The sequence below is a fragment of the Helianthus annuus genome, chromosome 13 (assembly GCF_002127325.2).
Source record: "Helianthus annuus cultivar XRQ/B chromosome 13, HanXRQr2.0-SUNRISE, whole genome shotgun sequence".
Lineage (NCBI taxonomy): Eukaryota > Viridiplantae > Streptophyta > Magnoliopsida > Asterales > Asteraceae > Helianthus > Helianthus annuus.
Genome location: NC_035445.2, coordinates 152019865 through 152080812, shown reverse-complemented (window position 1 = coordinate 152080812; position 60948 = coordinate 152019865). Strand labels below are relative to the sequence as shown.

The 60948-nt window shown below is 35.0% G+C and overlaps 6 protein-coding genes and 2 long non-coding RNA genes across 18 annotated transcripts in view; 6 read left to right on the top strand and 2 right to left on the bottom strand.

The window, feature by feature from the left end:
• The first annotated feature begins 821 nt into the window (after positions 1–821).
• LOC110899857 (syntaxin-22) lies at positions 822–4611 on the top strand. The gene is made up of 7 exons (XM_022146755.2): positions 822–1189; positions 1828–1921; positions 2787–2926; positions 3031–3105; positions 3678–3835; positions 3924–4024; positions 4185–4611. Exons 1-7 carry the CDS (start codon positions 1002–1004, stop codon positions 4248–4250), a joined length of 822 nt encoding a protein of 273 aa, XP_022002447.1. The 5' UTR covers positions 822–1001; the 3' UTR covers positions 4251–4611.
• Positions 4612–6188: 1577 nt separating this feature from the next.
• LOC110899858 (pentatricopeptide repeat-containing protein At2g27800, mitochondrial) lies at positions 6189–13922 on the bottom strand. 3 transcript variants are annotated; one of them, XR_002570590.2, is made up of 3 exons: positions 12659–13921; positions 11524–11689; positions 6189–6439 (listed from the first exon to the last, which is right to left on the bottom strand). XR_002570590.2 is itself a non-coding variant. In XM_022146756.2 (2 exons), the coding sequence occupies exons 1-2, from the start codon at positions 13836–13838 to the stop codon at positions 6417–6419; spliced, it is 1203 nt and encodes a 400-aa protein (XP_022002448.1). In that variant the 5' UTR covers positions 13839–13922; the 3' UTR covers positions 6189–6416. The 3 variants fall into 3 exon arrangements, 1 of the variants encoding a protein (XP_022002448.1); XR_002570591.2 differs by having other exon boundaries at positions 6309–6439; positions 11556–11689; XM_022146756.2 differs by lacking the exon at positions 11524–11689 and having other exon boundaries at positions 12659–13922.
• Positions 13923–16487: 2565 nt separating this feature from the next.
• LOC110899860 (chaperone protein dnaJ 49) lies at positions 16488–19567 on the top strand. 2 transcript variants are annotated; one of them, XM_022146757.2, is made up of 3 exons: positions 16488–16659; positions 17153–18260; positions 19316–19567. In XM_022146757.2, the coding sequence occupies exon 2, from the start codon at positions 17197–17199 to the stop codon at positions 18256–18258; it is 1062 nt and encodes a 353-aa protein (XP_022002449.1). In that variant the 5' UTR covers positions 16488–16659; positions 17153–17196; the 3' UTR covers positions 18259–18260; positions 19316–19567. The 2 variants fall into 2 exon arrangements, with proteins under 2 accessions (XP_022002449.1, XP_022002450.1); XM_022146758.2 differs by having other exon boundaries at positions 16508–16648; positions 17152–18260.
• A 1613-nt stretch (positions 19568–21180) lies between these two features.
• On the top strand, positions 21181–23256 carry LOC110899861 (60S ribosomal protein L30). Its single transcript, XM_022146759.2, has 6 exons — positions 21181–21309; positions 22302–22330; positions 22428–22533; positions 22681–22782; positions 22877–22945; positions 23031–23256. Exons 2-6 carry the CDS (start codon positions 22310–22312, stop codon positions 23069–23071), a joined length of 339 nt encoding a protein of 112 aa, XP_022002451.1. The 5' UTR covers positions 21181–21309; positions 22302–22309; the 3' UTR covers positions 23072–23256.
• Positions 23257–25342: 2086 nt separating this feature from the next.
• LOC110899862 lies at positions 25343–29009 on the bottom strand. Of its 7 annotated transcripts, none has more exons than XR_004876363.1 (6): positions 28378–28997; positions 27358–27445; positions 27040–27153; positions 26048–26205; positions 25717–25807; positions 25343–25536 (listed from the first exon to the last, which is right to left on the bottom strand). It is a non-coding gene; the product is annotated as an uncharacterized LOC110899862 (long non-coding RNA). The 7 variants fall into 7 exon arrangements; XR_002570595.2 differs by having other exon boundaries at positions 26048–26176; positions 28378–28996; XR_004876361.1 differs by lacking the exon at positions 28378–28997 and adding an exon at positions 27567–27680.
• Positions 27482–28765, top strand: LOC110899863. The gene is made up of 2 exons (XR_002570596.2): positions 27482–27604; positions 27761–28765. It is a non-coding gene; the product is annotated as an uncharacterized LOC110899863 (long non-coding RNA).
• Positions 29010–36106: 7097 nt separating the features above from the next.
• On the top strand, positions 36107–39700 carry LOC110899864 (eukaryotic translation initiation factor 2 subunit alpha homolog). 2 transcript variants are annotated; one of them, XM_022146762.2, is made up of 8 exons: positions 36119–36636; positions 38022–38078; positions 38163–38249; positions 38342–38488; positions 38582–38686; positions 38811–38909; positions 39218–39404; positions 39476–39700. In XM_022146762.2, the coding sequence occupies exons 1-7, from the start codon at positions 36253–36255 to the stop codon at positions 39365–39367; spliced, it is 1029 nt and encodes a 342-aa protein (XP_022002454.1). In that variant the 5' UTR covers positions 36119–36252; the 3' UTR covers positions 39368–39404; positions 39476–39700. The 2 variants fall into 2 exon arrangements, with proteins under 2 accessions (XP_022002453.1, XP_022002454.1); XM_022146761.2 differs by having other exon boundaries at positions 36107–36636; positions 39218–39677.
• A 19888-nt stretch (positions 39701–59588) lies between these two features.
• Positions 59589–60948, top strand: part of LOC110899865 (putative E3 ubiquitin-protein ligase LIN-1) — a 12587-nt gene continuing 11227 nt past the window's right edge. The window contains exons 1-2 of the mRNA XM_022146763.2: positions 59589–60104; positions 60543–60843. Coding sequence (XP_022002455.1) covers positions 59702–60104; positions 60543–60843 — 704 coding nt within the window. The 5' untranslated portion in view covers positions 59589–59701. The remainder of the gene's footprint in view (positions 60105–60542; positions 60844–60948) is intronic.

Genomic DNA, 60948 nt, shown 5'->3' with positions numbered 1-60948 from the left:
AAGATCGACTTAGTTATTTTTTTCTATGGTTTTACACAAGCTCACGGTCATGTAAGAAACATTTTCCTTTCATCTAATATGATATATAACTAACGAATTCCTGTCGCATTGCGAGAGGTGCTAATTCTAGTTAGACTCTGTGTAGTCATTCAAATTGGGGCGTTTTTAAGCCCGACAACGCCCAAAACACGCCCGGAAATGGACCCCCGGGGCGTTTTTTTTTTTTTTTTGAAATTTTGCTGTTTGGCGTTGTAAAAACAACGCTCTTGCCCGGCGGTTTTTTCGAGATTTGACCGTTGTGCATGATCAGTCTGGCCTTTTTGCGTCGCCAGAATGCTCAGTTTTGTTGTTTCGCATTGCCGGAAAATTCGCTCGGAGATACGAAGAAGAAGATGAAGTGCTGAAATGTTTTTATAAATTTTGAGTTTTGACAACTTTGATCTCTGTGGTTTAGATATGGTTTTAAATGATTTTTAAATTTTCAAAAACTAACTTTTCAACTTTATAAACTTCCAACGATGACATTTTTATTTATCAACTTTTATATATTTTTTTATTAATTTCGTTTTTTAGAATGTAATGTTTTTTTATTAAATGAAATTTAATTAGTTTTAATTAAAAATTTTAATAATTGTGTAATGATTGACGGGGCATTATTAGACGTTATCACCACTATGCCCCTTTGAATAACGCTCATTTGATAACTAGGATTATACGTGACGCAAAACGCCCTAAGGTGAGGCATTATTCAGCCCGGATCTTCATATAACTGATTTTTCTTTCAAAGAATATAGTAATCATCACCACTCATATGTCCACGCATAATCACACCCTGTTTTTCTTTTTTTTTTTTTTTCTTTTCCCCCACACCCCCTCACCTGTGAAACAAACTCGCCCCGTCCCTTTCAATTCTGCCCTAATTCTCTCCATTTCTCCACTAATTCTCCAATCCTTCATTTATTCCACAATTCAAATCAATCGTTCAACCTAGGGTTTGTTTCATGAGTTTTCAAGACATCGAAGCGGGTCGCCCGCTCCATACCCGACGCGCGGGCAGTATGAAGCAGCAGGATCCGACCCAAGCAATTGCTTCTGGAATCTTCCAGATCGGTACTGCTGTTAACACGTTTCAGAGACTCGTCAATACGCTTGGTACTCCTAAAGATACCCCTGAGCTTCGTGAAAAGCTGTACGTATAATTGAATTTTTTAGTTTTTTTTTTGTTTATTTAATTAATTTGTTTTGTTTTGTTTAGTTTATGATTGTTTTTTAGAGTTTTGAAGTTAGTAGTTGTTATAAGGTTTTGGTATCAGTTTCGTTTGTTTTAGTTAGTTACATGTTTTGAATTATAAGTAGTCTTATTGAATATGAACATCAAAGTCTTGGATCATACCAGGGGATGTTAGTAATTAAGATTTTTTTGAGTTAAGTAAATTATGATTATTAGACTTGATGATGGGGATACATGGAGATTTTTGTGCGATAATGTCGTTAAAGCGCGATAAAAACACTGTTAAGGTGGATACATATTGATGGTTATGAGATTTTCGTTCTCATTTACATTTCTTTCTATGATTATTATACATAGTGAACACTGACAAAGATTAGTTTTTTACTATGTGCAATAATACAGTCAAATTTCAAATCTATTAAAACCTTGTTAAGGTGGAGACTAAAACTTTTTTTGCTTTTGGACCATAAGCAATAGATGCATATTTAATGCTATGATATTTTTGTTTTCAATTTACATTTGTTTCTATGATTATTATACCTGATGAACATTGACATACTGACAAAGATTATTAATTATTTTTTGGCTCAATGTAGACACAAAACAAGACTACATGTTGGACAATTGGTGAAGGATACATCCGATAAACTCAAGCAAGCTAGTGAAGCAGACCATCGTGCCGAAGTTAGTGTAAGTGACCTGCACCCCTTATCTTTAAGTTTAAGAAAAAAATGATTTTTTTATGCAGTTTAGTCAGTAAGTTGACATGATATCTAGATCTAGGCTTGCAAATGAACCGAACGAACACGAACATAGGCATGTTCGTGTTCGTTCATTTAACTTTAACCGAACACGAACACGAACATATAACCGAACACATTTTTTTGTTCGTGTTTGTTCATTAAGAAATCGGGCATGTTCATGTTCATTTATGTTCGTTCGTTTAAAGTCTAAACGAACAGTTCATGAACACAAACGAACATAAAAAAATTAACTGAACATATTTGAATAAAAATATATTAACATGATTGAAGAAACAAGTCTAATATATTACATTTCGTCCGAAAACACATCTAAATAAGGGTTCATAGATATACTAATTAGTTATATTTGTATAAGTAGTTAGAAAACCTAATATTTATATAAATATAACTATTTATGTATTTATTAAAATTTAAACAAACGTAAATAAACGAACGTTCACGAACATAAATGAAGGAACATAAAAGAATGTTCACGAACATAAATGAACGAACACAAGGTGTGTTCATGTTCGTTCATTTAATTAAACGAACAAATTTTTTTGTTCGTGTTCATTCGTTTATTAAATAAATGAACATAAACGAACTTCCCGCCGAACAAGTTCATGAACACTTCATGAACGTTCGGTTCGTTTACGAACAATTATATTTCTAGTAAGCGATAAAAGTAGTTGATTGCTTAGTTATGCATATGTTACATTATGCACATTAATATGTTTAACCATCTTCTTAAGTTATATGGTTAGATGCAAGCCGTAAAAGACCTCACTTTATCTTTTTTATTTTCCTTACAGGCCAGTAAAAAGATTACAGATGCTAAACTCGCGAAAGATTTTCAAGCAGTTTTAAAAGAATTCCAGAAAGCACAACGGCTTTCAGCCGAAAGAGAGACAGCTTACTCTCCTTCCGTTCCTCAACCTATCCATCCATCACGGTAAATAGTCATGAATTTAGTAATTACTGCCCGTAAAACTTTGTTTTAATCTGTATATGTGCCAAATTACCTTTTTTCTCCTCTTTAATATATATAATTTACAGTGATGACACCAACGAAATGGATTCCAACTCAGGCAGAGATCCAGAACAGCATGCTCTTCTTTACGAATCTAGAAGGCAAGTTTTGTGATATGCAGTTCTTAATATACAAGTGGCACTCTTGTAATTTTGTCAAAAAATCATTGCAACAGTATAAAGTTTTACAGGGTGTTAGGACATGTTCTTATTTTAAAAGCATGTGTTGTTTTGTAAAGATTAAAGTACACGGATGGTCCCTGTGGCTTACCAAAATTTTGGATTTGGTCCCTACCTTTCCAAAAGTACACGGATGGTCCCTGTGGTTTGCACTTTCTAACGGATTTAGTCCCCAACTTTTGCCAAAAGTACATGGATGGTCCCTGTGGTTTGCACTTTGTAACGCAATTAGCCCCTAACTTGGACATGTTAAAACCTTTAGATTTATTAGTTGGGGACTAAATACGTTACAAAATGCAAACCACAGGGGGACCATCCATGTACTTCTGAAAAGCTAGGGACTAAATCCAAAATTTTGATTAACCACAGGGACCATCCGTGTACTTTACTCAAAAAACTATAAAGGGTGTTTTGGTATGCTCTTGTATTAAAATGATATCGTGTGTACTTAGGATCATGTTTTGTTTTGTAAAAGCAATGTCTGATATCTGCAGACAAGAAGTGTTACTGTTGGACAACGAGATTGCATTTAACGAGGCTATTATTGAGGAAAGAGATCAGGGAATACAAGAAATTCAAAACCAGATCGGTGAGGTAAACGAAATATTCAAAGATCTTGCCGTTTTGGTTCATGAGCAAGGAACTATGATAGGTAAGTATATAATTTTTCACATTTTTGTTCCCAGTTTTATTTATCGTCTTTGTATGTTCGTGTCGTGAGTGTGATCGATTTGTTTCAGATGATATTGGCTCGAATATCGAGAATTCTCAGGCTGCAACTGCACAGGCTAAATCCCATCTCGTGAAAGCGTCAAAGTCTCAAAGATCAAACTCGTCCATGGTAACTTTTTTGAATAACTTTTTAAGTTGTGTAAATTACCATCTATCCGAATTATTGTTAATTTTTGAATAAGCAATCCTAATATACTTTAATTGCATTATGTATCTTCTGTTTTTTCTGCTTCTAAAATGTTAAATTCTTTAACATTTGGTTCATGCAGACTTGCTTACTCTTTGTAATCTTGGGGATTGTGCTTCTCATTGTGGTCATAGTTCTTACGGTTTGACCTATTATATTCATTCGTCGAGATCAAAGTGTCTACGGTTGGTTTGTTACGCGTATAGCTATACCAGAGCTTTTTTAGCCGACGGAAACCCCCAAATTATCCGCCAAGATTCTGGGTTTCTACAATTTACTTCATTTTATTACTTCATGTGATTTCATGCTTTGCAGGGGTTGTTTCTGATATTGGGGTTTTTGCTTTTGGCTGATATATGAATTCTTTTTGGTATATGTGAGAGATGAAGGATTGTTGCAAAACTGTGTTTCTGGAAATAATATTGTGTATTGAATGATTGAAGGATATAAATACAAAAATTGTTTTGTTTGATACATTTAATGTAAAAAAGTTTAATGGGTTTTTATTATTATTATCTTAATAAAATGTGATGAAAAAGGTGTGCATTTGTAAACTAGTGGTTCCAACATATCTGCCATCTACCATTACAACTGTTGTTACACATTTAATTAAAAGATTATAATACATTCAACATTTGACATACTCTGCATTCCCAATAAAACTGCATTAAAATTATAACACAATATTTAATTATTTGCGTATTTCAGGCATAAAGTTGAAGCAGCAATGATATAACATGATCAAATAGGCACACCAAATCTAAGAACTTGAAAAAAGAAAAGATTAATTCCGTATCTATCCTTACAAAAAAAAAAAAAAAACCTAATGAATGTTCTAACATGACCAAAAAAAAGAGAGTTGAATCATTGTTTTTCACATGTCAAAACAAGGGTATATTTGTCTTTCCAACATTTTGTAACACATTTGCATCATTAGGTTTGTTTTCTTACAGATTTGTTTGATATAAACAAAACCGGATACATGCTTTGATGTCCTATAAAGTAGTTTCAACATAAAGGTGGCCTTAAGGGAAGAAAATCAATCTTCTTAAAAGGAGAAAAATAAATAAATCTAGACCTCATATTTTTTTATCAATTGTTGTGAATTAAGATATCATTTTTGTCCACTTTTAATTAATGCTTTAATTAGTAAGGGTAGTATAGACAATTTGATGTGGAATATTAATAAATATTTTAAAAAGTTACTCAAGTCTCATTAATGTTACCATAATTTCCTACTTCACCACCATTAATGTGTTGGTCTTACACCAATTTTATTAGGAGTGACAAAATTATTTAAAGATGTGGTGTCCTACACATAGTTTACTATGAGTTGTAAAATTATTTAAAACTGTGGGAGTCCTATACATTCTATACCATACCCCAAAGCATTGTTTTAATGGGTGTAGAAAACGTTGAGTATGTAGGATCATGCGCAGCATTGTTTTATTGTGTAAGATGCATAACTATTTTATAAGATAGACTCATTAAACGATTAGAGTTCATTATTAATTTGAATAGCAAAAATAAATGATAAACTCATAAAATGATTTGTTCAAATTACCTTTATATCCTTTATTCTTAATTTGTAATTTCTTCTCATTTGAATTCTCCACCAAATAGATAATATACCAAAGTATAGTAATTTTTCAAAACTGTATAATTATTCAGTATAGATGGTATGGCTTAACTATATGACCAAAGAAAGAAACATGTAGCATAAAACTTACAATTGGAGATCATTGAGCTTTGAGAAGAGGAATTTTGTTGCAGCCTCACTTTCTTAAACAAATCTTGTTGATCTGCATTAGGGGTGTGAGTAGTTTAATGTACTTACTAGTTGATATAACAAACAAATTGCCTCTTATCCTTAGGTGGCTGCAACTGCAGGTTTTGGTAGATATAGAGCTATTAAAATCTACAAATGTCTCAAAATTTCCTAGCCCATCAAAACTAGTTATGCGGTTTTTGGTTTGCAGTCAGGAACCATGAATCAATATGGGTATGGGGTTTAATAACAGGGTGGAATGGGAATGGGAATGAAACCGATCTCTAAACCACCCGTGTGACCACTATCGATATGTGCTTAACTTCAAATATCTGGTGTTATTTTATAAATAATAAAAACATACATAACAATCTTTACATTACAGTTAATTAAACAGTAACACAAAAAAAATAACATTTGCATCAATACTACTTAGGAAAAAAACAATTTTAAGGCCCCAACCAGGCTTTGCCCCGAACCACAAATTACCGAGCTTTCCAACCGCAATTTGGGACCCATTGTGTATCTCATCGAGTCATCGAGGGTCTATGCTTCCATGTGAATCACAACTGCAGTTTCCAAAAGTTTTGATCAATAAAGCATACGAAACCAGCAAACCATCAAGAAGATAATATTAGCGGGAATATCTTTACATTAATTGTATTTGACTATAGAATTATTATTTCCATAAATTGTGCATAATTAGCTCCTGTAATCTCTCCTAGCATAGTTAGCTCCTGTAATCTCTCCTAGTATCTTGTATATATACTCGGTCATTCTCAATGAAATTCATTCAAGTTTTGACATTTCACATGGTATCAGAGCCGATACCTTGCTGCCTGCAGTCTCTTCTCGGATTTCGATCCATTTTTTTTTTCAGGGTTTCGACCCTCTGCACCTACTTCCAGCCAACCCCTTCATCCCTGTTCACCTTTCTTTTCGCCTCTGTCACCTCTGTTTTCAATGGGTGACAAAACTGACACCTCTTCCAACACCACCAAACCTTCGGTTCCCCTACACCCTGTCTACACAGTCACAGACATCACCAAAAAGGTTCGGATTCTTGATGGTGTCAAGGTCACGTACTCCGCGTGGGTGAAGCTTTTCAACCTTCACGCACGTGGGTACGAGGTCCTTGACCATATCACCAATGAACCGCCTGCTAAAGACGACCCTACCTATGCTCAGTGGATGAAGATCGACGCGGTTGTGCTCCAATGGATTTACAGTACTCTATCTGATGAGTATGTTCTTCGTGTTCTTGAAGAACCATCCACGGCTCTCCAAGCTTGGAACCGTGTGAAAGATTTGTTTCACAATAACAAAGGCCCTCGTTGTGCAGCCCTCCAATCCCGGTTTGTTAATCTTAAACTCAGTTCGATGTCCTCCCTGGAAGCCTACTGTCAGGCCCTTCGGGACCTGGCGGCTCAACTAGATGATGTTGGCAGCCCAGTCAACGAGCAAACCCTTGTTCTGCAACTTGTCAGGGGCTTGCCTCGTGAATACGACACCATTGGATCCATCATCAACCGCGAACTCCCTTCGTGGAATGAAGCCTGTGAAATGCTTCGAGGTGACCTAGAGAGACAGACTGCTCGTGATGGAAACACACCAACTTCAGAGGTTCATGCTGCTGTCCAACCTAATAACCCACCTGCTCGTAACACCCGTGACAACCCACCTGCTCGTAACACCTCTGGCCCCTCCCGATTTGGTCGGAACTATGGTCCCAATCGTCGTGGCGGACCACGTCATGATAACCCTACCCACAACCAATCAAATCCAAACCCTAACACGAACCAGCCCTATGGTAATACGGGTCAGACTCACTACCGATCTGGTGCTGGGTCCGGCTCCAATACCCGAGGCCAATCCAACCGCCACCCTGCTCACAACACCTGGAACCCTTCCTTTTACCCACCGATGCCACCACCCTACTGGCCAAACTCTTTCTGGACCACATCGCCACCTCCATGCCCCTACCCAACCCAACCAGGTTGGGTCTCACCATGGACAGCCCCACAGCAGCTGGCTTCCAACCTCTCTGACCAGTCTGCCCCTCAGGCTCACATAACTGATGTAAACCCACTTGAACCAACAGAGCTTGCTGAAGCTTTTAACACCATGGCATTGGAACCCGAAGCCCCCACTTGGTTCATGGATACTGGAGCATCAGACCATCTCACTCGGGACTCAGGTATGATTTCTCACTCGTGTGATTATTCTATTAAAAATGTGTTGGTTGGAAATGGCAATCGGTTACCAGTTATTGGATCGGGTCATACCAATTTACCCTCCACCTCTAAACCACTCCAACTTAAACACATACTACATACACCCAACATTATTAAGAACCTAATTTCTGTCAGAAAATTTACCCGTGACAATTGGGTGTCTGTCGATTTTGATCCTTTTGGTTTTTCTGTGAAGGATTATCCGAGTGGGACGATCCTGAGTCGCCACGACAGTACCAGTAATCTTTACCCGCTCACAGCTCTCAAACCACCTGATGCATCCGCTTTTGTCTCCACCAGCTCTCAAGGTTCCTGGCACAACCGCCTTGGACATCCTGGTTTACATGTCCTTGACCATTTAAATAAAAATCATTTCATTTCCTGTAATAAACAAAGTCGTTCGACTTTTTGTGACTCTTGCCAGATTGCTAAGCATAAACGTTTGCCTTTTAAGTTATCTAATTCTTGCACTGTTTGTCCATTTGATCTTGTCCATTGTGATTTGTGGACCTCACCAATCCTTAGCAAACAAGGTTACAAATATTATTTAGTTGTGATTGATGATTTTACCCACTTTACTTGGGTTTTTCCTTTAAAATTTAAATCGGAAACTTACACCAAATTTACCCAATTTCATAAATACATTTCCACTCAATTTCACCATAACATCAAAAGTTTTCAATGTGACATGGGCGGAGAATTTGATAATAACCAATTCAAACAATTTGCCTCCAACCATGGGTTACAATTCCGTTTCTCGTGCCCTCACACCTCCCAACAAAACGGAACAGCTGAACGCATGATTAGACGTCTTAACGAAATCATGATTTCACTTCTCACCCATGCCTCCTTACCACCTCACTATTGGGTGGAAGCCTTGCACACCTCTGTTTATCTTCACAACATCCTTCCGTGCAAACCCATTGGTTTTCGAACCCCAACTGCAGCCCTATACCTCAAAAACCCTGACTATGAACACCTCCGCGTATTTGGTTGTGCCTGTTACCCTAACCAGTCCGATATCCGTCCACATAAACTCGCTCCACGATCCGCACCATGTGTGTTTCTTGGATATCCTCCGGATCATCGTGGGTACCGGTGTCTTGATTTATCCACCGGCAAAGTGAGTATTTCCCGTCACGTAACCTTTAATGAACTCGACTTCCCACTTTCCAAATCATTTAAACCACAACCTTCCTCATACAGTTTCCTCGACTCGGAACCCTCCCCCATCATTTTCCAACACACTATGACCTCACCCACCCCCAACCCACCACCTTCCGCAAACACTCCTTCCCCAAATTCATTACAACCACCTTTACCCACCCAAACAGTCTCTCAATCCCAGCCTATCTCATACACCCTAAGGCCACAACCCACCCTCACATACTCTCGTAGACCACCACAATCCAGACCTCAACAAACTAACACCGCCACATCGGCCCAACCGGCCCAACAACAGCCACAACATAACACAGCCCCAACCACATCCTCAACCCAACCATCTTCCTTGGCCCAACCGAACAACCCAAACCCGATTCCTCCACAACCCAACCCATCACCGATTCCCACCTCCACTGGTCCGACCCACTCGACCCATCCCATGATCACTCGGTCTCGTGACGGGACAACCAAACCAAAGGCACCCTATAACCTCAATGTTGAGACAATCTCCCCACTACCCAAATCACACATTGATGCCCAATCCGATCCAAACTGGTCTGATGCTATGAAGACCGAATACACTGCTTTAATAGATAATAACACGTGGGATCTTGTGCCTCGGCCTCCCGACGCCCACATTATCCGGTGTATGTGGCTCTTTCGTCACAAGTTTCATGCTAATGGTACACTAGAAAGATATAAGGCCCGTCTTGTAGTAAATGGAAAATCTCAACAAGTTGGCATTGATTGTGATGAAACTTTCAGTCCAGTAGTTAAACCTACTACTATTCGCACAGTTCTTAGCATAGCTGTTTCACGATCATGGCCTATACATCAGCTAGATGTTAAGAACGCATTCCTACATGGGGACCTTAATGAAACAGTGTACATGTTTCAACCACCAGGGTTTGTTGACAAACGTAATCCTAAGTTTGTGTGCAGGTTAAATAAATCACTCTATGGGCTTAAACAAGCACCTCGAGCATGGTACCACCGGTTCGCCACTTACATCATTCGTTGTGGATTTAGGACATCCACATCTGACAGCTCTCTGTTCATTTACAAAAAGGGCAACGACATAGCATATCTACTTTTATACGTTGACGACATTGTTCTCACTGCATCTAATGATCGTCTATTACATCACTTTATTACAGCTATGTCTCGAGAATTTTCTATGACTGATCTTGGCAGGCTACATCACTTCTTGGGAATTGAAGTCACTCACAATTCTGGAGGTCTCTTTCTCTCACAGCGTGCATACATACAAGATATTCTGCGTAGGGCCAAAATGGACAATTGCAAGCCATGTCACACACCTGCTCATACTCATTCAAAGCTCAGCGCTGCCAATGGGGCACCACTATCTGATGGGACTTTGTATCGCAGCCTTGCAGGTGCTTTACAATACCTTACTTTCACTCGTCCAGACATCTCCTATGCTGTACAACAAGTATGTCTGTTCATGCACGCCCCAAGAGAGCCTCACTTTGTGTACCTCAAGCGTATTCTTCGCTATCTCAAAGGTACAGCTGACCATGGTCTTCACATATCCCCCTCCAAGACAACCAATCTCACCGCCTATTCCGACGCTGATTGGGGGGGTTGCCCGGACACTAGACGATCTACATCTGGTTACTGTGTCTTCCTCGGGGATAATCTAGTTTCATGGTCCTCCAAGCGCCAGCCCACCATCTCGCGCTCAAGTGCTGAAGCAGAATACAGAGGGGTTGCGAACACTACAGCTGAGTTATCTTGGATTCGCAACCTTCTACTCGAGCTTCATCTACCCGTCACACAGGCGTCAATAATTTACTGTGACAACATTTCAGCCATGTACTTATCTCAAAATCATGTCCAGCATCAACGCACCAAGCACGTTGAAATTGACATTCACTTCGTAAGAGAAAAAGTTCGCCTTGGTGCAGTTCGGGTCCTACACGTTCCCACAGAATACCAATACGCCGACATATTCACAAAAGGACTCCCACGCCTTCTATTTGAGCGCTTCAAGTCCAGTCTCTGCATTCGGCCGGCTACTGCTTCGACTGCGGGGGGCTATTAGCGGGAATATCTTTACATTAATTGTATTTGACTATAGAATTATTATTTCCATAAATTGTGCATAATTAGCTCCTGTAATCTCTCCTAGCATAGTTAGCTCCTGTAATCTCTCCTAGTATCTTGTATATATACTCGGTCATTCTCAATGAAATTCATTCAAGTTTTGACATTTCACAGATAAGACTACATACAATAGACGCCTTGAACTGGAAAGAATTCCAACCCCTTCTTTTAAACGGTATATTGATTCTTCTGTAGAAACACGCCATAACCAAACATAACCGCAGACTCGAGTCTCTTTGGCTCCACTCAGGTGTGCATGTCAACACTTTCTTTACTCAATCCGATTACGTGATCCTACAAAAAACAGAACACACCGCCTCTTTTATAATGATACTTAAACATAAATGACAAGAAGATAACTTTCTGCATGCTCTAAGCAGTTAATGTGGTAAAAAAATGAGTATCGGTCAAGGACCGATATCTGAGATATCGGTTATCGCGGTGGGATATCGGTAATTTTAATATCATGTAGAATTTATACATATAGCAATTTAACACTAACAATTCAGTATACTTTCCTACCATTAACAAATTAACCTTTTGCAACTTGAAAAACACAAACAATTGTATCAAGTAGATCTAATTAAGACTTAAAACACGAACAGTTAACACTAACAATTAAGACTGACTTAAAACACTAATAGCGGCAATAAGAAGAAAGACGAATGGTAGAACTAAGAAGAAAGGTACTAATATCGGGAAAATCGGTGATATATCGGATAAATATCGTCAGTATCACAGATAAAATCGGTACCAATATTCTGACCGATATATGACACCGATATTTTACATGGCATGGCCGGCCCTGAGGGTGGGCGGGGAGGACCACCGGTCAGCGCCCGATATTTTGAAGGGCACGTTATTTAAAAAAAAATCCGATATGTATATGTAAAAAAAATTTAATAGGGTATACCCATACAAACATCAACATAGGCCCACTTACAAAACTATTTTTATGGTTTAGATTGGTTATTAGCCCACTGGCATTCGGTTTAGACCTTTAGTGAGCCCAATGCCCAATTTCGTTAAGGCCTAAGGGCACGTTTTTTCGAGCTCGAACAGGGTACATGAATTCTCAGGGCCGGCCCTGTTACATGGTGACCGGTAACCGATATATCGGTGATATATCACCAATATTAACTACATAGTGCATGCTATAGTTGTTGGTTTCACATTATGAAATCAAGAAACAAGAAAAGTTGCCCTTTTAATCCCTGCATAATACAATTTCTAACAATCAAATCAAGGAAAACCGAAAGTTACCATTTTTCATCCCATTTCGGTCACACAACTCTCCATAGTTAACTTTAAGTTCATGTCGAAGCTTCTTATAACCACGTCTATCCACCACTCTTTTCTCTTGCAACTCCTCAATCAACCCCAACGCATCACCACACCTATCCCGTTTACAACACTCATCAACCACCGTCCAACACGTAATATCATCAACCAATCTCCCATTCTCCACCATCTCCCACAACCACCCCACCGCTCGATCAACCTCCCCCTCAAGCGCAAACGCACACACAACCGAATTATACGACTTCCCACTCGGAACAAACCCTTTCTCCTTCATCTCCCCACAAATCTTCATCGCGTTACACGTCCTCCCTTGCGCACACAACCCATGAATCAAATAATCAAACGTAAACGAATTCGGCCTACAATCATAAACAACACCCATCTGATGATACACCCTAAGCGCATCATTAACATGAAGCGACAACACGTACCCTTTAATCATACTATTCAACGCAAAAACATCCGGTTCAACCCCATCATCCACCATATTCTTAAACAACATTCTCATCGTACCCATATACACATGGTTTATATAACTATTACTCCTACGACTCAAAAACGCTGCGAAAAGCAAATTATACGTCCGAATCGACGGCCTACACTCCATCTGTTTCAAACTTCTCATATGTTTATAAACACTAACAGCCTTACTTAACATTCTACCTTCAGTATAAAAATATATAATCGAATTATACAACACCTCAGACCCGAAAGACTGATCCGATACCGATAACACTGATTCGACAATTCGGTCCATTTCGGGGTACATTTTCGCGGCGCCGAGCTTCTTGATTGTGATGTGGAATGTGGTTGTGTCATGGGTGAATCTGGGTTGGTTAGAGGCATAATTGAATAGGTGTAGACAGATTAATGGGTCTTGTTGTTGGGTGATTAGGTTGTAGAGGTCTTGTGGGGTGAATCTTGGAAGGAGATGTGAGATTGCTTTGTGGAATTGGGGTTCGTTTAGGGTTGGTTTTGAGGCTGCTAAATTTCTTCTGTTGAGTCTCTTTCTGTAGGATGTTGATGAAAAATTTGAGGGTAGAATGGATTTGATGTTGAAAGGGTGTTTAGGGTTTTGTGGGAATTTGGGGTTGAGATGGATTTGATTCAAATATCGTATGGATTTGGATGCAATGTTCATTGTAACGACTGATTAGTTGTTATGAAGAACAAGAACCCTAAACGGTAGTGACAGTTTGCCACTGGCTCTACTGATGCCAGGAGAGGCGTACAAAAATACCAACCGGGTTCTAACCCTAAACAGGGTCGGGTTGGTCAACGAAAAGTCATACCCGGGGGTGAGTTTAAAACGGTTCGGGCCAATAATCTCTAGATCAAGTGGTGAGAATGTGAGATACTTGTATTTCTTTTGGAAGATACAGGTTCAACTCTCACTTAGTGCAGAGTGAGGCATTGGGGGACAGTGATAGGAGACCAGGAAAACCTGGGTTCGATCCTTGAGCCAAACGGGTTTTACCTGTAATTTCATCGTCGTGCCTATGAGCGGGTGAGTAATTGGGTTTTCCCCGGAATTGGTGGTGGACTCGGGTTACTCTCGGAGTACTCCGTTTGGTCCAGTGGGTGCCCCGAGAGTGCTCGGGATTGATTATGTTAGCCGTTAAAAAAACGGTTCGGGTTTTATTGGTTTGTTGACCTGGTTTTGAGAAGTTTTGATCGGTTCAGCTTAGGTTTAATAGGTTTTAAGAAGAGGATTATAAACTGGTTAGAAACCTACAAGTTATACATACCTGCTCTTTTATTTAAGGGTTTCAAACCGTTTTTGATTCATATGAAAAATGGGTTATATTGACGAACTTGTTTTTTTTTGAAAGATGTGGATCGATTGGAAACCAACTACCGACTGCGCTTCAACCCTTTTTATTGAAAGCACAGTCACCCGGGTTCAAATGAGGGGGAGTGCAGGGAGTCACGCTAATACATGGAGTCACATAAACACTACATCAGCTTTTTCCCCATTTTCTATGGCATTTCCTTAAATTTCTCGGGATTGCAGGGAACTGTCCTAGGTTCCCCATAATTTCCCATATGTCTCCCCCCCCTCTCTCTCTCTCTCTATATATATATATATATATATATGTGTGTGTGTGTGTGTGTGTGTGTGTGTGTGTGTGTGTGTGTGTGTGTGTTGTGTTTCCCCCAGGATTCGGTAAATATTAACCGAATTTTGTTGAAGTTTTATCCCTAGAACTACCAGTGTCGCACCTTCCCCTGCTTTCTATGGGCTCGAACCCCCCCTAAAGATAGTGTATTGCCAACAAATAGTGTAAGTATAGTATAACATAGCTAGAGTTAACTCATACTAGGTAGATGATACTCTTATTTTGGGTCGCATCTAACCCAACTCAAGCCATTAAGGTTGACCCACCTTTATATAAATAAGAAAGTAACTCATTCATTCTAAATGTGTCCTACCGGCATCATCATGGAAGGGTTGTCGCAATCCGACCTCCTGTTAAGTATCAATGATGTACATTACTCAGCACTTAGCTTAAGGCAGTGAAAAAAGGACCCATCAAGTTAACCAATAATTCTTATTTAAATCTTAAGCACTCTCTCCATAACACCGTTACAAATATATAGTAAGTATCACGTGAGAAATAGTAGAAAGGCTATAAAAATAATTGTTGATAACAGAAGTTGTTTTGTATGATTACTAACGAATTAGTTAGGTTGTTATAGTTAATAGCAATTAAGATTAAGGGCATGTTTGGCTAAGCTTATTTAAGTTAAAATGACTTTTGGGAAAATGACTTATTGACTTATAACTTTTTGAAAATGAGTTTTTAAAAAAAAGTGTTTGGATTAGCTTATGGGGTGAGAAAAGCCAATAAGTGAATAAGTTGTTTTTTTAAAAAGTGTTTGGCTTAGCTTATTGATGTAAAATGATCAAAAGCTAATAGATCAATAAGTTAGTTCAAAAAGTCACAACATTCTAACTTTTCAAAAATGATTTTTTGATGACTTTTTCTCCTTCTTAAGAAGTCATTTTGAAAAGAACTTTTGCATTTACCAAACACTAAGGGCATGTTTGGCTAAGCTTTTCAAAATAACTCATTGGCTTATTGACTTATCAAAAAGCCAATAAGTTGTTTTTGTGTTTGGCTAAGCCAAAAGTTCTTTTAGAAATGACTTTTTGCAAAGAATAAAAAGGAGGTTTCAAGAAGTCACAATATTGTGACTTTTTTGCCAGCTTTTAACTTTTCAAACTACAAATTACCAATATACCCCTTCTTTACCCCCTTATATCTAAAAGAATGCCCATTTTAGTCATTTTACATCAATAAGCTAATCCAAACACTTTTTTTAAAAACTCCTTTTCAAAAAGTCCTTTTCCCAAAAGTCCTTTTCCAAAAGTCTTTTTTAACTATAATAAGCTTAGCCAAACATGCCCTAAAACTCCTTATTGGCTTTTTGATTAAGCCAATAAATCAATAAGTTGGTTGGAAAAACTTAGCCAAACATGCTCTAAAGAAGTACTTTGAGACGTTAAAATTATGATGAAGAATGTATTATTGAATCTGATACTTTTGAGTTTATTTATCCATGATAGTGATTAATTTATGAATATTTTTTTTCATAGAGCTTATAAACATTAGTTGTCTAAACACAATACTTAGAGGCTGTTTGTTTACCTCTTTATGAGGCTCTTAATGGTTCAAACATGGTTCAGCACTTAATGGTTAAGACTGTTTATAATCTGAATTGATGAGACATTTCCCTCTGAACGGTTAAACATTATACAGGCACCACACGGACAAACACTTGATACACACACTATCAATCCAATGAAAGAAGCCATTGTGTTGTGGTACACTACACCTCCATTGACTGACTGTAGATGACAAAAGTAAACCACAACCACTACTGCCATAATATTATTCTGGCAGCAGCGAGCGGAGATCTCAAATTCTCCGATTTCACCATCTCTCTTCGTATCTAAGGTTAGCCCAATCTCACCGTCAATCATATTATTATATACATACATATAGATTCAACTTCTATATCGATTGAATAAACTCATATATCATAAATTCTAGTTATTGTTTCTGTAATTATGTTTCAGTTGTACGAACCCTAGGTTACATCGCCTGATCCTTTAATATTATAGTAATAATTTAAACTATCAATTTGCTCTTCCATCATCTAATTCATATCATAAATTATAGTTATAATTTGTGTAATTCTGTTTCAGTTGTTATTCATCTGTTTCAGCTAATCAGACAGATGATGTATGAAACCCTTGGTTGCATGTTTTGTGTCGCCTGATCCATTAATGTTATACTCCAACTATATAGCTTAAGATATTAGAGATTTATAAATAATAACCTAATCATAATATCACTCTAGTTAGCTTGAATTTATGTAATTGCAGACAATACCTAAATTTTTTGATTTTTTTTTTCTAATTTGTAAAAGTTGGTTTGCTTTTGGTAGTCGGTGAATGTGACTGATTAATCTGTCAAGTTTGTTGAATCATCATGGACGGGAATAAAGACGAGGCAATAAAATGCGTTCGCATTGCGAAAGAGGCGATCGCATCCGGAAACAAGGAGCGTGCACTGAAGTTTATCGGCATTGCGCAACGGCTAAATCATAATTTACGTGTAGATGATCTTTTAGCAGCATGTAAAGACCTTGATTCCGCAAATCCCAGCCTGTTAAATGGTAAAAATCATGTTTCTAATAACCCTATGAACGGAAAAAAGGTTGAGGGTGTGACTGGAGAGCCAGGTTACACCGAAGAACATGTTCGGTTGGTGCGTGAAATCAAAAGAAACACAGATTATTACGAGATTTTGGGTGTCGGTAAAAGTTGTTCTGTTGAGGAGATTAAGAAAGCGTATCGGAAGTTATCGTTAAAGGTTCATCCCGACAAGAACAAAGCTCCGGGATCCGAGGAAGCGTTTAAGAAAGTTAGCAAGGCGTTTAAGTGTTTAAGCGATGAAGGGTCACGACAACATTACAATCAAACGGGTGTGTCTGAGGGGGACGAGTACACTCAGCAGTACAACGTTAGAAGACGAAGAAGGAGAACCGGACACAACATGTTCGAAGATGATTTCGACGCTGATGAGATCTTCAGGTCGTTTTTCAGTCAAAGTGATATGTTTCGTACAGCTCAAATGTACAGAACCAGAAGGGCGGCAGCTGGTGTTCAGACAAGGGAGGGTACAGGTGGTGGTGGTGGTGGGAGCGGGCCGAATTTGATACTGCTTCTTCAACTGTTACCGTTTTTGCTAATCATATTGCTTGCTAGTTTTCCGTTCTCGGCGCCGGAATATTCGTTACAAAGGAACTATACGTATCAGTTTTCTAAGATGACTGAAGAATATGGAGTGGAGTTTTATGTGAAATCGTCCGCTTTTGATCAGAAGTATCCTGTTGGGACGGCTGCTCGGGGTAATATTGAGAATAGTGTTGTTAAAGATTACAAAAATATGTTGTGGCGTTATTGCCATGTGGAAATGCAGAGACGTACGTGGAGTAGAAACTTGCCTACTCCTCATTGTGACAAGCTTGAAAGCTTAGGAATAGCTTAAAGGTTAGCTCTTAGTTCTTTTCATTATTAATTCTGATATTAAATATTTCCCATAGACCAGATTATATTAAACCGTATTTTTTCTTTCGGTATCTTTTTCCTCACTTCATGCACCTTCACTACGGTCGCAACCTAATGAAGGAGTACGCTTTCATGTTAATTTGGAGATAACATCTTAAGATATTTATATGGTATATCTAGCAGAGAACTTTTAACATTTTATTCATATATTACTATTACTATTTGCTGCCATCAACCCCTAACATTAATATCTTTTTCTTTTTTAGCTTATACTTTTGTAATTTGCATTTTTTTTCACATAGAATTTTCCTTTTTTATCCTATACTTTTGTAACTTACATTTTTGGCCTATACTTTGGTAATTTACGTTTCTTTGCATTTTTTACGTTTCGACGTAAATTTGGTATACGCTTTTGTGTTTTATTTTGTATGTTTCCTACATATGAATCGAGTCGCATATAATACGTTTTGACTTGGGTATAATTTGAGTTAGTTGGGTTTGCATATAATACGTTATGATTGTACGGTATAAACTCGATTTACTTTATGTTTTGATCCAATCGCAATGCAACTATATGTTACAGTGAGTTCAATCGAATACGTCGAAACAAGCGTTTTCATATGATTAACACATCACGTAACGTTTGGACTAATCATTTCTGCGTTTGCTATGTACCCGCGCCGCAACGCGCGCAGGTCACATTACTAGTTTTATTAAAATGTAAAAGTAGGTGTTGAAACTTTGTTTAACATGAAGGTTGAAATTTCAACCTGTACCGTCCCATGAAGGTTGAAATTTACCTCTTTTATAAACCTTTTGAGCGTGAATCATGTATTTAAGTAATTTTGACACTTCCCATGAACCATCTGTGATGTTAGAAGGGCCTTTCAAATGTTATATTTTTATGGTTAATCGGTAAGTGCTAGGGATTGTGGTGTTTTGAATATGCTGAATCATCACATAATAAAATACTTTAGTGACATACTGACATGTTTTCATCAAGTCTTGTAATTGAATTTGTTTTTGATTTGTGGCAGGACATATGTGGATTGGATTCGTTATTTGCTGGTCATGATCGCTGAAATTTTAAGTGGCAGGTGCACTTGTGGAAGCCGGGCTTGTTCATTTACTTTGTAGTAGTGTTGGCTCGGCTGTGCAAGGTTTGATGTAGCGCGGATGTAGTAGCATTTGTGTAAAGATACAGTTGTTGATGGGTTAGATTATGAAAACATATTACTGAGAAGATATAATTATACATTAGTGTTTTGAAAATAAGTGGCCTTCAATTATCAGCTGATAACAAAGAGGATTGCTTGTGTGATCTTGCAACCGAGTTCTTATTGTGTTTGAAAGCAGAAAGAGATGACCATGATTAAGGTTAGGCCTATCTGGAATGGAACTTTAACCACAAAGATACAAGGAGATAAAGAGATAAGCGAACTTGTTCTCGTGTCAATTTCAGTTCATTTGCCTAATAGTAAGTCTACATGGTTGTAAACATCTCAACTAGGCGCCGATTAATCCTCGATTAAGGGCTGAGTAATCGCTCTCCCTACCCCACCGGCCGATTAGCGACTCTACAACAAGCCTCTCCTTTTCTCTCTTCCACATGTGCAATACGCCAATACCTGGCTCCAAACACCACACTTGTAACACTTTACCTAATCATACTGATAGTTGTAGTTTAGATCAAAGATCATGCATATAAACCACTATACCAAAGCTCCAAACATATCGAACTATCAAATTCAAACCAATAAATATAATATCAGTATCGAATAAAGAGCTAATCATGAACTGACAAGTGCAAAAAACACTATTCACAAGCTTTGTTTTTTAATAGATAGGTTAATATAAAATAGTTTTTGTTACTAATGATTGTCGTCAATTTATTTAAGTTCATACTCGTGTAATTTTACCTAATCAACTCCTAATTTATGTGTTTTTATATCTAAGGGTGTAAGGGGTGCTCCTCTTGTGTGGGTGATAAATTGGTAACCTCTCTACCACAACCAACCACAACATACCATGTCAACTCTCCTCTCCACTCCTTATTTTACACTCAAACATAAGGGGTGCTAGTCACGAGTCACCTATGAGGGTCGGCGGCAGTGTGCCTGCACGACAAACCCGCTCACTAAACCCCCTCTCCAAGAACACCCCGGACACCCTAAGTTTGTATTAATATTTTGATTTACATATTTGTTATGCAAAAAGGGAAATCATACGACGGAAGGTTGACCTGTATACTATTAAAATCGTTTTACATGATATTTGTAGCAAGCGTAAATTTGTTAAAAAAATGTAAAATATTTATTTTTAAAATCAAATTTACATTTGTTAATTCATTTACACCAACACAACAAATATGCACATTAAAATATAAATATACTCCCTCATAATCAACTACTTTTTACTTTTCGGTCCCATAACTAGATGTGCATTTCAGGTTTTTTAATACCCGGTTTCAAGTATGGAACCAGATTCAGATATGGTTAATAAAGACAAAAACTTGGTATTATAAACTAGAAGTGCACATTTCCGCGGGTTGGGTGTGGAACTGGGCCCCATAAACTAGAAGTGCACATTTCAGGTTTTTTTAATATCCCGTTCCGAGTATGAAACCAGGTTCAAATATGGTCAACAAAGTCAAAAACCAGGTATTGTAATACCCGGATTGGGTGTGGAACTGAGTTCTGGAGATGAAGTGATCGGGTTTTTTCAGTTCTAGATTGTGTTTTTTGGGTTTTGATCTGGTAGGGTCGACCCGGTTTTACAGCATAGGGTATGTACCCGGTAAATACCCGGTGGGTAGGCTCGGGTACGAAACCAGGTTAAGAATACCCAGGTTTTCACCTATACCGTAAGGCCTAACCCACTACTGAAAGCCCGTCAGTTTCATCAAGCATAAGCCCAGCCCACTTTCGTCTACCCAATTATCAAGTATGTATATACCTAGCGAACAAGAATTAGGGTTTCAAATCCTCCGCCTCAACTGAATCGCGCCGGAGCAACTGTCGTCCATTTGCAGGTATGTTTCCTCTAGCGTTTATTATCGCCGGTAGCTAAACTCCTCATCTGTCTCCTAATAGCTTTATATTCGAACATATTATCATTAGATTTAGTTTGTTGAACAATAGACGGCAATCCTCTAGTGTAATTACTTCAAATCGTTGTATGCTTTAACATTTTATCATTAGATTTAGCTAGTTGAACAATCGGAGAGCATATTCTAGTAAAATATCCTCGTTTTTAGGTCTTTATGTTGCTTGTTGTGTGAAATGTTGCATCTATTCTTTTACTTGAACTAATTGGGGCTTAATAAGCTTTGAAACTTTGAATTTTGTTTGTTTCACTATTCGGATTTATCATGTTGATGCTCAACTGTACCTTTATTTATGGATTTTTATTGTGTTGTAATGTTTGTTGATTGTTTGTTAAGTTATTATTGAATTCTGTTGCATTCGTAAATTGACTTCCTGAATAAAGTTTGCATATAGAAGATTACAAGGTGACATTTGTTTTGAATGTAAGTTGAAAGTTGCAATGATCTGTTTGGATGAATTGTTTTGTTACTGTTGTGGTAATAGATATTGGCATTATTTTTTAAATTGATTTAGTTGAACAATCGATGAGCATTCCCTATTTAAATTAATTGTATTAAAGCCTCTGTGTTGCTTGTTGTGTGACTGTTGTATCTGTTCTCTTACGTGAACTAGTTAGGGCTTAAAAAGCTACGAAACATTGAATAATGTTGATTTTGTTCTTCGATTTTACCATTTTTATTATTAGCTGAGCTCTTTGTTTTTGGATTTTGTTCGTGATGTAATGTTTGTTGATTGCTGTCAAGTTAAATTTGAATGATTCATTAATGAAATGACATTTTGAATAAAAAACTCAAGTTTGCATATGCAAAATTACATTGTTTTGAATGTAATTACATTTTTACTCTTGTAGTAATAGACTTTGGCAGTTTTATTCTTTTGGTCTGACTTTTATGGTGAATTTGTACATTCTTATCAGGAGCTACCATGGTTTCCGGAAAGAAGACTGTAAGTGTGTTTTTTTGATCCAGTGCTGTATTGTATTTGTTAGACCTGTTTGTTATAAGTTTATTAATTGGATCATGTTATCTTTCTAAACTTGCAGAAGAAGACTCATGAGAGCATCAACAACAGATTAGCTCTTGTAATGAAGAGTGGAAAGTACACTCTTGGTTACAAGACAGTACTCGAGTCTCTCAGGAGCTCTAAAGGTGGATTTAAGTTTTACTTTATTATTATTTTTCATTTTTGTTATTGAAGTTGATGGATTTACGAACTCTTGTAGCAATGCGATTGTTGTGTATTGTTATAATGAATCTTTTAGGCGCTTATTTGTTGTATGATTGATGGTATTTCAGGTAAGTTGATCATCATATCCAACAACTGCCCGCCTTTAAGGAAATCCGAGATCGAGTATTACGCTATGCTTGCAAAGGTTGGCGTTCACCACTACAATGGAAGTAAGTTCTTCGTCATTATTATCATTAATATTATTTTGCTTATGTGTTTTTCTATCCTGGGCTAATTCTATTTTCATGAACTTATTATGTTCAGATAATGTTGATCTTGGAACCGCTTGTGGAAAGTATTTCCGCGTGTCATGCCTAAGTATCATTGATGCAGGTATTGTATCTTTTAGGTTATGTCAACATATACAGATTATAGTTTCATTAATTTTTAATTTGATTTGGGTTTTGAATTGCTTTAGGTGATTCTGATATCATCAAGAGTCTGCCAGGAGATCAGTGAAAGGCGGTTTTCTATTACTTTCATGTTATCTTTATTTTTCTGTTTCCAAGTTTTGGCTAAATATATTGTTAACTTTTGTGAGTTATCCATTATTATAGTGATCTTGTTGGTTTGTATTCAGTTGTATTGTATTGGCTTCTTTTGTGTTGGTTAGTTGGTTGAATGGTTATCTGATGACTTGGTTATTTGCATGTCTTGTTTGGCAGCCAAAGAAGTTGAGTTTCAAATAGGAACGGTGGCATAACCATATGCTTAAATAAAGAAGTTTTTTAAGCTTCAACTTTATGGGTTGGCTAGTTTATTATATACTTTCTATTAAATTAAACTAGTGGGATGTATCGTGCTTTGTGGCGGACTTTTGATCGATATTGGTTTGATGAGTTACAATACCGTTATGATACTCATATTGGGTATAACAATCGAAAGAGACATAAATGACCACAGCATCAGTACTGATATTGTTTAGACGCCATCAATTTGCTTCGCTTCAGCCTGATACTCGGCACATGCTTTATATCGATCGAAAACCTTAATTTACTTGGAAATAGCCATATTCTTGTATCGGTTCCGGTAATACCGATAACGGTTGTTCCGCCAAAATTGCTTCAATTCAGTTTGTCATGACTCCAAAAAAAATTACTCCTTTTTGAGTAGAACTCAATTTTTCATCAATTCTATTTACCTATTTAAAGAATATAAAAATAAAATAAAAAAACACTATATTCATATTAAAATAAGAAATAATAGTGTAGGAATACAAAAAATAATAATGTGTCCCTATTTTCTTTAATATGATAGGGATATTTGATAAATAAATGGATAAAATATGTGAAAGTCATCCAACATTTAATGTATTTTATACATATTATCTATACATCAAAAGCATCATATTTGAGTTACACATTTTATAAAAATGTTTCGTTGCCTGTCAAAAAAAGTTACACATGGCTTGATTTGATTGCCTTTATAAAAGTGTTTCATTGCCAGTCAAGTCAATTTTTCACTATAGCTAACAACTTGTCAAACTATATATATAATAATGTTTTTAAAAATATATTTATTTATTATTAGACTTCAAATTATTTATTGTGGTAACTCATTAGCCAAGTTGAGTTTAAGCTTTTTAATTAAAAGAGCTCCAGTTTACACTCTTGCTTGTGCTCCTGCTCTAGTTTAAGCTTTAGACAAGTTAATCTTAAGTGACGTCTTGACTTGTTTAAACTTGTATTATTAAACTAAATAGGCAAAGATAGTTTTGATGCTGTAATCTATTTTCATACATAGGTAACTTATAACATTGCACGCATTCTGGGTCAGGCGTGACGCCAACATGCCATGCCACTTCACTTTCGAATGAACATTGCCCCCTCTTTCGTAAAAGGCGTGTGAGAAGTGTTTCGGTGGCCTTGGTAATTGGTGTTGCGATCAAAGTTTATTCTCTTTAATTTTGTTCTCCCATAAGATAATGATAAGTATTCATTATACACATCTTACCTCTTACTAAACCACTATGCGTCTTTAGTAAGTGTGAGGGTGGAATCATTCATGCGCACGTAGTGCCTATGTATCTTCAGTTCTTAAATTCGCTAACCATTTAGGATGGCCTAAGGGCTTTGCGAGGTGTATGTATGGGGTTTGTGTGGCAGTAGGTGGGCATTTGCCAATCAAATTATAGTCTAGTGACATATTGCAGGTGATATAAGGTTTAGGGACTATTAGGTTCTGGGTTCGAGTCCTACAAGGGTGGGTTTTTCTCAGATTTGTTGGGTTTCCTCATAAACTGATGTATAGGCATTATTATATACTAGAGATGGATATGATTGGGTGGTTTCGCTGGTGGCACGATAATACTCCAGTGGTCTATCAGTAATCCAAATTTGTCGTTCAAACAAAAAAGTAGGTGAGCATTTATTTTAAGAGAATAGAAGATATATTAATCAAAATATAATCTATGGAAAAACCTTAATCAAGATTGTAAAGCAATCGAGTTGTTCAATATATAAAAAGAATCACAACTCAAGCTTAAAATTATTCTTGTAAAAAAAGGTACATAACTTCATATTGAAGGGTTCTTTTTTTTTTTTTTTTTTTTTGTGCGTTATGGTTATTTTCAAAATTATTAGTATTTATTTCATTAAATGGTATAGTTGTATGATTCTTTGCACTTTCGCCCCTCTCAGATGCATCCATGATAGTAGAAGTATGTAAAACTAGTTATATTTTTAATAATAACTAGGTTGATACCCACGCCCGCGTTGCGGCGCGCTAAACTGAATTGTTATCGGTTTGAACATTTCACTTATAGTAACGAAGTTGATACTAAAAGTTGTTGACGTGTCTCAATGTGACATATTAAGAGAATTATAGAAGTCCGAACATAGTCTTCTATTCATACATAGATCACAAAATTTTTTTTCTTCATGCATCCGGGTACCTGGTCTTCTTTGTGTCGCTAGTGCCTTCACCTGTATATTTTAGCAAACCGATTAACCTCAGAAACACTTAAATTCATTACACACGCTAGAGAGAGCTCAACTTTAATGAATGGATAACCAGAACTGCTTGCTAAAAAAGCTTATATAACATACAATCACATGTACAGGGGCAAAGTTGTAATTTACATTACATAAAGAAAAAAGACTTACCTGCAGTATCTTGTAGAATGAGAGCTTGAATTCAAGCCGTTTTGCATCATCAGATGGGATTCGACTCAAGGCACGCATATGTTGAAAAGAACTGCAACATTTTAGTGAGTGTCAATTTTAAATTTAGTGGCATGCTTTTGCAAAATGAAAAGAAAAGAGACCGGATGGAAAATTAATTTAAGATCATTCTTTTGCTATGCGATTGTGTCTAGTTATAACAATCTGTTCCAAACTTCTAAAACAAAGACAACAACTTGGTCTTCTCATTTGTAATCTTATATATTTTTTCCACAAAACATGGGATGATAACAACTAACAGCAAGCCACTCACCAAAATGTCCACGATCAGTAATCATACACCGTCCCCACTGTCGATCTTAAGAAGTTCGTCCCTGTAAAATTCACCAAGCCCTTCAACACGTAGAAATTCAGGTTTTCTGGATCCAAATCTTCTAGAATTCTGTAGAACACCAGTGAACCCCTAGACTACTATAAAGCACATATCTATAGATGTTATCCAAAATGCAAGAGACGACATTAAAGGAACACGGATGACAGGTCTAACCAAAGCCTTTGCAAGTTTCTTGTTAATAATACTATAGCCTATTGAGTAAAATGTTCTAAAATTGGTGTTTGTGGTTTTTTTTAATTTAGGTTGGAGGAAATGAAGCAGCAGTTATTTGATCTAAAATCTGTAAAACAATGTCTGGAATCTCACAACATTGATCCTTCAATGCATGTTCCCGACTTTAAAATAAAAAAATACAGAATCTCGAGAAAGTATTAAACGAAGAAAAACCCTGACCGGAACCCGAAAATTTTAGACGAACACAAACCCGACCTGAACTCGAAAATCGTTTCATACATATGAACCCGAACCTGACCCAAATATTCGCAGGCTGACCCGAACCCGACCCGACCCGTTCAACCCAAATTTTTTTTCAGCAAATTAATATATTAAAATTAACATCTACTAAAAAAACACAAATTAGATAATAAAATTACATTAGAATCGTAAAATCTTATGTCAATTTATATTTTTAAGTTATAAGTATAGCATAAAATACACACCAAATTTAATTTATAACATAAAACATATTGTAAAAAATATAATATTATAGAAATGGGTTAAACGGGTCAACCCGCCAACCCGACCGGGTTGACCCGAACCTGACCTGTTTAGCTAAACGAGTTGGCGGGTTCAACCTGAAACTGACCCGAACCCGTTTAGACTAAACCCAAACCCGCGAATTTCGTGTTAGGCTCATGTCGTGTTTTCAGGTCGCGTCAGAAATTCACACCCCTAATGTAAGGATTCATTACCTCTTGAGCAAGATCATATGCTAGCGCTCATTCACGTTTAAAGGCACCTCCTTGCCTTATTTGAATCTTGGCTTTAACATCTTGCTATGTTCCTCTATGATCACACCATCCTTGCTACAATTTAAAATCTCAAGCTTATAACACTTCATGACACGTTTCGACATCAAAACTTGACAAGGAAAAGTAGTATCATTTTCATATAATGATATATCAAGTATTAGAAAGCCAAATTGCAATTAGATAACATTCATAAAGATCTCAAGCCCTAGTTCAAAGATCGATCAAAACCAAAAGGTATTGCTTGTCATTCACCATTACCTTAACCAACACATGGCATAGCTTGGCTTTTAACAGAGTGTAGAAGTGCTTGCGTTGTGAAGACACCCATTGCTCCCCCAAAGAAGTGCTACATCAAAGATACATACATAATAGTTAATCGATCTTCAACAGAGTAATGGAGATGCTGGCATATAACACCACGTTACATAGTATCACATAGATTTTTCCTCCTAATTCAAATAGTATACCATTAAAGCTCTCCATGTCATGTACGACAGGTACAAAGGTATTAGTATAAAAGGAAACTATATTATTAGTATTGTGATTACCTAGTCATACTCCTGTCATCATTATTTATAATTGTAAATAGCTTAATGATGACAGGAGTATGACTAGGTAATCACAATACTAATAATATAGTTTCCTTTTATACTAATAAAAGGGCCAACACTGTCAGGAAATCCTTCCAGAACCATATAAGATCGTGTAAAAGACATCAATTCCTGCAATGCACATCTAAGTTATCCACAAAAATATCTATATTGTCCAGTATAAGGCACTAACATTCTCACATGTATAGACACATTTTCAGATTTTTTTAGTTATCAATATTTGTCACTGTGCTTCCCTTTTGTAACCAAAAGGACGGAAAACAACAAAACAGATCAATCACATTACTCGGCTGCGAAACCCTATTGATCTTTGGCAATCTCGCATTGTCAATATTTGAACGTTTTTTGACCCACTCTTCCCCACTTTATCTTAAACCAATCAAACAAACCCCAATTAGATCAATAACATTACCACAAAACGATTAGTTCATCAGCAAGCAAGCAACCACAAAACGATTAGCTCCCTGGAAACTCGTAAGTAAATAAGAGAATACAACGACTTGAACAATAATATAAGTAAAAAATTAATAGAATACAACCACTCTAATCTTACTCTATTTTTTTTTAACTTGACAAATCATAAACAACAAAAGATGGTTGCACTTCCCATCCCAGGCTCAGAGTTCTAAAGCCAAATAGAAGTCCATGGCTGCAAGTAAAAACATACCATCCATCATCCTGGTCACGCCAAGGCTACATGCTCATCAATTTTTAGTCAAATCCTTGAAGCCAAGACAAAAAACCTAACCAATGAAGGCATAGGAACCAACAGCAGACAAAAGACGATGCCAAAGCAAAACCCTAAGAAACCAATCGTCGTCTCAGTGGCATCGTTTCCAATGACCAAAGCAGGAAGACACAGGGGAGATGACTGCCTAAATAAGTCAATCGGAACAAACCACGAAGATAAACGCTGTTCATTTCCCGACAGTCGAGAGAGCCCAGGTTCGTATGGAGGTCACCCCCCACAAAACAGAGACACCAGATGGTAACCGTGGTGGTGGTGTAACAGTGGTGACCCTCCACCCTCCATCTTCTCCTTCCCTCTTTCCTTTCTCTATTTTCTGAGGAAAAAACCCCTAAAAAGAAATCGGAGATGGTGACCGTGGTGGTGGTGCGACGACAGTGGCCCTCCGGTCACCGCCCCTCTCTCTTCTCTCCCTTTTCTCTCTTCCGGTTCTCTCTCATCTGAAGTAAAACCGTTTAGAAGTAAGGTGTAAACATGAGGACACGTGTTTCAAGGGAAAATTGTAACAAACCACGTACACAAACACTGTTCATTCCACAGTCTTATTAATAGATATTAATATTAATATTAATATTAATATTAATATTAATATTAATATTAATAATATTAATATTAATATTAATTTATGTATCTTTATAGTTTATACCATCAATTATTCAAAACTTTATACACACCTTCATTTATATCCTAATCCCTAACTTTTTCAAGTATAACATAGCTCGGCGAAGGAGGGGTAAAACCGTAAAAGTGAAATATAATACATACTAAAAAATGCACCGACGTACGGCCGTTATTTCCCAAAAAAAGAAGAATTAATCATGGGAAAAAAATATGAAAACGACTTGAAACATGTCCGATAACAAACTAGACTCGTTGACTCTAAATGTACCCCTATTTACAATATATACATCCTCATAAGAGGAAGGTTATTTTTAATGTGTGAGAGGTACGTTTAGTAACACTCCTCCGTCACTACTCTGAGTCTCCATCACCGCCGAAGATGGAAAACTTACTATACAAAAGAAAGAGTACAAGGATGAGAACAAGCGCAACGCCGACTGGAGATCCGCTAGCACAGTGGATGGGGTTAGGTTCGCTAGAGGACAAGATGGTGGAGACGAATGATCCGGAATCAGAGGAGAGGTATTGGATGACCAATAAGAGAATAATGGGGAGGAGTAACAGACCAAACGGATTCAAAAGCTCGGTTATGAACTCCGTTAACGCTTCGCTGCCATCGCCAAGAAACATGGGGATTCCGATCAGTAGCACCACCACGACCGCGAGTAGGATCACGTAGGGTGGTCCTCTGCTTCTTTCATCTATCATTGTGGTTTGGTTTTGTTTTGTTTTGAGTTTAAGTTTAAGTTTCGTGAATGGGCAGTGTTTGTTTCTTTAACTCTTGAACGTGGGCTATATAAATTGTTTTGTTGGACAAAGGACGCGTTTTGTGAGAAAATTCTATGGAAATTTCTTCTGGTTACAAAAATATCTTATTACAAAAATAAAATAGTTTCATTTCTAACTTTGTATTCGGTTTAACTAACAAAAGTATATATTGTCGTGTGTAACAAAAAGAATTAAAGTTGTGAAACATGTGTTATACATCAATGAAAACTAAAAAAATAAATATCAGTACCGTTATCGATGTGTTCGACAACTCATGAATAGGCTCGTTAGTAAATAATCGCCCGTATACTAAACATATTTCATAAACCAATGACAGAAATAATAACCATCTTCTAATTTTAACTTGATGATTGTGCGTCAAGTAGGGCCTATTAGCATACGTTGTGAGGAGAGGAGCAAACGACCACTCATACAAAAAGGGTGCATGTGTCGCCACTCCCCTTACGGATGGTGTAACATGTGTCACGTCTTGAATAGATACTATAGTGTCTCTTCGGAAATGATACTTAGACATAATGGGCACTGTTCCTTAAATATCAGAGACGAGTTTAGACATATTGCTTGTGCGTGACAGAATATCTTCACAATCACTTAAAAGAAGTTAACTTTAAGATGGTCAACATTCTTTGAACTCGTATAAATTTATTTTTTAAGACATGGCCGTCTATTAGGGGTGCAGGAGGTGCCTGCGATCAGGGCCCAAATCAATATAAGGCCCGAAATTTTTTTAAAAAGTGTGTGTGTGTGTGTATATATATATAGAGTTAGGATCCTGTAAAAAAGGCCTAAAGTGTGAGAAAGGTAAGAAAGAATCTCAGTCATTAGATATTTTGATCTAATGGTTGAGATCAATAGGGACCAAATTGCAAAATATTTTTGTTAATTTGGACTGAATTGAAATATACAGGGGCAATTGTGTCTTTTTATCTTCATTTTGTAAATCAAATCCCTACAATTTCGTTCTCTCTCTCTCTCATACGCTCACAATTTCTCTCTCTCTCTTTCTCTCTCTCTTTCTTCTTCCATATTAAACAATTGAAGCAGTGAATTACACAGATCTTCAAAAACAATTTCTATGTTCTGAATTGAAATAATTTCTCCACGTTTGAATCTTCAAAAACAGTGAGAGATTCGGTTCGAAATTATCACAGATCTATGTTCCGATTGTTTGATTTGTGTTCGAATAGTGTAGAATCTGGAAATATGAAGCAGAAATCGATGTTTTGATCCGATTGATGAAGATCGCAAGGGTTTGACGGAACCCTAGAATGCAGAGAACAAGAACACCGGAACCTATGCAAGCGGAAGATGATGAATCGAGTGCCGAAGCTCTGATACAACAAAAACCGAAGAAATTAGCGAGCCCTAACTTTTCTGAATGGTGTTATTTTCTTTTCATTAATGGTGTTATTTTTCATTTTCTGAATGATGTTATTTTCTTTTCCGAATGGTGTTATTTTCTTTACTGAATGGTGTTATTTTCTTTGCTGAATGGTGTTATTTTCTTCTCTGAATGGTGTTATTTTTTTTCATTAATGATGTGCTGAATGGTGTTTTTTTTTCTTTTCTGAATGGTGTTATTTTCTTCTGTGAATGGTGTTATTTTTCTTTTCATTAATGATGTGTTGAATGGTGTTATTTTCTTTTCATTAATGATGCGCTGAATGGTGTTATTTTCTTCTCTGAATGGTGTTATTTTTTTGTTTACTGAATGGTGTTATTTTTTGTTTACTGAATGGTGTTATATTATTTATTGAATGGTGTTATTTTTTGTTTACTGAATGGTGTTATATCTTGTACTGAATGGTGTTTTTTGTGTACTGAATGGTGTTATATTTTGTTTACTGAATGGTGTTATATTTTTTTTTTGTAAAAACACCATGAATTGAACTATGAATTTATTTAAAACACCATGTCATGAACATGCTCTAATTATGGACGGTTATAAGTCCTTAAATCAAGGATTTTCTCTCTCCAAATCCTTAAATCAAGGATTACCATATTTGAATTTGTTAATGCATTTACAATTATACCCTTTTCAATTAATTTAGATCTAATGGCTGAGATTCTTTCTTACCTTTCTCACATTTTTGGTCTTTTTTACATTAACTCCACCCTATATATATATATAATTTCTAGATATTTGTATAAATAAGGCCTGCTAAAAGACACAAAATTTTTAAATAAGGGTTTCTTTAAAACTTTTAAAAAATGGCCCAATTAACAAGCCAAGTGACTAGTCTAAAAAAAATATGGGCTTGTATACGGAGTTGAAGTTGATTAACACATTTTTACCGAGACACATTGACAACCCTTTTGATGTTTTAGACTATATCTTCCAACGCAGTACTACTTATCCTAATGGTATAAATGCATATAAAGTGTTGTTGACAATTCCGGTAACCGTGACATCGGCAGAAAGAAGTTTATCAAAGTTGAAGTTGTTGAAGACCTATTTACGTTCTACAATGTCATAAAAAAGGCTAAACGGTTTGGCGACAATTTCTATTGAAAGTGAAATATTAGATACTATGGATTACAAGTAGTTGATCGAGAGCTTTGCTTCGAAAAACGCTAGAAGAATCACACTGTTCGCTTAGCAAGTAGGTTCAATAATTTGATCATTTTTGCTACACTATTTTTGTTAATTTGTTTTATCTATTTCATAACCATTATCGTAGTGTTATGGGTTTTTAGTATTTATATATTTGATTGAATGATTGATGAGTTAATATTATATGAAGATTTGCGAATAGGGCCTAAATTTTTTATCTCGAACAGGGCCAATTTTTTTTTTGTGATTTTCGGAGACGGCCCTGTTTTAAGATGTTAAACAGTTAAACACAAGCAGATCTATGAAGGGCTTAGTGATCGTCCGTGTCACCCCTCAACTTTGTCAGCGAAGTGCAAAATTAGCGCACAAATTTCTTATATGTATCCTTGAGCAAATATTAGGATAGCTAGGTCCAATTTTTTTTCTTTTTTTTAATACCCCTATTTTTTTTTTCTAAATCCTTCACTAAATGTTAAATAATTGCATAAACATTATAACATTTACGCTGTTATTTGTTTAGAGTTGGAGCCCTTCAAAAAAAAATTGTTTTAGTTGGTGGTGCAATATGAATTAAATAAAAAGTTGGAGGGTTGTAGTGAAAATAATGTATAAAAACCCTATATCAGTAATGAAAATAATAAGGCTCCTCAGATTAGATTAGTGGGGCCTCATAAATGGATGCTCAACAAATCAGGAGTGAAATGAGGAAATTTCATGAAAGTTTCAGGGTTTTGTATCTTTTGAGCTATTTTCATGAAACTTTAGTTGGATTTTTGGGATGAAAGACTAGACTATTGCAATGGGAGTGTGAGCATGAAAAGGGGTAGGCGCATGTAGGCACCACACTCTCGAACTATGCAACTTAAACACTCTCGAACTATGCAACTTAAACACTCTCGAACTATGCAACTTAAACTTGATGTGCATACTAAAAGTCAGTTATGTTAAATGGATTTAAAATATAGTATTTTTCATAAGCCATTTGACTCGAACAAAGCTAAGACACGACTTGACATAAAGCAGAACATCTTCAAATGGCTCAAACACTAATTATTATATTCATATATTTTTAAGGGATAAATTCAAATATCAAGCTAAAAGATTAGCAATTATTTTAATCAAAATAATCAACTAACTAAAATAGTAATGATACCTAATATTTATAATAAACATAACGAATAAACGAGGAAACTAAATATAGATAATAAAAAACGACGATAAGTAAAAATCTTCTAGCTCTCCATCTCTTGCTTCTTGACGGCAAACTTCAACCCGTACCTTTATCGGCCCATATTGTGCCATCAAGGGAATGCCCAAATCTAATGGCTCATTAAACACGATTTCCACTTAGTGGTTCGTGGATACTCCTAATTCATAAATGTAACCGATCCATTGATTACATGTTTTTCATTTTTGTAAGGCTATGCGGTATGGGCTCCGTCCCCATACCGTCGAGCTTCAGTGCTGGGTGGAACACCATGCCCCCCCCCCCCCCCACATCCCCGTCCTCACCGGCAAGATCACGACGTTGGCGACGATCCAATATGGTGGGCCCCCTTTTGTTTGTGTTTGTGTTTGATTTGTACATTAGGCATTACTACTTGTACATAGTGGATAGAGATGGACCATCCTCCCATACTCTCTACTTTTGTGGGATGGACCATCCTTAGGAGGACTATGACGTGGCGCCTACGTGGCGGATCATCCTCCCTTAAAGGACCATCACTATAGCCTCTAGCCTAAGTATTTCATTCAAGTTGTAACAGATGCATTTAAGTTGTAATAACTCACATGATACCTATAATTTAATGATAATTGATATAAACTAATTAAAAAAATAATAAGTGAGCCGAGCCCGAGTTGAGCTCGAGCTTTAAAAATTATCTACGAGTCGAGCTCGAGCTTTAGAAATGAAGCTCGAATTGGCCAAGCTTGAGCTTCATAAGTTGAACGAGCGTCTAGTCGAGCTCGACTCGACTCGTTTGCACCCATACTTAAAATACAACTCTTTGGAGTAAAAAATAACTTTACTGTGATTTTAAAACACTTAGGGGCTTTTTGACAACTTCTGAATGGTTAAGTACTGAACCAGTAAGAGGTCTGAACCATTAAGTGCTGAACCGGTAAGAGGTCTGAACCATTAAGAGACAGTATAATGCTTAACCATTCAGAGGCAAATATCTGACAAATTCAGATTAGAGGTCTTAACCATTCAGACTCAGTATAATACTTAACCATTCAGAGGCAAATGTCTGAATCATTCTGACATCTGCTTGCGAAACAAACAGTATGAACCATTAAGTGCTAAACCCATAAGAGGTCTGAACCATTAAGAGGCTCATTAAGAGCTAAACAAACAGCCCCTTAAGAGTGTTTCACATCTTAAAATGAGGGTGAAGTTACATTTTAAGTTATTTTACAAAAACTCCTAAAAATAAGAAGTGTACAAAGACGGACACAGGATAATACAATGTCGAGCAAAATATAACACAATCCCGAAAAATATAACACAATGTCGAGGAAAAAAGACACAATAACGCAAATATAGAAAAGGCACAATAATAAATAAAACACACAATAATAATAAACATAAATTCTAAAATCTACAACCTACAAATCTAAAAGTAAAAAACTTAAAATCTCACATCGTAGAGTTTGAGGAGACGATTCCAATGCCGCTTGAATGAGATCAATCAGAGTCCGATTAATATCATTTGTATGACTTTTTATTTTTAGGAGTCTTTATATTTGATCCTAAACCCCTACTTAGGTCTATATATTAGAGTTTATAAAGCTGAAATTCTCAAATACATTTTGTCTCACATCGTTATCCTAAAGAAACATAGACAAGAAAAACCATTATAAATAGAGAGGAGTAACACAACAAAGTTTCTTAGCGGTGTTTAGCTGCGCTGATGGGTCACTTGACCTGTTTAGTTTTTTTTTTCTTTTGGTTCATAGGTCGGGTTCACATACTGAACATAGTTGAAAACTTTGACTTCAATGATGGTTATTACTCAAAATTAAATCAAACTGCCATGTATACACCTTTGAAATCACCATTCTAAACGTGTGTTTCCTAACGCATCATACAGGCACCACTCTAGTAAAATAATATACATAAATAATTTTTCAAATTTGTATGGTATACATGAAATCAATCATTTACAAACGTTGTGTTCCCCGCTGTATGGTATACATGAAATCAATCATTTAAATTGCTGGCTCAATCTATTTGGACACCTAGGTGTCTATTTCCACACCCAACCTCCCATATACGACTTGTATACAGGGTATCGATTTAAGAAGTTTAGGCGTCCAAATAATATGAATGCTGTCAACGATCTTTAGATTAAGTGGTGGAAGACTTGCATTTCTCTTGAGAGACGCATGTTTAACTCCTACTTGTGTAGAGTGAGACATTGGTGGGTAATGCCGTAATGATAGGAGACCCATGAAAACCTGGGTTCGATCCTTGAGGCAAACGAGTTTTACCAGTAATTTTACCGTCGTGTCTACGGGCATATGGGTTATCGAGTTCTCCCAGAATTGGTGGTAGACTCGAGTTATTCTCGAAATGCTCTGTTTGGTTCGTTCAGTGGATGACTCAAAAGTGATCGGGATTGATTTTGTTGGGCATATGCGTATTGCGTTGTTTACGAGTAGCCACGTAAATAAATCAACATCAAGCAAAGCAAGCAAGCACACACGGCCCAAACAAACCCTTAACAAAACCCTAATCGCTTCAACACCTTTTACACTCACCGATTCTTCCCCAATTCACCAAATTCCGATCAAAATCCTAACCCTAGCCAATCTCCACCACAGCAATGGCTTCCAGCACCCCAAATCTCGAGTGCCGCATGTACGAATCCCGATTCCCCGACGTCGATATGGCCGTAATGATTCAGGTCAAAAGCATCGGCGAGATGTGCGCCTACGTTTCGCTACTGGAGTACAACAACATCGAAGGTATGATTCTGTTGTCTGAGCTCTCACGACGTCGTATTAGGAGTATCAATAGCTTGATTAAGGTAGGGCGTACGGAGCCTGTTATGGTTCTTCATGTTGATGAAGAGAAAGGTTATGTTAATTTGAGTAAGCGGAGGGTATCTGAAGAGGATATTCAGATTTGTGAAGATAGGTATAACAAGAGTAAGCTTGTGCACTCGATTATGCGACATGTGGCCGAAACTATGCAGATTGATCTTGAGGTAATCATGAATTTCTTCATATTAAAATGTGTATTAATTAAACTGCATTTTATGAGACTGAATGTTTTAATGTGCAATGAAATGTTACTTTGATTAACACATTTAAGGCAATTATAATTGTTTTGATGTTGATTGTTATTTCTAGAGGCTAAATATGTCTATTGAGTTCTTGAATTTGTATTAAAATTTTAATTAGGGCAATTAGAATCATTCTGATGTTGATTGTTATTTTTAGAGAGACCAGATGTGTGTAATGAGTTTATTGATTTTGTTTCTAAAACTTGATTTAGGGCAATTAGAGTAAGTTTAAGAAAACTTATGAGGATAAGAAGCAACACAGACACAGTCAACATTATGGAGTTGGAATATTTAGATAACCCCCTTGGTGAAGAAATTAATAATGGAAACATTCTTTTTTTTGTTGTCAGTATAATTTTGCTATTATTATGTTTTACTTGCACCGTTTGGTTATCAATAAGGTATTATGTAGAGCCACTGTGCCATCTCTTTTATTATTTTGAAAACATGTAGTTATGTAGAAGCAGTGTTCCTTAGCTATTGTGGCTTCGACACTTTAGTTATACAAGCGCACACATAAATTAAGTCTAGGATTTTTCCTTAAGAGTGTACTAATAAGATGGTCTCCTGACTAGCAATTAGATTATCAAAGTAATAACTTTCATTGATCTTTAATGAATGTCAGTTCTAACCAATTGAATAATGGATTTTGCTTTGAAGCGGGTGTTGGACTAATCTTGATATTCACGGATGCAAGGAGTATGAATCGCTTATGAGTTCTTGAATCGATTTAGAATTTAAACTGTTTGTTAAATGTTAATTGTTGGTTCGAATTTATAAGGTTTATCTGGTTGGTTTATTTATTTAGTTTATTTTATGGGTTTGAGTTCTTATAGGTTTAGGAACGAGTCTTTATAAATAGGGTTATGTAATTCATATATTTGTGTGATTTTTGATTATTGGTCTAATGTCTATTATAATAAAAGTGCCGAACGAGTTCGTTCAATTGTGCTTTTGTGTCTTCGATCAAGGGCTAGATTCTCCAACAAACAGGGTGCTCCGTTATTTCACTTAGTAGGCGTTTTTAATTCTTTGTTCACGTTGGATAACAAATTTAGGGTGCCTTACACACTGATAAATTCACAAATCGTATTACAGGTACTTCATAGCCTTTCGTTACGTATTTAGTGTTTGAAAGCGTTATCTGCAAAAAAAAAAGTGTCATGTGCATTTATGTATTTTTCATGAACTGTTTCAGTGTTTTGATATATGAGAGATACAGGCATACAGCTATACAACTATACTCGAATTTGGTATACGTGTTAACTCTTGTAATTTGATTTGTTTTGTAATCTCTACACTGACAGGATCTATACATTCATGTCGGTTGGCCTTTGTACCGGAAATATGGTCATGCATTTGAGGTGCGTTAAAACAACACTGCTGAATGATTTTTTATTGTACTTTCTAACAATTGTTATACGTCTCATACGTTGAATTGGTTTCAGGCTTTTAAGCTAGTTGTGAACGATCCGGATTCCATTCTTAACTCACTCACTCGTGAAGTCAAAGAAATCGGTCCCGATGGAGTGGAGGTAGCTTTGCAGGCTTTTTGGATCTAGCGTTTTTTATCATTTACACAGGTCAATAATCAGTTAATCACCACATGTAATCTTGTCGTGATTAGGTTACGAAAGTGGTTCCTGCTTTGACCGAAGAAGTCAAAGATTCATTAGTTAAGAACATTAGAAGAAGGATGACTCCACAGCCTTTAAAGATCCGTGCAGATATTGAGATGAAATGCTTTCAGTTTGATGGAGTTCTTCACATTAAGGTGTTTTATCAAGGCGTTTTATCTCTCAACAAGTTATTCTTGTATAATATACACACAGTTGGCAAGTGATATTATATATTGTTATTATTATAGGAGGCAATGCGTAAGGCGGAAGCTGCTGGGAATCAGGATTGTCCTGTTAAAATTAAGTTGGTTGCTCCTCCATCTTATGTTCTTATCACTCAAACTCTCGATAAGGTAATTAAGATGTTCAGTTTGACTTGTTAACTAATGTAATTGTTAAGAAGTAGTTGTGAAATCGATATTGTTACTTTGTTTTATTCTTTATGTTCCTAATTTATGACATTATATGGTTTATTAGGAGCAAGGGATTTCCGTTCTTACAAAAGCAATTGCTGCTTGTACAGAAGAAATAGAGCTCCACAAGGGTAAACTCACCGTAAAGGAGCCACCCAGAGCGGTCAGTTTCGATTTCAACTTTTCATTGCAAACATTGCGTTTTTATCAGATGATTGCACTTCTTCCTTTCACACTTTCACCGACAATAGCAACCTATACTTTATTCTCACAACGTATGTTTAACAGAAGGGCAGTTATGTCATTTATCTAAAAAACAAAAACAATAAAGGTTTAAAGCTCTGTACCTCATGAAACCTGATCTAACTACAGGAATGATTTATATAATTTGCTTTAAGACGGGTTTATACAAGAAGTGATGTTTTTAAGAAAAAAAAAAAGAATTATCATCGACATGATTGGTTGGTTCAGGTGAGTGAGCGTGAGGATATATTGCTTGCTGAACGGATGGCGAAGTTAAGTCAAGCGAACGAAGAAGTTGAAGGAGACGAGGACAGTGAAGAGGAAGAAGATACAGGAATGGGAGACATTGATTTGGACAAACAGCCCCATGAAGTCTAAACAACAAAAGAGAAACGATAACTTTTTTTTGAGACAGGTTTGTTTTTCTTATATAATTTGTTTACTAACTAGCAGTAATTGATTGTAATTTTGTTTCTTGTCAAGTAGTTGAATAGAAACCTGTGATGACATGCCATGCCATGTCATATTACAAATGATAACTACTTTGCTATGTGATCAACTATTGTTTCCGGACCTCCTTCGTTATTTCCTTTATTTGAATGCAACTGCTGATGTGGCGACGGTTTTTGGAAAGATTATTACGCATCATGTTGTAACTTTCTAATAACAAATTCACTCATTTCCTATACAACTTTCTTGTCTTCTTGATTCCTTGAAGATTTTGGCAGTATAATCGTTTGATATAATATTTTTGTATAAACATTTGGAAAGTAGCCTTCTTTTTAACATATATTGCTTGTCATTTAACTTCAGTAATCATGCATATTGTCCTTTTCGTATGATTGTCGCAGATTATGAATCTTTGATAGACAAAGTTAAAATGAAATGTTAAATGCAGTCAAGTGCAAGACAAATGAGAACATTTCGGCTTTTTATCCTTTTTATCAAAAGTACAATAACCCGAATTAATCCCCTTCATCATTCCTCCTTGTTCACGATGAAGAGTTGACCAATGCCTAATACCAGCCGAACAGTCCAAATCACTTGTCTGCAAAGCAAGTGGAGTGGTCCGAGTGGTGTTAGATCCCATAGTTATGTGTAGCATATGGGAATAAAGCTTGATATGTTAAAAGACCACTAGTGGATCCGTCTTGATGATTCTCCGGATGAGCCATACCGCTTGATCCCATGGTTAGTGCAGGTGTTGGGTTACCACTTCTGGAAGAAATAAATTTAAACCAAAAGACTCAATTTTTTCTATCATTATCATTGGTTGAAGAAGACGAATTTTCGACAACAAACGAAAAGTCCAATAGAAACCATGAGTTGTGAAGTCATGACGCTGTAACCTCACACCATATAGTTGTTTATAGTGTTTGGATCAATTAAGTCGTATAAATCAACAAAATGCTAGTGATTAACCATTTATGGTGTGAAGAACAATAGTGTTTTAATGTTTCTATAGTAAAAAGACGATAATGTCTCGTGTTTTTTTCACATGACTGCATTTAACGTTTTATTTTGATAATCGTCTATCAAAAGAACATAACAAACAATAAGCGAAATGACGAGTAATTGTCTAAAAGTTTGTCATGCGAAAATACATAACCTCACATGTACTGAAGGTATATTAATTGGAGTTTTGTATCATGTCATAAGCTATATAAAATGATAATTTATTAAAAAGTTCATTATTGTAAATGTTAGAAGTTCTTTACATCTAACTTGGTGAATTTATTTTTCATGTATTTCTTTAAATATATCAATTGTCTTAGTCTCCCTAATATAATTACAAAATAGTGTTCTATATCTATAATTTACTCATCAATTAAATTAAATTTTAAAAAACAAAATACATGACATTTAGAAAGCTAATATTCCTTTTTAACGGCAAATATTACGCCTACCCTAATTTACACCAAATTTTTAAGCTACTCGCCTTTTCATCAGTTTGAACAATGTCCTCCCTTCTAAGAATTTAGAAAGGCAGTGTTCTAACGATACCACGAGTGACAAAATGTTATGCGCGGACCAGGAGTTTACCATAATGGACCTTTGGGCGTTGGGTTTCCTCTGGAATTGGTGGCAGGCCGCAGGGCCGTTCCAATGTTTTTGGAGGCCCTAAGCGAACTACAAAGTCGGAGACCTATTGAATTGGTATAAAGAAAATCACCAATTCAGATTGAGATTTGAGACACTGAATAACCATAGCGATGATTTTTCCTAATTTCTGTCTAATTTCTCCCAATCCGCAATCAGTTTCACATTGGTTATTTAAAAGACGTCGCAAGTAACGAGGTTTGGTGTGTTGAAGCGTGTTAAGACAGTGTGGATAGATTAAAATATATGTAAATAAAATAAATTGGTGTGTTGAAGCGTGTGAAGAAAGTGTGGATAAATAAAAATACATGTAAATAAAATAAAATTTGGAGGCCCTTGTTTTAGGTGTCCCTAGGCCTTAGCCTAGGTTGATAAACCTAACGGGCCGGCCTTGCAGGCCGGGTTATCAATGCTATCTGCGATCGCAGAAGTAACTCGTGAGTGACCTTTCGCCAATATGTATACCCTGACAAGGGACAACTAGGCTTTGTTAGATATTCAAAAGAAAAGTTAATAACACAACAAAACTAAAACCTTAAAAATAAAATAACAAGCTACAACTGTACTAAACGAAGTAATAATTCATATAGGTAGAGGCATTAGGAGTTGGCGGAATTGTTTTTGTTTCTTTTGATGCAAAATTATTGAGCAAGCACACACACAGAGCACATAGCACATGGCCCGCTATATATGGATGCCTGTTTGCTTTCTGTACCATTTTTCAGCCCGTGAAGGAATACGACTTCTCAGAGGCTCCACCTTTCTTATTTCCCTCATGTTGATTCATTTTTTAAATTTTAAGCGCCTGCTTATAATAATATATTATAAACAAATCTTTACGTTGTTATATTATTTTCATATATACACAAATACTTACCAAATGCGTTGTAGCTTAGTGGTATCGAATCGTTGAAAATGTGTCACACTTCAATGAGGTTGAGAATTTTAATCATATAGTGGACAGTGGTGTAGATTATTATTATTATTTTGTTTGAACAAAGATTTCTATATATTCTAGGATAAATACATTACAACCTGCAATATGCAATATTTGAACTCCCAAGATGTCCCATTTGAGATAGGACTAGGATTAGTGGACGTGTAAGTTAGCTGATCTAAAAATATATAAATATACAAATACTTTTACATATACTTATTTATATATTTTCCCTAATCCAAGCCTCTCCATCTCCATCTCAATTGATTCTTCACTAAGTTTCTGTTTCAACCGAAGCCTCTCCACTTATAACTCGTGAAATTAGTTGAACTTACTCATTAAGTTATCAATTTTGGAGTCTTCGGGATATACAGATTTTGATGACAATGCCTTCTTCGCTTTGTCCCTCCCGATGGAGCGTTGAAGTTCTTGAATTTCTCCATCATCCTCGAAGTCGACTTCATCATTAATTTTAATGTTGCAACGCGCATCCGAACCATTGACACCAAATTCATTTGACTCAGACGTTTTAGGCCTTTTTGTCTATGCAATCTCGTTCGGGCACGAGCACCCACTTCGCACGCTTACTCAAATTATTTCAAGCCCTAGTGTGGGAAAACGTATCGTTATGTTTTGTCGTGTAGATTGTATAAACCGTCTTGTAAACTTCGTTATCACTTATCCCACTAGGCCGTTTGTCGTAGGCATTGTTATAATAACCGACAAACCATGATACCTTTTTTATGTCCCTAAACTTCGAACTAACTTAAGTGTTATTTGTTGATGTTGTTGTTGTTGTTGTGTTATTATTTTGGATTCTATAACTTTTTTGGGTGCAACATAAAACAAAGATTCATTATTATTACAAACGGATGCTTATCAGATGCTCTCCACAAAACTTGGCTTTCAGGGCTCCAAGATGGATCCATCATTGTTCACTTACAAACAGAGCAAAACAATTCTCTATATTCTGGTCTATGTTGATGATATCAACTTTACTTGCAACAACACTACCACAATACCAGTGTCAATCATATCATACAACTGCTTGGTTAAGCCTTTGCTGTCAAGGACCTTGGCACTCTTGACTATTTTCTCGGACTTGAACTGGTTCCTCAAGGCAAGAATATTCTTTCATCGGAAAAGAAATACATACCGGACATTCTACAACGTAATGCATTCACTGACTGCAAACTGGTACCATCTTCAATGAGCTGGTCACAACAATTATCTTTTGATGACAGTGCGATGCTATTAGGGGTGTTCAAGATCGGATTATCCGGTTTTCGGATATCGTAAAATTTCTTATAAGTTAATATTAATATCCGAAATTTCGGACACAGATTCAGATATTCAAACGAATATCCACTTAAAAAATAAAAAATCCGTTTCGTGCATAGTTTAAAACTCAACATGTGTTCGATTATCCAAATTTTCAACATTAATAACAAAAAAAATCCATAAATCCTTATTCTAATCTAGTTATTTACTATTTTTTACTATAGAGTTAATTACACAGATGGACCCTATGGTTTATATGTAGTTTCACCTTTAGGTACTAACTTTTTTTAACAGGTTTAGGTTTTATGGTTTCAATTTTGTAACAAATTTGGGTACTAACACCAAAATTAGTTAATTTTATCAATATAATGACTAAAATACCCTTCCATTTTTTAATTTTATCAATGTAACACCTTTGGGTACTAACACCTAATTTTATTTAAGTTTAAATCAATTTTACAAAATCTATTTTTTTTTTATTTTCATCTTTTTATTATATCTCTTAATTAACTAAAATCTATTTATTTTTTTATTTTCATATTTTTAATCAATTTCTTATTTAACACAAAATCTATTTTTTTTATTTTCATCTTTTTTATTAAATTTCTTATTTAACATAAAATCTACTAGATACACCGGTATTTTTTTAAATAGATTTTTAAATAAAATCTACTAGCTATATAGTTTTATGTAAATTAAATATCTTACTCGTTTTAAATAATGTAAACCTTACTCGTTTTCAATTTTGGATAGATATGATAGATAATAATAAATATCTTCCATGTAAATTAAAAAATAGACATGTATAAAGCTGTTAGTTTTAAATAATGTAAACCTTACTCGTTTTCAATTTTGGATTCAACTAACATGTATCGAGTAAACTTTTTAACTGTGTATTTAATTTTTTAGAACGAAATTGTGCATATAATTAGTTTTATATTAATATGTATTTTATATCTCAGTGATCAATATATTTTGGACACCAAGGGAACAAAAATATGATTTTTGCAATTACTACAAAATTATATCATATTTTTGACAAGCGTTAAATATATTATTTTTGGGAGAAAATATATATTTTCTTGAATAAACTTGGAATATATTATCTTTGGGTGAAAAATGGATTTATATATATATATATTTTCTAAGTTAGATTTGAAAATATATTATTTTTGAAGTTTAAATGAAAATACAATTATTTTCGCCAAGGGAAAAATTATAATAATTTTTCTATGTAAGATTTCTTAAAATATTTATTTTGAGAATATATATTGACAAATTTTTATTAGAAATATTATTCCGGAAAAGTTAATACAAAATTAAGTATATGGATACTTAATAAACACAATAAGAATACGTATTCTCGTACGTATAAATATACACCGGAATACACCACCGATACTTGGCAAAATATATATGTTTAAAATATGAGTATGCATACACCCATCCTTGGGAAGTTATACCGATACAAATACATAAATGTGACAAGTTGAAATATATTGTTCTAACTAATATTCCAAAATTTAATAAATATAATTTAAGTTAAAATATTTATTATTTTAACAAATAATTATATAACTTGGAATAATGTTGATGGCACGAAGAAACGTAACTCAAAGACACTAATTAATACTAAGACAAGGCACGGCCCGCCCGTCTAATAAACCGTAGTACGTATGTAGGTAGTCGTGCGATCTAGAGGATGCTTTGAGTTACATTGGATACGAAGAACGCAAGACTATGAGTTCATGTCCCCCTTTTCTTTTAACTGTTTTTGTTTTATAACTTTGGGGGTGAAGTACATGTTACAAATTGTTTACAAACGTTTACATACGGTATGGTTAGCTAAGGAATGTACTGTTAGATCATGTGAATGGGTAGGCGAGTAACCTAAGACCATTAATCCTTGTTTAAGGACCGAGGGACATGAGTGATAGATCTATTGGGTGTTGCGAGCCCCGTCCATGAGCCCGCGGGTTGGACCATGAGGTGACTATGTCTTCCAGCCGGAGGCTGGTAGGAAATACGCATAAAGGATTGAGCCATTCCTACACCATTGCACATATATTAATGTATTAGCTACACATTAATTGATCTGTTTTCCTTGTTGCTTTCATACCAGTTTACAGAAACATACATACATACATAAGTTTTACAAGGTTATTCGTGCACACATACAAAACTCACGAACTCGCTCAACTTTTGTTGATGTTTTCAAACTACATGTATTTCAGGAAACTGAATATGGATCTGGCGGGCTATCAAGGGTTTTCAAGATGTGTCTTCAATAAATGATGTCATCCAGCGTTGAGGGGTTTGGATTATGTATTATATCTTTGATAGGATACATGGTTCAAAGCCTCGTTTTGTTAAGTATCTTTTGTGAAGTCCAGTAGGGAACTTAAAACAATGGGTTGTTATGTAAACTGGAAGTCTTAGTTGGTGTCAAACAATGACGATTGTAATGTTTTGAACTTAATTTATGGATGACATCATGGTTTTATTATAGAGATGTTTGTTATGGTTGAATGCAATGATATTAAGCAAGTCACACCTAAACACGCTTCTGTAAAAGTCAGGGTGTGACACTGATGACACTGATATAACATCATGTCACTTTGTTCTTGATGGATATATTGATGGCATGAAGGGATTAATACATTAGAGCAAGCGTTGGTCTTCAACATGTCATCAAACAAGTATATATCAACCCACAATAAAGGATGCCACAAAAAATAAGCATCTTCTAAAGACGGACGTTATGTAGGAAAATAAGGATCTACATAAGGTATTCAAAAACAGGTTCAAAACGCCAAAAAGGTTAAAGTAGAAGAGGCTGATGACAGTGAAGATTTGGATGAGAAATTAGATTATAATTTTTAATTTTTTTTTCATTTTCTATTGTTTGTTATCTAATTCTCTGTTGTTTATTATCTAATTCTCTACTAATTTAAAAAAATTGAGTATAAAACACCAAAAACTACAAACACCAAAACACCTGATAGTGTGAAAAACTGTTAGAACGGATGCTAGCAAAGCACGATGTTGCTATATAAAACACGAAAAAACGCCAAACAAAGTATTACTGGAAAAATCAACACTAATTGACAGATGAAAATTGAACGAAACAGTAATTGCTAAACAGTAAAATGAAGAGATGGTATCATTTTTGCAAAACATTTATTATATTAAAAGCCACTACATGGAAAATTGAATTTATTTATCTTTTCAAAACGCCATAATTGCCTGTCACATTATAGGTCCGTATCCTACATGGCACAACACTTGATATAATAAAATCAAGAAAATTACTAATGTTTTTTACATTATAGGCCTGCATCTTGATCTAAAAAACAATAAAAACGCCAAAACAATACTTAAAACGCCAAAATATTTACTATGACCCTGATCTAAAAACAATAAAAACGCCACGTATTTATTAAACGCCAAAAAATGGAAAGATGAAGTGACACGCGTTTAAAAAAAGAAATATGAAAGGACAAAAAAGCCCCTCCGCCCTTCTCTATGTCGCGTGACACGTGTTGGGCCAGGAAGCATTCTCACCGTTCTCACACTTTTTAGCGTTTTCTCCTGATCTCGTTTCTATATATATATATATATTTACTATTTCTTTTTAGTTTTCGAATATCAGATAATCCGATTATCCAAAATTTTTAGAAATTCGTATCCGAATCCAAATCCAAAAATTCGGATTATCTAGTTTTCGGATAACCAAAATTTCGGATACGGATTTTCGGATATTTTGGTTTCGGATTTTTTTTTGAAAATCATTAATTGCTATCTAATCCATTCAAATACCATCAGGTAATTGGAGCAGTTCAATATGTTACTTTATCTCGTCTTGACATCACATTTGCGGTTAACGAAGTTTGCCAGTAGATACATGCTCCTACCGAGAACCATTGGTCGGTTGCCAAACACATTCTTCGATATCTCAAAGGCATACCTCATCATGGCCTGCTCTTTCGCCATGGCTCTAGTTATCATCTGCAAGGCTTTATTGATGCTCACTGGCAGGGCTCCCCACTACTAGCCTTCTCGAATGCTGACTTGGCTGGTTGTCCAGATGATCGTCGATGCATGGGGGAATTCACCATATACATGGGCTCTAATCTCATCTACTGGATCGCATGAAAACTAGAAAACAGTTTCTCGATCATCTACAAAGTCTAAATCCAAAGCTTTAGCTGACGCTGTAGCTGAACTACTTAGCTAGAAGCCCGACTAAAAGAACTTGGAACACACACAACTTCTACTCTAACCATCTGGTGTGATAATCTTGGTGCTACACACACACACACACACACACACACACACACATATATATATATATATATATATATATATATATATATATATATCCAAGAATCATGTATTCCATGCTAGAACAAAGCATGTTGAAATTAACTTTCATTTTGTTTGGGAAAAGATTGCACAAGGAAAATTGAAGGTACATTTCATATCTACAGAAGATCAGACTGCAGACATCTTTACAAAGTCTCTACCTACTCATAGATTCACATTTTTACGATCTAAGCTATAAGTTGTTCACGACCTTAGCTTGCGGGGGAATACTAGACAAAAAAGTAACTATGGATGATTAGAGGTTCATTATATATATATATTAGAGGTAATATTTAGTAAATATGAGTTCCCTTGTAACCTCATTCCACACAACATCTTAATACAACTCACAATTAATTATACAAATTTAGACCATCTTTAATGGTTAATGCTCCATAAGAGGCATTTTTCGCCACATCAGTATTATAACATACTTTTAAAAAATGTGTTATGGTTAACGCCCTTTTAATCATTATTTTCCAATTTTTCTCTCCTCATTTGGCGCTATACTAGAAACGCTCATCCCTCTTCATTACTCTATAACACATTGAGGGCAGTTTTGAGGGCGTTATTAAACTCCTTCATACCCATATGATGCCTATTTTTGAATGATATTAACGGAAATTTACTATGATTATGATGCCTATTTATGAATGATCTTAAGGGAAAGTTACTATGATTATTAGAAAGATGTTTAGTGATTAAATTTTCTTATTTTGTTTTGGTCAAAGAACGTGATTTTAAAAGAAATAGAAAAATATAAACATATTACTCCGTACTATCTAATTAAGATCTATCTAGTGATAAGTTTTATTTTCAAATTCTCATTTTATATTGCAAAATCAATTAATAAATGTAAAAATAAGACTCAATATTTAATATATATAATATGACCAAAAAGTTTGAATTCATTTAAATCTTTATAGCACACATGACATATCAGACAAATCTGTCTAATTATTAGTTGGTAATTTAAATTACATTAATGATAAACAAAAGAAATATGATGGACTAAAATTTGGATGTTTTAGTAGTTAGATGAACAATAAAGAAAGTGTCTGATTTCATTTCCAAATTCCAAGAAATTTAACGTGATACATGGTATATGTAGTTATCTGATGTTCACGTATCATATTTTAAATAAATATTTGGAATTTGGGATTCCCAAACTAAAAGGAACATATTCTTTTTCCTTAAATAGCTTCCGTTTTCATACTTGTACATGTTTTTTTAACGTTAAATCTGGATCATTATATAGACCAGTGGAGTATCATTGTATCACCAGTAGAATCGCCCGATTATATCGATCTCCATTAGACTATAATGCTAATACAATCAATTCAGAAGGAAATCGAATAAAAATAGGAAAGAAACCCCCTTTGTGAGAATCGAACCCATAAACGCAACGCGTTGCAAGAGAGAGAAATCATCAGCCTATGGAAATCCTCACGGGTGTTGTCTTGTCGATATTCTAAGGTCCTAAAATCAAACCAGCCAAAATTTATCGCCAGTTTGTATCCAACCTATATATAATCATGGGGTCCAATAACTAAAAAATAAAAATGATTTTTTTTTTATAACATGGGGCCCAATAATAATAAAAATGACTTTTTTTTTTCTCCTATATGATAATAGTCTGACAAGTCAACATTCTTGAGGACTGAGGGAGCATATTTTTCCGTAAGTTTTACCTTGGGAGAATCAAACAAAATATTCATTGTGTCTTGCTCTTTGTCTTCGTAAAGGCTTCTTTACCTTTTTACATAGATATAGATACATGTGTTCAATATATATGATGGAGACGAAATTGACGTGATAAATTGGTTACATAACCGTTATCACTTTTAAAACATTAAGTACAAAAATTGGTTATGCAATATGTACCATCTTATATATGAGTCGAGTTATTATACATTGGAAGGGTAGTATGGTACAAAGACATATGTCGAGCAAAATAAAACACAAATACATAATGCCGAGGAAAAAACACCATAAATCGCAAAAAAGACACAATGCCAAATATAAAGACACAATGATCTGATTTTTTTACAATCTACTAGCTAAAAATCCAAAAGGAAAAACCTAAAATCCAAGATCGTAGAGTTCGATGAGGTGTTGGATAGTGAAAAGTCATGGTGGTAAAACAAGGTCTCAAAGACAGAGTATTCCCGAGTACTCGCTAGTCGCTACAAGGTAGGCTGCCAATGCCCGACTACTCTTCATATAGGCCACATACTCTCCGCTTAAGCTGGGTACTTCCCGAGTACTCTCAAATCCGACTAAGAAGCGTCTAGCGACTTTTGCAACAATGGACCTAAAATTAAGAAAAATGGAAACCATTACACAGTCTAGTTAAAACAAGTGAGCGAGAGACTCATGTTGATGTGATAATTACTATATGATATGGCGGTGAAAACTTATGAAACAGTAACACATAACCTAAACTGGTAAGGCACTGGTAATGTGAATTATGAAATGTGACGGAGTAAAATAAAACATAAAATAAAAAATTAAATGCAAGTTATCTTAATCCGATTGATCAATATTTACTGTCCAACGTGGCTGGTTTTAGTACTGTTGATTATATCATAAGATCATGGGTAAAACATAAACCCTAATGATGTAAATTCAATCATAAACAATAAAATAAGAGGTGTGTACCTGATTAGCAGTCACCACACCAGAGAGGGAAGTAGACGTCATGTTCGTCAGATTGGTCTGGTTCCCCTTTAGGATGTACCTTCTTGATGGTAGTACCGAGTTCTTTAGGGTTGAAGAACTCGTAGTAATGGAGAGAGAGAGGGGGCGATATTGTGTATGATGTTATGAGAGTCTAACCCTAATCCCTCTCTAGTAATCTCCTTATATACACCCAAGGGGAAACCCAATTAGTTAATTAGGGTAATCTGGCCCATCAACAATTACCAACTAATTTATTATAGGTTTTAATATATTTTGATCCATATTATATAAATGATAATGATGGCTACTAGATTAAATATATAAATAAAATATTTAATCTTACATTCTCCCACTTAGCCGAATAATCATTTATCATGAGTATTAGATTAGTCTGATCAGAAGTTAATACTCATTTTAGCCTTAAACAAGTACTATAGCAGAGAAATACAGCCGTTGAATCATTATGCGACTCAGGACCCCCATTAGTCATACTATAGCCTTAATTTAAAACCTAATAGTTATGATCAAAATACAAACAAGCCCTTTAGCGTTTGATTTGTATTTATAGTTGTCTATATGTCATTACACCGGCAGAACATATGTAAGAGACATACAAAATCAAACTGATGAGGAATATTAAAAGTTAATCATTCATAGTACGATATGCAGTTGTACATAGTCATCAATAAACCCGTGATTATTATAAGCGCTTACATAATAGTTATGGGTGATAGACTTTTAGTTATAGGATCCTTAAGCATATCATGAATGCATTCGATACAAAGATTTAGTTTCCTCAATTCGTTCATAAACGAATAATTAATTGTGTATCGAAATTTAATGCAGCACCTCTCGAACTGTTACTGTTCAAGGAGACATGGTAGCTGACTTTATCACAATAAGTCTTCAATATATTAATTATATGGAGTTAATAAACTTATGAGTCCACTGATAAATTTCCAACAACATTTAGTGACTATTGCTTTGTGATCAACAATATATTATATCGTCATATCTTAGGTTGTTATTATCAGTTTATTATGACTCCTCCATAAGATAGGTTTTGTCTGCTGACATAAAGATATACCCGAAATTACATTTTGTCATCTTTGAATATTACAAAGTTAGAGTAATAAACCGGTTTTAATTCTCACTTCTTCTTTAAATTATAGTCTCTCGTTTCTTTTAAAGATATTGTAATACTCAATTAAATGCTTCACATTAATCTAGACATATCTAGTGTGTTGCAATATGAGTAATATCTAAACGAGTATAGACTTAAACTTACGTAAGGCTTCTAATTAGTGAAGCGTAAGAAATAATCTCATTTATCCTATTATCCTCTAAAGGAGAGCAGTATTGTTTGTTACATATGTAAGGACCAATTTAATGTTAAACTTATGGAACGGAAGTAATGTCCCATTTGGTCTATCTCAACATGTTATGATATCTATTATGTAAGAGATATCTCTGAGATCTATTATATCAAAGTTTGTGTTAACAATGCTTTGACTTATGTAACATATACCTGTCAAAAGAATATCATCTATATAGACAAGTTTAATTTAGTTGCTCCCACTCATTTTGAGGTAGGTTCATTAATCCACTTGATTCTTGATGAAAATAATTACGTTAAGATCACATTATGATGTTTGCATTAACCCATACATGGATATTATTGGCTTACAATGAAGCGTTCTTTAACCTTCAGTTTGAAACTTTAGGTTGTTATCTAATGAACATGTAAATGTGTCAGCCATTGTTAGGGAAATCTTTGATAATTTATCTCTTCCTAAGTATAACCTTTGACAATCAATCATGCTTCTTTGTGTCTTAACGTTTATATAAGGATTTGGTTTAGTTATGAACACTCTAAGGTAATTCAATCAAATCCCAAACGTTATGCGAACACATAAAATCAGTTTTACTAGAAAACTGTTTTATTCTATTCAGAAGATTGATTGACACTAATGGCTTAATTAGAAGAGATAAGATCAGTAAACTTTTCCAAAATCCATTTCAACTCCAAATTAGGGAGGTTATGTAATCATCAAAGTTAGTAGGTTTTTTTTTTTTTTTTTAAACCTAGATGACCTCCTGAGTTGATTGTTGGGTTTGTTAGAAGTTTCAGTTTTATGGATTAGCTCTTGGTTAGGTTGCTATCATTTTCAGGATTCTAAGTTTGTAAGAGTTGGTGCAGTATGGTGTACAAGAGGTGTAATCGGAGTTAAATTCAGAGTAAAATTTAATGACACTCTTCCCCCCACCTCTTGTATTCCTTGCAAGTCATGATAAGGAATTTGACTACTCCCACTGACCTTAGAAATCTTTAGGAACTCAGCATGCTTAGGGTCAATATTTAACGACCAAACAAATTCTAATAGAGAAAACATATTAATGAACATATTAATGACGTTAGTCATTGTAGTTTCTCTTGTTGAGGATTATGTTAGTTTAGGTAAGAAATCTAAGTGTGCCCACAATGAAACTTTTGTAAGAGTAGTATTAGATTTTAAGGAGACAAGTTATGATAGAACAGTGTCAAGATGGAGCAGTGTCTTGTACAAGAGGTGTAAATTTATGTAATGTAAAATTTTCACTCCCTCACCTCTTGTAACTATTGCTAGTTATTATTAAGGCACTTAATGCTCCCACTGATCTTTAATATCTCTATAATGCTACAAGAGAAGTTTCAATGAGCTACGCAACGTGGGAACCTATCACATATACGTTAGACTTTATTTGATTCCTTTAATGTCCAGATATCATGAGAAACTTTAGGGACATATTTAATAGAAATCTTATTAAGTACATATATGAATAGATTTCTTTTAAAAACTGTGGGCCATATACGACAAATTTAGATACAAGTAGATAGTCTTTAAATGATAAATGAATTATGTCTGAATGTTCCATTTGGAATAAGTTCCACGAATGTCAATGAATAACTTATGATGGACCCATACTTATTCCTTGAGCCAAGTGATATTTAGGGCTATAACGTCATGATTTAAAAACACTTAAAATGAGATTAGATGGAAAAATCATCCTCATTAACCATGTTATGATTTCTCATGAATTTTGGTTCTAATGGATGAAATTTATAAGTCTCATTTTCCTTTTGTCAAATTCTCATTTGCATGATGACAAAAGTTGTGAAAGTGTAAGGTATCATCTAGTTTTATCTTAATAATGTTTCAATCCAGATATTTAGAACAAATAAGATGAGAGTTTAAGATAAGTGTGACTTTATGTTGACTATGCAAACCTCACAACCTTCATAACATTGCTTAATTATGATACTATATTCTGATTAATACTCAGAATATATGTACGGTATCGAAAAACGTTGTTAGAAGACTGCTTATTATTGTTTTTATAGCCTTAACATTTAATCATGTCACTAACTCTCATGTTAGTTATTTGTTAACTTCTGGTAAGGAAACGTTTAAAACTAGAGTGAAGTAATCATGTGTTAATAGGAATATTATAATTAGTAGACTTAAATATCTTTAATAAGTGACTATCTAATTAATTCATCCAACTGTTCTTTAGAATAATGGATAGTCTCGTTGCTTATGTTTAGTCTAATGACATAATTATGCAGTGAGATTTTCCTTTGAAGAAACTTAGAGTTGGGATTTTGTACTTGTATTTTGTCAATGGACCTTAATACAATCCTCTTTTAAAGTTTTAGTGGTTGTAAGGTGAATAACATCTTATTTTCCAGTTTCAAACATTTATTTCTTTGTACATATGTTGCTTATCAACACACTCATTATACTTTGGTACTTTTGAGTGTTATAGTTGATTTATAAGGCATCAAATTGTACAAGTGAAAATCTTAGTATGTAATGTACTGGAAAAATGTACTTATTTTCATGCGTAAGCCCTTAACTATATGGGTCATGATATTGTACATTATAATGTATTCACATATACCACTTAACTTTATAATTTAGAATTTTAAAAAAGAAGGCATGCATCTTAGGAGTTCTAGTGATTATTCCATATATAAGAGATTAGCCTTAGGAAAATCTTAATCTGAAATAACTTTAGTGATAGCATTATGTTAGAGAGTTCTTGATTATCATAAGAGACATCATGTTCGATTTGTCCTGATCATCATGCTCTAATTTTCTTCTTTATAATCTTTATCAGAAGAGAGCAATAGGATTATCGTGTCTTAAGAAATAATCAAGGATTTAATTTAAGAGCTAATTCCAATAGAAATTTTAAATAAAGCAAACATTTTGGGTTTAGGAATTAGAGTGGATGAGATATAGGTAGAAGTAAATTATAGTGAGTAAAATTATGGGTACTTAAAATAAGGCAGACGAAATGATCATAAAATTAAGTAAGGATCATTAATATAAGGATCATTATGTGAAGAGATTGTGATATGTCTATTACTAACATCAAAATAATAGACTTAGTAAAATCCTACTTAAACAAAGACAAATCAGCTTTGGCCAGAAGTGTAATCATTTAAGTATGTGTGCAAAGTAATCGTGACAAATCAGCTTTGGCCAGAAATGAGACAATCACTTTAGTTATGCACTTGTCAAGCATGCTAAACATAAATGAATTAAATCAGCTTTGGCCAGAATTAAGACATTTCACGTTTGTAATGCATACTTAACATAGCTTTTATAAGACTTGAACAATAAATAGATGTAGTAAATCAGCTTTGGCCAGAATTAATACATCAAAAGCTCATTCAAGTTAAGCTATTTTGGTTTTGTAAAACATTATTTGATCCTTATTAATTAACTAAGTATTTACAAAACCAATTATTAATTAGCTAAGTCTTAGTTCACATTAAACAGCCTAAGTTTTGAGATTTTGAGTCATGGTCTCGAGTCGTGCTGTTATGGTTTCGAGTCGCAACCTTAGTCTCGAGTTATGCTGTTATGGTTTCGAGTCGCAACCTTAGTCTCGAGTTATGCTGTTATGGTTTCGAGTCGCAACCTTAGTCTCGAGTTATGCTGTTATGGTTTCGAGTCGCAACCTTAGTCTCGACTAATCACGTTATGGTTGCGAGTCGCAACCTCATGGTTTCGATCAATCACGTTATGGTTGCGAGTCGCAACCTCATGGTTTCGAGTAGCAACCTCATGGTTGCGAGTAGCAACCTCATGGTTGCGAGTAGCAACCTCGTTAACAGCTGTTTTGTGATAAGGTTGAATCAACTAATTTTAATGGATTTGATTATAATTTCAAAATATCTTATGTGTATCTATCCAAGTTAATTATTCGATTATAATTAAAATTATATTTTATTCGAAACTTGGAGATAAAGTTACACAATTTTAGGAATTATAATCTAACTTAATTTTATCACAAAGTTATGTAATATCATCATAGCCATTCATATGACTAACTTAAACAATTCGTAATAAAATTACGAAGCTTTCAATTAATGAAACCAATATCCATTTAACTTTAAATAATGATTTCATGAGATGAAATCTCATAAACAATTCACTGTAGGAATAATGATTTCAAAGCAAAAGTAAAATAAAGTATAATGGAATATGTGGTGAAATAGATAACGTGAACCACTGATTACACAAGCAATTCGACCACCATCATTACATGTATAATTTTGAAGATCATAAGATCATAAAAAAAAAAACGTAAAACAGGAGAAGAAAATCAATCTTAACATTTTAAATCCTAAAACATTGAGTTTCTTGATTGAATTGATGTAATCAACATTGCTCTGATACCACATGTTGATTATATCATAAGATCATGGGTAAAACATAAACCCTAATGATGTAAATTCAATCATAAACAATAAAATAAGAGGTGTGTACCTGATTAGCAGTCACCACACCAGAGAGGGAAGTAGACGTCATGTTCGTCAGATTGGTCTGGTTCCCCTTTAGGATGTACCTTCTTGATGGTAGTACCGAGTTCTTTAGGGTTGAAGAACTCGTAGTAATGGAGAGAGAGAGGGGGCGATATTGTGTATGATGTTATGAGAGTCTAACCCTAATCCCTCTCTAGTAATCTCCTTATATACACCCAAGGGGAAACCCAATTAGTTAATTAGGGTAATCTGGCCCATCAACAATTACCAACTAATTTATTATAGGTTTTAATATATTTTGATCCATATTATATAAATGATAATGATGGCTACTAGATTAAATATATAAATAAAATATTTAATCTTACAAGTACCTCACATACAAACCAAAACACATACTCTAAAACGACAAACATGTTCACTTGATCACTTCTAAAGGAGATGACTGGTAAGTGATATATTATCTATAAAAGAATGCAAGAAGATTAATACGATTATAACATATTATTTGTAATATGTTTAGGTGGCATTTATAAGAATCATCACCGCAATCACCCATCCATCATATATCGAGTATATTCGTTCGTTTTTTTAAAGATATAACTTTTTTTTTTAGATTCATTCAATAAAAGAGGTTTTTAAAGATATAATATTTTTATTATTTAATATACAAAAATGCATTTATGCAACTCGTGTAATACACAGGGTTTTTAAAAAAATATAACTTTTTCTATTATGTGGTATATAAAATTAGATTTATTCAATCTGTATAATACACAGGGTTTATAAAGATATAACAAAATATAACTTTTTATTGATTGATATATAAAATTACATGTGCTCAACCCATACAATACATGAGCTTCTTAAAAATGTAACTTTTTCATTATTTAATATATAAAATTAAATTTACTCAACTCGTACAATACACGGGGTTCTTTAAGATATAACTTTCTTTTATTATTCAATATATAAAATTACTTCTATTCAACCCATGTAATAAACGAGGTTTTAAAAGATATATTGTTTTATTATTTGGTATATAAAATTACATTTATTCAACCCGGGTAAGAAACGAGGTTTTTAAAGATATATTTTTTTTTATTATTTGATATATAAAATTACATTTATTCAACCCGTGTATTACACGGGGTTCTAACCTAGTTATCTATAAAAGAATACAAGAAAATTAATACGATTATAACATATTATTTGTAAAAAAAAAAAAAAAACATATAAATCATAATTTAAACGTAAATTTCTTTGTATAGTTTTTTTTACTGCATAAACTTATCTTATTGATTTTATTATTTGGATTTATCTATTTTATATTTTCAGTTAAAAGAAATTCGACTTTAATATAAAAAATATGAGAGAAGTGGGGTGTCTTTAATATAAAAATTCGTCTGCAATAGAAGTACATTATCATTTTTCCATTTAGTAGTGATTAATAATACTAATAAAGTCTTAAGTGCAAATCCAGTGTGGATCTTTACATAACAAAACAACACATGCGCCGTAACTTTTCTTGTAACATGAAGTCCACTCTAAACTTTAGAGTAATAAACCTATAGGCTTATGTTATTTTATTTAAGTGGATAATATTAGTTATAGTTTATAAAATTATCTTAAAAAACAAACGTTATACTGTTCTTATGCGAGAATCAGACACTTTTGAGTGTTTAGGTAAAAACAAATTACTATTTAGAAGGGGATGGCGGCGCACCTTTTTGCTCGTCTACCTGTTATTCTTATGTAATTTGCCCTGATGTTTGGAATGAAATCTTAATTTTAAATGTAAAAAAAAGGTTCTTGTAAATTTATTATTGTAGAATCAGATAATCAATTCTTAGATAATCAATTTAAAACTAGATTATTGATAATGTGATTCTCTTATTTACTTAATAAAAATGTGTACATAATCAAAAGTTTCTTATGTCAGTTTATGTTCTTAGCTATGGTTACAACTAAAAGAAGGAGAAATTTCATATACACATTTGAAAACTTGTTTGATATCATATTTCATATTTAACAAGCTTATCCCAACATGTGATAATAAATAAATTATTAAATTAAAGTTAAAAATAAAGAAAAGAATTATTATTATAATAATAATTATTATTATTATATTAATATATTATTATAATATATTAATATATTAATATTAATATATAGTAATAACAAAAACAAAATCTAAAGACTGTAATTTCATATTCGTTCATTTCATCTATATCGATTCTTACGCTTCGTATACCCTCAACCCTTGTACAATAATTCGAAGAATACGAATATTAAATGTCTCATGTAGACAACCTTACCCTCTCATATAGCTCCTTTTTTTTAAATAAGATGGAATCACTTCGTGCCTAGGAAAGTGAATATTTTTGTTTGGGTGTTGCTTTGTGATCGGATTCCTACGTTTTGGACTTTAACAAATATATAGGCATTCCCTTTTTGTTATGTCCAATTTGTGGGAACTATTTAGAAACAACCGATCTTTTGTTTGGGGAGTGCCAAGCAGCGGTTCACATTTCGTATGCCTTAGCTCAATGGTTTGGAGCTACCGATTTCAAAGGTCCCGTGTGAGTCACACATATGGTTGGACTCAGTTTCAATGTCCGCCCCAAAGAAAGTGCTGGTTGACACTATCTTTAGATATTATGGTAGATGTTACAAAAATATCAAAACAATTGTGTTCTTAGGAACGATCAAACGAGGAAAGAAAGTGTTAATTATGTTGGTTAGTTAAAAAAAACTAAGGTTGGAGAACTCGCTAGTCGCTAATCAGCCGGTGAGGTGGGGACTAGCGACTACTCGGGATTAATCGGATCGGGTTTTTATATGTTATTTTCAGTTTTATGTATACATATACACATTTTTATAGGTAAATATTTTAAGTAGCTAGGTTTTAACTCTTACTCAACTCATTTTTTTAAGTATACAAGATTAATTGTTGGAATTCATACGGTTTGGTTAGAAACTGGCCGGAATTTAGAGGTTTTGGCCAGAATATACAGGTTTTTGGTCGGAATATGTCTAGAATCACCGATTTTTGGCTGGCCAACTAGGCCTGATTAGATTCCACTAGGCCCGACAAGGTCTGACTATAAATTAATGGACTAATTAACGAAAAATTACTCAGTTACTAGCCGACTAGTGATTAATCGCCGCCTAGTCGCGATTTTTACAACACTGAAAAAAACCCTTTTCTTGATTATGTAATTGCTTGTTCTTTGTATTTTTCTAGCCAGTTTGTATATTTATTATTATGATTTTAATTTTTAATTATAAAATTATTCCTTAAAAAGTCATATTAATTTAACAAAAACTGTGCGGGAATTTGGCATAAATCTGTCATACATTACATACATACTCATATCTGAATTTGTCATTATCATATCCTCTGTATAAACAACAGGGGGACCAATAAAACTTTTGTAATTTCACATACTCAACACATGTTCCTCCTCCATCTTCTTCATCATCTTCATCTTCTTCATCATCTTCATCTTCATTTTTGACCACATCAATGGCTTCCACCTCATCCTCTTCCTCCACATCCTCTTCATCAAACCACCCCCATAACCACAAATCCATACACCCTCACCTTTTAATCCACCTCATAACTTCAATAACCCACCACATAAACTCGCTAATATCCGACCACAAAACACGCAAACTTCTACAAACAAAATGCACGTCAAAGATAACCAATATTCATACCAACAATTCGTTCGACTTCTCCGAACAAACTGTTTTATCGAATTTTGTTTATGGAATAATGAAAGCTGAACACGCAATCGACTCGGCAAATCCTAAGCATGTTGAAGCAGCTGAGCATATGCTCCAGGCGCCAGCGTCATTGAGCGAGAACGGAGTAACCGTTGGAATATCCAACGGTTATTTGATTTGTTACTCATATTTTTATCTAGGTTTGTTTTATATATTTATCTCAGCTGTAAGCCTGTGAGTTTTGGAGCTGAGGGTCTATGTGGAAGCAACCTTTCTATTAGGGAAACCTAGTAATCTAGTATTAGTATTAGTATTAGTATCGGTATTTGTACTGGTACCAAAAAGGCAAAAATACCGATCATGAAATTTGTCAAATGTGGGTACCGGTACCGAAAATGCTCGGTACATTACGGTATTTGAAGGTAAAATACCGGTACCATACCGAATTGAAAGTACTGATCCCGAAAACGCTAAATAGTTGGTACTGGTGTTTTTCGATACTAATACCAAAATGCTCATCCCTACTCTCTATCCTTAGGATAGAGATAAGGTTTGCCTACATCAGACTTTCAGAGACTCTTCTAGTAGCTTTGTTATTTGAGGGATTTATCGTGTTTGATTGTTGTATTTTTATATAGGTTTGTTGAGAATGGTCCAGGGGGATGCGATGCAAGTGGCGGTGAATGTTTTGCAAGCGATGGTGGTGGCGCCGTGGCTGGTTAGGGCGGAGGTGGCGCCGGAGATGTATAGGGTGGTGGTTGAGGAGTGTATTGGGGAGTTGGGATTGGATATTGGGGATGGGGATTGGGATGAGGATAGGGATGGGTTTGAGGGTGTGAGAGAGGGTGCGATAAGGTTTAAGGCGTGGTTGATGTATTATCAGGTTGTTGGGTATGGAGGGTCTCCTTTGTTGATGAAGCATAAATCTCATGAGATGAGGTAAGTGTGATTTTTGTTTGATTTCTTTTAGTTTAGCCTATTATTCTAAAAAAAATATTTATCAATAAAGAAAAAATAAATAACCTCAAACTTTTATTTTGTTTT

Coding starts and splice junctions, on each gene's coding strand:
- LOC110899858 (XM_022146756.2), bottom strand. CDS start 13,838: ATGAACATTGCATCCAAATCCATACGATATTTGAATCAAATCCATCTC. Junction 6,440..12,658: donor CCGAAATGGGATGAAAAATG/GTAACTTTCGGT, acceptor TGGAAACTGCAG/TTGTGATTCACATGGAAGCA.
- LOC110899864 (XM_022146762.2), top strand. CDS start 36,253: ATGGCTTCCAGCACCCCAAATCTCGAGTGCCGCATGTACGAATCCCGA. Junction 36,637..38,021: donor CTATGCAGATTGATCTTGAG/GTAATCATGAAT, acceptor CTACACTGACAG/GATCTATACATTCATGTCGG. Junction 38,250..38,341: donor TCGGTCCCGATGGAGTGGAG/GTAGCTTTGCAG, acceptor TGTCGTGATTAG/GTTACGAAAGTGGTTCCTGC.
- LOC110899861 (XM_022146759.2), top strand. CDS start 22,310: ATGGTTTCCGGAAAGAAGACT. Junction 22,783..22,876: donor CGTTCACCACTACAATGGAA/GTAAGTTCTTCG, acceptor TATTATGTTCAG/ATAATGTTGATCTTGGAACC. Junction 22,946..23,030: donor CCTAAGTATCATTGATGCAG/GTATTGTATCTT, acceptor GAATTGCTTTAG/GTGATTCTGATATCATCAAG.
- LOC110899857 (XM_022146755.2), top strand. CDS start 1,002: ATGAGTTTTCAAGACATCGAAGCGGGTCGCCCGCTCCATACCCGACGC. Junction 1,190..1,827: donor CCTGAGCTTCGTGAAAAGCT/GTACGTATAATT, acceptor GGCTCAATGTAG/ACACAAAACAAGACTACATG. Junction 3,106..3,677: donor CTTCTTTACGAATCTAGAAG/GCAAGTTTTGTG, acceptor TGATATCTGCAG/ACAAGAAGTGTTACTGTTGG.
- LOC110899860 (XM_022146757.2), top strand. CDS start 17,197: ATGGACGGGAATAAAGACGAGGCAATAAAATGCGTTCGCATTGCGAAA.